The 72,089-nt window shown below is 39.2% G+C and overlaps 1 protein-coding gene across 2 annotated transcripts; it reads left to right on the top strand.

Annotated features, from left to right (window-relative positions):
- The first annotated feature begins 13,915 nt into the window (after positions 1 to 13,915).
- On the top strand, positions 13,916 to 66,252 carry LOC148650241 (polymeric immunoglobulin receptor-like). 2 transcript variants are annotated; one of them, XM_088603840.1, is made up of 9 exons: positions 13,916 to 14,074; positions 21,790 to 22,137; positions 23,750 to 24,097; positions 35,296 to 35,643; positions 37,809 to 37,930; positions 58,762 to 58,913; positions 60,211 to 60,364; positions 60,503 to 60,647; positions 65,907 to 66,252. In XM_088603840.1, exons 1-9 carry the CDS (start codon positions 14,035 to 14,037, stop codon positions 65,948 to 65,950), a joined length of 1,701 nt encoding a protein of 566 aa, XP_088459966.1. In that variant the 5' UTR covers positions 13,916 to 14,034; the 3' UTR covers positions 65,951 to 66,252. The 2 variants fall into 2 exon arrangements, with proteins under 2 accessions (XP_088459966.1, XP_088459965.1); XM_088603839.1 differs by having other exon boundaries at positions 37,809 to 37,939.
- Positions 66,253 to 72,089: the final 5,837 nt, after the last annotated feature.

Below are 72,089 nucleotides of genomic sequence, written 5' to 3'. Positions count from 1 at the left end.
TGTCGGCGTCCTCTGGCTACCGGCCAACCAGTCGAGGTGCAGCTCGGAGTAGGACGGGTGGAGGAATCTGACTGCAGCGCGCAGGGCAGTCGTTGCTCCGAGGGGATCTACCAGCAGTCCGGCTGGCTAGTAGAAAGTCTCTATGCACAGAGTGTGACCGCGAGTCCTCACAAGTCACTTTTTTGCCTGGGAAGAAACTGGTTCGTTCCCGGTCCAGCGCTGCTTCTGAATCAGCTATTCAGGTGTCGACGAGGGTCCAACTGTAGGCTGCCATTGATCAAGCGGAGCATTCACGTTGGTAGAATTCTGACTACGTACGGGATCCTCGGCCTCGCGCTTAGAACAAAGTCCAAGTCCTTTTGCAGACAACAGCAGTTGTCACGTGATTGTCTCTGAGGATGCGCGAAAATGGCCAAGGAGAGCCCAGAACTGAGCTTGCGCTCCCTTTTTGATCAAGACCCAGATGTGTGCTGATTGGTTGAGAGTTTGGCGGGCATTGGAGACCCATGTGGTATTACCACGCCCTGCCAGTCCCTGATTGGTTGGTCAAGGTGAGATATAAGTCACTTACTCTTGACACTTAGGAATGCAGTCCAGATGTCCATTCGGCACTCCCTAGACTGATAGGCGCCAATGGATGACCATTGATCATGATAGCCAGGCTTAGCTAATTGCATCCCCGTCTGGGAGCTTGTTTCTTATCAAAAGAAAACATCTTAAATCAGCCTGCATGAATTCTTTCTCTGTGGCTGCACCACAGAGATGGAGGGTGAGATGGGGCCTCCTTTAGGAGCATACCAACGCTTAATTCTGTCTTATTAACAAGCATTGCCGCTACAACTGTTTGCCTCGGACACCAGTGCACCATGGACAGGCACCCTGTTTTCCTTCCAGCCCCTTCGCATGCTTTTTTCCCCGTGTTTTCCTCACTCCTCCCCGGATTGCATGTATGCATAGGGTCCTGAAAATACTTTGTGACAGTTACATACAGTACTATATATATCTACTCTGGAACCAATTCAGATATATTTCCAGAATCAAGTCCTACACTGAAAAATAATCTTGTCAGATGTTGATAAAAAAGAATACAAGAGCACATGATTTAATATTAATAAACATATAGAAAAAAAGTTGAAACTATAAGAGAGTATATTTCAAAATAACAATTCATACTTTTTTAAGGTTATAGAGGTTTTGGAACAAGTTTTTGTTACAAGTTTTGGTAACAACACAGCAAATAAAGTCTCTGGTGTCACAAATACTGTATGTTCCTGGAGATTTCAGATGTTGTAGGATAGTGGAGGCGCATATTAACAACATCATCCACTGACCTATTGGCTTTTTATGCAAATTATAAGGGGTCAAGATATGAATCTGCCACAGAATGCAAACTGTTGAAGGATGAACAGGCTGCCATTAATGAAGTTATATCATTGGCCAGGGTTGTGTCAAATATGTTTCTCTCAATGTTTTCAAATGCATACAGTGGGGCAGAAAAAGATTTTATCAACAATTTAAGAACACAGTGGTTGTCCAGAAATTAAGCAATTACCACAACTTACTGATGCAAGGAGGTGTGAGGGGTTTCTGGGCCAGTTTAGTCCAGACCTCAGGCAGCAGAGGGGGGAGCAGGAAAGCAAAGAGAAAAGCACTAGGGCCCATGACACCTGCAAGTCTGCATGCTTGCAGTACAGTTCTCAAACAACCCAAGCTTCCTCTTAATAATCTACTGGACACAGTTGCCCCTGACAGAGACAGTGGAAATCCCCTGAGAGGGATTGGCTAGTGGAAGGGTTAGAACGATCCGCTCTTCAACAAAGGGGGATGTTTCTTCCCTTCCCACGAGCCTTCAACAGAACACAGACAGTGCAAGGGAAGCTACAGCCTATGAGACCACAGAAGAGAAGATCTATTGATCCAGGAACTAAAGACCAAAGGAGATACTGTACAGAGACTTTTACTTCCTGGAGGCAAAGAGAAAATTAAAAGGCCTGGTGAGTCAATACTGAAATAAGAACATAGTGTAGCCTGCAGAAGGACTTCCAATCCAACCTAAACAGAGACTGGGGAAATTGAACTGGGTGGCTTCTTTGTGTGGCTGTATCATCAAAGAGTTTTATAGACAAACATGGACTTGTGCTCTTCCTTTGATACCTAAATTGACTGCCAACCCTCTGGGATCTAGCATACTCCTTGGAGTTACCTTTTGTTATGGTGGATGCTGTGTTTTTTTGGGGTACAGTTGATGTCCTTATAAAATAAAAAGGGCACTTTAATAATACTTAAACTAATCTTACTAATACTAATCTTTCGCTGGTCTGTTTGTGCATTGTGATTCTAGGACACAGAATATTGTGGTAAAGCAGAGGGGACCTATAAAAACAAATTTTTAAGTGATATAGTTTAGACTAGAAGCATCCTTATGCTGAACTTTTGTTGCCATTATGTGTTCTTTGTATTCATTGTGTTTTTGCTTGTATTACTATTTCTCAGGAAAATTACAGTGCAGAAAATTAAGTACATAATGTTTACAATGAGGAAGCCATTCGGTCTATCTTGCCCATTTGGTAGTAATATCTTGACAAGCCATCGGGTGTGCCGTAAAGGAATTTTTAAGTTCCCTGATATATACAGTAGGCTAATAGATGAACCAAAAACACATACTGTAGCTGCAAGGTTAAAAAAACACAAAAAAACACCAGTGCACTTTATTTATTATGCAGGGATTTAAAAAAACACAAACTAAACACCAAGACAAAAAAGATCTATGCTCTTCTTTGAAATAATTCTCAAAACTAGTCTCTCAGATTCTTCTAACAAATCGTTCTCTGTCTCTGTATTCTGCCTTCAGTTTTTAGTTTTTGTAATTTTGCTCCCCTGCTGGCTGTTTGTATGTAGTCAGTGCTACACAGAGAAAGCACATCTCTATGGTATTGTTACACGTTGACCCTGGAAATAGGAATGTTATTGCTGAAGTAGTAATCAGCTGCCAGCATACTGTATCAATCTGCTACCATCTACTTAAAGAAAGCACTGGCGAAAGCATTGTCTTTTTATACCTTCCTCAAAGTGACATGCTCAGTGTTTGTGTCAATAAAATACTGAAGCTTAGATTCCTGACACCAATGTTAATTTTGAATAGAGTTTGGTTGGCTGTCAAATTGTGGTAGGAAAGACACAACAGTACACTATGAGACTTTTCACCAAACTTCCAAAATATCACTAAACTTTACTATAGGAAAGGGCTTTCAATTCAGGGCTGCTTTTCCTATTACATAACTATTTCTATATAGTTTACACCCCTCTGTTTTTGCAATGAACTCAAAATACTGCAACTACTAGAATTTTGTATATCACTGCTATCTGAAGGCTGCTTAAGAGTATATATGGTACCATATTCTTGTTGCCAATAATTTGTGATGTCATTTGTTATGTAACAAATGTTGCAATTTCATTCTGTATATAAAATCTTTTTTTTACAATTAGCTTTTTAGGAACATTTGCTGAAGATTGCAATGATGAATGCATAATTCCATAAACTATCATGGTAATTTACTTGAGTACATGGTCTTTGTATAAAGAAAATGAATGCCTGTAGGAGCCATACAGTATTTATTGGAAAAATGTACTTTAAATTAATCAACTGGGCTAAATGTTCCCTCTCATTCTGACAATTGTTGGTTCCTCTATCCTTCAGTTATGCAGACAATACAGTTATACAGAAAAGAATCAGGTGTTTTTTGTATGCTGTTCACTTCAGCTAGAGATTCAGGTAGACTGGATCTGATCTCTGTCATGCCCTCTGCAGCCAGAGGGCGCTCCTACTCTGTCCTATCGTTTCCGGTGCTTTGCTGTCCTTCCAGTGTTTCTCTCTCTCTGGGGCTGTATATTTTGAGTTATTCATTTGCCTTCGCTCAGAATTGATGTTCGGATTTCCTGAGATCCGCCTAGCACCAGGTCGCCACACATACGCTACCTGAGGGCATAGATTTCTTTACGGCATTTCCTGAACAGCTGAGCCCGGGCTAACCCCCGTCTCGCCGCTACACATAGGGTCTTTTCGCTCTCCTGCCATTCTGCGGTTTGTCATTTCTGACATCCTTGACAATCTCAAGCTAATTTGAAATTAAATTGTGATCTTCTAACGTCAGTTTCCTTACGTAGTTGAAGGCTGCACTTGCTCATTTGAGGCAATATTGAATGTTTTTATTAATGACAACCTTTTGTGGTCATTGGGGAGAACTATCTCTTCTGGTTTCTGCTTCAGTCAAGTTCTCAATTTTAGTGGTGGAGTCTCCTGTTCTTTTATTTCAACTGGACTCTTAATTGCCAGTGCTAATTTATATTATTTTTTAGACGGGGTTAAAAACTTTACCATTTATTTCCACTATGTAATGTGGCTCCATTCAGACTAAAAACGGGTTGATGGCCAGATGTATTATCATAGTTAATAATACTAAAAATACTTTTGGGCAAAGATACAGCCTTTATTTAATTAACTTCAAAAGAGATTGTGATAGATATCTCTGAATATCACTGCACATACAGATGCAGCCATTCAGATTGTGTGTCAAAACTCATTGCTGTGGTAAGGTGACTGCACCGCACCACTGTGTGATTTGTAATTTATTATTATAAATATAATATATGTATATAGCTAGTAGTTGTAGCTGAAAATAAGATCCACAACAGTATTCCGATTTCTTCATAAATCATCTGCATCAAAATTCTTTAACTCACCAGTTGTGGTTATTTTAGAAAAGTTTTAATGTGTTTATTTTCATCACAGTTTTCTGTCCCTATTGTTGTATGGAAATCAACACATACTGTAGTTTCACTGAAACTTGTAGAAAATGGAAAAAGGAACCCTTATAGTTTTTAATTTAGCTTGTACAGAGGGATGCTTTGGTTCAGTGGTCTAAGTTCACATCATGTGGTGACCTAAGTACAAGTCAGAATCAAGAAATACATTAACTTTTAAGATAAAATAAAGATGTGTTTTCTAGGATATCCATAAGAACCCACCTGATCAAACACTATATCATCATGAAGTCTGGAACCTGAGTGGTTGCATTTGTATGTTCTAGTGGAGTATGTAAAAAATAGTCACACAATTTGGAGTTCATCCATACTATAGAACTATCCTGTATAGTGTGGAGTATAGAAGGCTTTTATTGCTCTTGATATCTGTGCCATAGCTGGTGAGCAGTGTGAGTTTTGCCTCTTGATCTGTCTGGTCCCAGATCCATAGTTAGGTTGGAATGATTGGAACTCATTAGACATTATTTAAGCACTGGTGGAAAAATTCAAAATTGCTTGGATCTCTGAATCCTTCAGCATTGGTATTCTTCTGCAGTTGTCAATTCAGAGTTAATAGAGATATGGATATGAAGGATAACATATTGAGATGGTGAATAAGTTAGTACAGCAGTTCTTAAACCTTGACTTACTGTAGCAAAAGTTATGCTGAATGAGTTGGTACAGCAGTTCTAAATCCTTGACTTAGCAAAAGTGATGTTTATATCTTTACAGTCCTGGGTATAAATAGTGATATAATCTATTAGATGCCAATGTTTAGATTGTATCTGTTGCCATGATGTTGTGTACTAATTTTTCTGGCAGAACCAGTTGTTGATGAGGGAATGTTCTGCACATTTGTCAGGAGGAGGATACCATTGGGCATGACCTTAACTACTACTTCCTTGCCAATGGTTCTAATTCTGAGCTTTTCCTACTGAAACATCATGATAACAATTATGAATTCCTGGAAAAGGCTTTTTTATGCCAAATGGTTTGGAACGTTGAACAGGATATGTGCAATATCCTGTTATTCTTATATCCTTAATAATTATCTTATTTTTAAAGTAGCACAAGGACCAGAGGCCAAGATACAGGCATCCTTTTTTGGCACACAGCATTGTTTTCATGTAGACTAGGTTGTGTGAAAAATTACTGATGGTACAGGGGGACTTTCAAGCTGGGACTTTCAAAACATTTGTGAGTTAAGTGTGACTGCAAGAGAAAGCAAAACTCCAAGACATCATTTCTGAATCACGTTAATGTTACCATGTATGAGTGTCCTCAGATTACTGCAGTGGACCCTTGTAGCCTCCAAATAGATAGAAGTCTTTCCTAATGGGGGTAATTTAAAAACAAAACTATTACTTGAAATGTTAATGTCTGTTACTTTACTCATTATCAATTGGTAACATAATTATCATGCTGCTTATGTGAAGTTCAGGTTGAAAACACAAAGGCGATATACTGTACAGGCAAATAGTATCCATGTGCAGGACGCAGAGACATGGACGGTATTTGTGTCTGATTGTGCTTCTGCTTGATATAATGGTTGGTTCTGGAAGAGGTGTTAGTGGGGCCAGCAGGGGGGGCGCTCACTCTGTGGCCTATGTGAGTCCTAATGCCTCAGTATGGTGACTGGGACGCTATACTGTAAAAAGGCGCTGTCCTCCGGATGAGACGTAAAACCAAGGTCCTGACTCATTAAAAATCCGATTCCCATTCCCCAAATCCCAAAGCCAAAATTTCCCATTGACCCTTACCAATCATGGCCTCCTAATAATCCCCATTTAAGAATTGGCTTCATTACTCTGTTCTCCTCCCCACTAATAGCTGATGTGTGGTGAGTGTTCTGGTGCACTATGGCTGCCATCGCATCATCCAGGTGGATGCTGCACATTGGTGGTGAAGGAGGGGAGTCCCCATTACCTGTATAGTGCTTTGAGTGTCAAGAAAAGCGCTATATAAGTGTAAGTAATTATTATTATAGTAATTAAGTGCATAATCGTGTACTTAATCAGATAAATCAGCTGAGAATAAATATTGATGATGCTTTACACCAATATAGCACTGTATTAACAATTGCAAGTACTGTATGGTGCAGAAAATATTTAACAATTCAACTGAAAACACTCTCAGATATCAATCTGGATAGTTTCAGTAGATTGTTATAGCCATTGGCAGCTGGAGTTGACTTGTGTTCGAAGTCAATAGATGCTCTTGGGAGGTTGAATATGATGTCAGTTGTACTGTACATATTAAATTATATGACATAGACAACAGCAATAAATTATAATGACACAAAAGTGTTTTCACAATTAAGGATTATATATTTACTAAATTGAGCTATAGTAGCTCAGATGGCAAGGGGGTCTAGCTCCTGACTGGAAAGTCCCTGGTTCAATCCCAGGTAGGGCATCTATTTTATGACAGATTTGTAGAAGACAGGGGAGTCCAGGCCAGCTCCAGATGGAGAGGGCCACAGGATTTACTGGTATATGTAATTTAAAATTTTTACACACCAGAAAATGGCTCCACAACTGAGTTCAGCTGTTTTTAGCATTATTCCTTTGCAGCATATGCATGCTGATGCAGCTACCTACTTGAACTACTAGAAGTACAGTATTATCTTCTTCTAATGTAGTATCTTCTATTCCATACATTTTTTAAATTGTCGCAGTTTATTGTTGCAGGATGTGGGCCGTTTAAGAAGTAACAGGCTGTAATTAATTGGTTCAGGTGGGTAGCTGCATCAGCATGTGTAGTCTGCAAAGGAACAAGTAATAGGTTTATTCCATGCTGAAAAGAGTGAAAAGTTTCGGCTGTGAAGCCTTCTTCAGGTGTCAGGGTTGTTGGGTTGTCTTGATGGCCAGGATTGTGTCAATGTTTGGGTTTTCTAATGAATACAGTAGAGCAGGGAACATTTAGTAACAAAAACATCGGACTAAGTTTGAAAAAACAGAAGCCAACTTGTTGCTTTGGTAGGTAAGCAACTAAGGGAAACGAATTAGTAACAATTGTCACACCCAGGCTATTCAGGAAGCAATTAGGTATTGATGCATGCATATGTGAGGGGTTGCTGAGACTGTTTGAACCAGACCAAGGGAGGAAGAGGGGGAGCAGGAAAGCAAACAAAGAAGTGATAAGGGCCCAAGACACCTAAGGTCTGCACACTCACACCTCTCAAACAACACAAGCTTCTTCCTGGTAATCTACTGGGCACATCTGTCCTGGACAGAGACAGTAGAAAACCCCCGAGGGGGATTGACTAACAAGAGGAATAAAAATATCTGAGTCGGAACAGAGAAGGTCCCCATCCCTACAAGCCCCTCGAGACAACACAGACAGCCCAGGGGAAGCTGCAGAGTGTGAGACCATGGAGGAAAGGAACTATTGGTCCAGAAACTAAAGACCATGGGAGACACTGACAGTGGAACAGAGGTACTGTATAGAGACTTTTAATACCTGGAGGCAAGGAACAAAGAAACCAGCCTGGCGAGTTGATATGAACTGAGGGAAATGTAGTACAGCCCATAAGAGGATTTCTAATATAACACAAACAGACACTGGGGAAATTGGATTGGGTGGTGTCTCTCTTGTCCAAGTGTCTATTCTTCTCCATACCATCAAAGACCTTTACGGACACTAAGATGAGACTTTTTTAGTAGTCTCTCTTCAGTGTACCTTAAAGAAAATACTTACTGATCCTCTGGAATTCATTACGTCCCTTGGAGCTAACTTTTGGTTGCTGTGGATGTTGTTTTTTATTTTTATTTCTTAGATTAATAGTAAATGTTGATGTATGTAGAAAATAAAAAGGGCCCTTAATCGATACTAATGTCTGTCACTGGAACCTGTGGCAAAGAAGGGGGTCTAGCATTCTTTCCGATTTGCTAGGTGGCATAGTCGTACATGAGGCAGGAATATTTCTTGTCCAAGGGATCACCTTAATGTGACATTATGTATAAGCATGTCATTAACTGGGCCTCTGATACATTGTTTCCCATTCGATTGTCTTTTTTGACTCTACTCTCTTCGTATCCTCCTTGCTTGATTTTGGATGCTTTCCCTTCTGTCATTAACTGCAAAATACTAACCTCCATACCAGCAACCTAATGCTAATGCCTAATGCTTGTAAGAGGAAATACTTCCCAATGTCACAATGATTTTAACAGCACAGCAGCTTCAAGAAAAATGCTGATAGCAACATCATTGTGTTTACTGATTTGACTAAAGCTTTTGACTCAGTGAAATGTCTTGCCCCCTGGCAAGTACTGTCAAAAATGATAACATGATGACATGTCAGTAGCTGTAGTTAGCAGCAAGGCTAAGACCATCCCTTTCAAAATAGAAATAGGGGTTAAACAGGGATGTATTGTGGCTCCAACCCTATTTGCTATTTTCATTGCAGCTATCCTCTACCTCACAGGCCCAAATCTACCACAAGGAGTATAAATCCTTTATAGGACTGATGGTGTGACTAAAAGTTTCCACAAACTCCATCATGAAGCTGCAATTTATACACAGAGGCAGACCTACAATGCATCTTGGATGCCTTTACAAAGGTATAGAAGCTCCTTAGTCCTGAGGAGAAAGGAGGAGAAAGACCTACATCCTTTATCAACCTACACCTTGCAACACTCCACAGATACCCAGCATTCACATGGACAAGAGCACTCTTGGAAATGTGGATCACTCCTGCTACCTTGGCTGTGTGCTCTCATCGAAGGCTGACATTGACATGGAGTTACACTGCAGGTTAAGCAGTGTGTTAAGGCTAGCCAAACGGCTGGTTAGCCATTGGTAGTTAACTGACCCTATGCAGTAGCTAGTGGTCTATTAGACTGGAAAAAGAATTAGCTAGGCAAACAATCCGAATTGAGATTCAAGTAATTTAAGTCAGAAAACAAACCGGGGACATCAGAAGCTGATGGACCAAATGAGACGAAGAGAGATAACGAAAAAAGGAGAGAAGTGGTTATGCAGTAGTGCATGGATGGTGTGGTGAGGTGCGGAATGGGGCATGTGGTAGGATAATAAAGCTCTGCGTGGACGCTTGCGGGAATCCATGCCTGTGGGAATATGTTGGCATTTGCACGTAGTCGTGACACAGTGTCTGTGTGGATTTTGCTAAGCTTAGGATAAGAGATTTTGAGGATGGAGATATCAAATAAGAACAAAGCTCTTTGTCTAGCAAGCTGTGTTTCTTCCTACCTTTCTGCATGAGACAGAGACCTGGAAAATAGACAGTAGGCATGTGAAAGCACTAGAAGTGTGCCATTAGAGATGCCTTTGGATGATTATAAGGATCAGTTGAGAAGGCAAGGACTCTAACACCAGCAACCTGGAGTAAGCAAACTTGTAAAGCGTCACCACAATTATCATGAAGGCTCAACTGAACTGGATAGGCCATATTATCTGTTTTCCAAAACAGATCATGTATGGCCAATGAAAGGAGCGTGCTCCTAGAGGACAAAAACATGTGTTTGAAGATCACATCAAAAATATATAATATTTCGGAATTAACATGTTCATGTTGTTTTGCATGGTGCATCCTAGAAAGAACAATGGATTTGTTCCTGCCTATTCAGTTTGTTTAAGGTATATACATTTGTTTTAGAAAGTGTGCTATCTATGCTAATGTCATCTGTCCCCACACAGAAAACAAAAGAAGCCTTTGTTAGAGGTTGTCCATGCCAGCCAAATCAACTTGAGAAAGATAATATACTGTATGTAAGCTCATATTATATACAATTGAACTCATAATATCTATCACTCTTAGTCAGAAAATAACCTTCAGAAAGTCTCTGATGGATCTAAAAATATTTTAATCTTTTATTCCTGAGAAACAACTTTTTCCATTAGAAAGAAACAAAATACTGTGAATTCCTGGAAGAATACTTGGCATGGCCTTTCGTAATCTTGAACAGGATTTGTTTAATCACTGTTACTTCCTGTTTAGCTGAGGTAGACAAAGTCACAGGGTCAAAAATAAGCTCTGTTGTTTTTTTGCCTTGTTTTCACAATGGTTGACTCCCGTTTGTCAATTCAAGAATATGTCAGATGTAACATATGCAATTAATATGAGAACACCTTTTACTGTTAAAAACAAACTATTAGTAATAACTTATAAGTTAATTACTAATGGTAAATTACACCACAGGTATTGTACGCTATAGTAAGTGTCTTTGGAGCCCTCATGCTGTATTATTTAGAAAAAAAACGTTTATCATGGTTTACTGGTTTACTGTAAAGCTCAGCAAACACATACAGATGCAGCCATTCAAAGTGTGCGGTACAGACACGTACCGGAGGTAATTGGCTACGGCGTCGCGCATTGTGACGCACGATAACGCGCGGTACTGCGGTACGTGATTGGTTGACCGACAGGGGCACTCGTGGTCCATTGGTCTGTCGTAGAAAGATTTACAGTAAACATCTTTACTGTGCCTGTTTTAGTATTGAATATTCATATGGAGTTTTACCAATGAAGGGAAATCTTAGTAGCTGAGCATAAAAAGAATAGGAGCATACTGTAACGCGTGTGAAGGCCATAAACGATATTAATTTTGGAACATAAACATACAGTATATGGCTGGTCTTGGTACTTTAAAGAAAAAATACACACCAGTATTCCATTTCTCCCTAAACATTTTAAGCATCGAAGTCTTTAACTAAAGAGATACCGGAGTCAACAAGCATACTTTTAGAATTTGATTAAAAGGGAATATAATATGGAATCACGTATCTAAAGAAATTAATAACGATATAATTATATTCATGTACCGCAACACAAGAATAGTACATGCTGTACATTCTCTGTTGATAATGTTTCTGTAGTGCTTTTTCAGCACTCTGTGTGTGACCTTGCTGGTGGCGCTGTGGGTTAGGTTCCTGCCTCCCATGTCACATGGTCTGTGATCGAATCCCACTGTGGAACCATGACTTTTTTTTAACAAACATTTCTTTGAAAAAATGAAACGTTTCCCTTGGTCAGAGATTAAATAAAACCTCACTCGCACCAAACAAATTTATATTTCTAAATATCACAACATGATCGAATTTAAGTCATTTTAAATTAAAATTTTATTAAAAACGCGTTTGCGTTTGTCTGGGTATTTACTTTGTAATCTGTGGTTTACATCTACTGTATTGTTTTGAGATGCCACTTTTAAAAGTGATATGTAAAATAAAGTTTTTTATTATTGTTATAGAGAAACATGATCTGGTTCAGAAAAAAAGACGATTAAAATCTGTAATCTTTCCACTTGTATGTCATCAGAAAATACAAGAAGTTTCTGCTTTGTGTAAGGATGGTATCAAAAAGTAATCTAAGTGGTGAGAAAGCTGTGCTCCCCAAAACACTTTACACGATAAAAACAATAACAGCAATAGTGGCTGGGCAAACGATTTTTTTAAAGAAATACAAAATGAGATATAATGATGTGTTCCAGCTAAGACATTAACGAGTACAACCCCCCTCTCTGCGGGAGTGCTGGCTGTGACGAATTAAACCAGTTTCACAGGTATTTTCAAAGTAGAAGGGGGCGAGATTTCCAGCTTAATTTTCGTGTTAAATAATTTTTACAAATTAAAATTCATTCTATACAGCAATCGCATATTTGGGTACTGTTTCATAAAACTTTCATGCTTAAAATGTTTAGGGAGAAATTGAAGACTGATAATGGAATGGAATGGAATGAATGATAAGTGTCGCAGTTTAAATAATTTTCGTAGTTAGAAATTATGAAACGCCCTGTTAAAAGCAAGGGAGTTTTATGTCCGTTGCAGTAAAAGAAACTGCCTGACAAAGTAGGGCTTGGACAGATTCCAAGTGCTTGTACAAATGTGCTAAAGAAATTATACTTTGAGTATACAGCTCGTCCAAAGTCATTCATTATTAATACTATTAGTAATATCTTCGGTAAAGGCTTTGATGCATAAATATTTCTGATAAAGGTAGGTTGTGTACTTTTGTCCAACTGAGCAATCTTGCTTTCATAAAATATACCAACATTTTAATGACTGATGATTAACATGCTGTAATACACAGTTCAAATTTAAAAGCTCAAATGCTGTACATGGGAGGTTAAGCTCCCCCTGTCGGTTTTACAAGGTGATGCCAGAAACTTTCCGGCATGACATCAAATGACGCGATTAACCCTGTGATACTGCGTGATACCGCGACACGCCCACCGGGGTATGCCGCGAAATACCCCACCCATTTTGAATGGCTGCATCTGTAGTTAAGTCTTATACAAAAACCATAGTAAAAAATCATGATACAGTCACTGAAGTTTTAACTACACAGTTCTTACTACAAAGTTGGGCTAGAGAAGTGAAGAGTGAGCTTGGGTAACAAAGGAGGAATCGTCCATCAGGCAGTGGAAGAAGAATGGAGAGGACAGGAAGGAGCTAAGAAAATGCAAAATTCTCAAGGGTAGAGGACAAAATGGTAGGTCAGAACAAAGGGTCTTGTATTGACTTTGAAAAAAGACAGAAAACTGGAATGTGAAGGAGGTAACATAGGCTAAGAGGGATTATAAGGTTCAGAGGTAAGGCAGTAGGACCTTCATGGACTGTTCCTTAACATGAGAAAGATAGTTTCATAAAAGTGCATCATAGGAGTTTCATGTGATGAAAACCCTTTATCAGCAGGAGAGCTGTGTAGTAAAACGTATGCAATCTGGAATATTTTGACTGTCATATTGTGATTATGATCCTGGTGTGCTCTTTTTGTGCTGTTTGTTTTGATGCTAGTGTGGGTGTCCTTTCAGTAATGTTGGGAATCTCTAAGCTATAGATTTTAAATGAAAACTGTATTTGTAGCTATATTTTCAAAGATTTTACATTATTGTATATCTTCATATTTCCAATATCAGCAAGCTGTTTTTGAGACAATGTTTTTATTTTCTATCATACATTCTATCTATCAATGTAAGTATTTTCTATCATACATGAGTAGTGTTTTTATTATCATTTATTCACATGCACTGTAAATTGTTAGAATCCAGTTGTGGTAATTTCGTCCATTTATTACATTTAATATAAAAGGGGTTGTAGAGAAACAGTAATGAAACGGAAGCATGAGTGCACTTGTGGGCGTGGAGAAAGTGGATATGAAGTCCAGAAATACAGACTGAGGCAGCTGTAGAGAAGCTGGTGTCATCCCTGCTACCCTGCAGTACAGAAGGACATACAGCTGAACAGAGAAAAGCACTGAAAACACAGTTCATCATGACCCACTCACTTGCTGTTACTCTTTGCCTCCTTTCAGGTAAGTACAGATCATTTTTTACATTTTACTTAATTTTCATGAGCTGTACTTTGACTCGTGCAAGTTTGAAAGCAGTTCACTAAAAACAGGTATAATCACAACCATCACAAACGTAATAAAATGTTATACTGTATCTGGACTTGTTTGTCGTCTAGTAGGAAATTGGTATTTCTTGAGCAATTGTTTTTGTCAATGACACACTTTCAATTAGTGAATTTATGAAGCATCATGCATAACCAGCTGTTAATAAATAACATTGTTTTACACTAATCAGTGTGTGCATTGTGTCCTCTTTTTCTTTTCAAAGTTAACTATTAGTACAGCTCGCTTGAGTTTATGAAACACACTTTAGCACATCTGAAAAGCTAACATTTAAAAAAGGATTAGACTTAAATGCCTGTCTTTTGGCTAATTAATCTTGAGCAGATTAAAATCTTTCTTAAAATGTATTATTTTTTCCAACATTATCAGGTTAAATAAAACTAGGCGTATGCAAACCAAATGATGTTAAAAAAACAATGATCATCTTTTATTCCTGCAGATTTCAAACCCAGGTTTCTTTGATAAGAACTTTGCAGAAAAACGACTCCTGAAAAACAAGTGTTTAATCCTTTAATTTTTAAATGAGAAGCTTAATTAAATAATAGATAATTGTTTACTAAATTATTCATTTTATTTTGAATGCCAGTTTTAAATCTTTATGACCTGCTTCCCAATATCATTGCTAACTCTGAAAAACACAACTAGAAAATCCCATAGCATGTGATTTTTATATTTTCAAGCATTTAAAAAGGTTAACTTTAGAACATCTGTTGTGATTTCTGTCACAAAGAGTTTCTCTCAAAAGAAAAAATACTAAATTTCACACATTTCAATGAATAGATATTTTGACTCCCAATCATTTTTTCAGATCAAGTACAAACAATAGGTTAGTGATTTTTTTAAAAAAGGGGAACTTTAAATTGTAGTCTTTGTTGCATTTTAATGCATCTCAGGAAAAAAATTAATTACAATAATATCTACATAACATAATTTGAATCACATTAAGCAAGTTTAATAAAACTATAGAAAAATAGCATTAGTTCATAGTACAATATTAGATCATTTGTAGGCTAGTCAAGTTCACAAATGATACCAAAACAGAATGATTAGTAAGGTGCTACAGAAACCGCAAAATAAATTCAAAATAAACAGACTAGTTCAGAGATAAACACTTCTGACATTTCAGACAAGTGCAGAATTTTAAATGCAGGTAAAATAACATATAATTAAAAAAATAATATAATATTAAATGGAAAACAATGAAGTTGAACATGTACACATATTGAACAATTTGAACACATCATTTGCATCTTAAAGACAAAACAGAAAGCAATTAAAAAGTCAAACAATTTAAGACTATATAGTTAAAATTAATTTAAATAAAAGCATGTCATGTTAACATTATATAATGTACTTTTAAGGTCCTGTCTCATTTTTAAAATATTATGCACACTTTTGGTCAACATTTTGGTCAACTTTGGTCAACGAGGCTGAAGTTGGCTTCTTATTTGCCAGCTTCTTATTTGCATTTTTCGTTCCCCCTTAAATGCTGCTGCTGTGATGTTATGTCGCCTTTCGCCTGTAGATGGCTCTGTACAGGCATTTTTAAATGTACTAATTCGGATGGATTACTGTACATATAATAATAATTATTAATAATTGCTTACACTTATATAGCGGTTTTCTGGACACTCCACTCAAAGCACTTTACAGGCAATGGGGAATCCCCTCAACCACCACCAATGTGCAGCATCCACCTGGATGATGCGACGGCAGCCATAGTGCGCCTGAACGCTCACCACACATCAGCTATCAGTGGGGAGGAGAACAGAGTAATGTAGTCAATTCATAGAGGGAGATTATTAGGAGGCCATGATTGGTAAAGGCCAATGGGAAATTTGGCCAGGACGTCGGGGTTACACCCCTACTCTTTTCGAGAAAAGACCCTCAGTAAAGGGGAATATGTAAGTAATAGTGACAGTGACTTGTATTTTTGTATGAAACACATTTCATTTTAAAAACTCACAATAACACAAACTAGCATGTTAGACAACAAGTAAATAAGACAAAGACAAAAAGTAAATTCACTGGCACTTTCTGCATGTTTACCACTAACTTGCCTTCTGATCATTAAAAGTCTCAAAATCTTGCATTTTAAAAGACATTTTAATACAGCAGATTTAAATGGGACATTAGGAACATGGCATATGAGAATATATTGTAATGCTCCTGGGGTTTGCAAATGGAAATGGGGTTCTGAATGAAAAAACATATTTTTTCAGTGATTATTACACTTCGGTATGACATATACTTCAATACCAGAATAAATAATCAAAAACTGTCCACAGGGGACATTCATACTTGTGATTATAGGAATGTTATTTATCATGTACCATGTGTCATATTCACTGAAAAAAGAAGCTTTTTCTTTTTTCACAGAATTGTCATTGCAATAAGCCTGTCTTGATCTAGGTTTTCTATATACTTATACAGTATATAGATCTAGATATTCTATATACATTTTGAACATGCCATGTTCAGAATGTCACAACTCTGAAATGCAAAATGCAACAGTGAAGTGTCATAATTAAAAATGTACATGATGAGTGATTTTGTTTCTTTCACAATTCACAACTTCACAATTAAGAGCTCTGTAGGACAAGAAACAAAAGATAGAGAAAACGTGAGCTTTTTAATGCAGAAACTAAAATGCAGTCTAAAAATGAAATGAAAATTTAGGACTTTAAAGTGTTAGAGATGTAAATAAATGTGAAAATACACAAATGCACATGAGCAAAAAGTTTTAGAAATGGAGCAGCTGTTACTTTATACTTTATATATTTTGTTAAAGCAAGTCAGTTTTTTGCAACACATCAAATACATATTTCCAAGAAAGTAACTTAGCCTTTGTCACAAATGGAACCACCAGATAAAAACATAAATATAGAAATCTAAAAATGTTGGTAGCAGGTAGCATGAACTGTCAGGTTGAGCTACATGTATATTTTGTTGCAGAGTTGCTGCAAGATGTTAACAGTGAAAACAGGTATTTAGAAATGACTAATTCCAAGAAGGAGATTTTCAGAATAATTATAAATCTAACAGGATAGAGAAAGAAAATAGGTAGATTGATCAGATTAGTATGCAAAGCCTTTTAGCAAAGAGGGTGTGAGACGAGTGACAAACCAGTATACTTTAGATCTTTTTTTCTGAACCAGAGAAAATCTGATCATGTTTCTCAATAACAAAAAAAACATTATTTTATATAGCACCTCAAAGCAATACAGTAGCTGTAAAAACAGTTATAAGGACCACAGATTACAAAGTTAATACATATAAGAAAGACAAGCAGTCAGAAGTGCTACCAAAATTAGAAAATGAAGCAGACACTAAATATCAGTCTTCTGAAAAGAAAGGTTAGATTTAAATGCACTCGGGGTGAGTGACTCTGAAATCACTGGGGATACAAATCCAGAGCTCTGGGGTGCAGCTAGTGAAGGCCCTGTCACCCACAGAATCTAGATCTTCTTGAGGACAGCTAGAAGACCAGAGTCAGATGAACAAAGATTGCAAGGTGGGGAGTAGACAGATAATAAGACAGATAGGTACTGAATGAGGATGAGGATTTTGAAGTTGACTCGAAACCTGATAGGAAGCCAGTGCAAGGACTCAAAGACAGGTGTAATGTGATTGCTTGCTTGCTACCTGATCAGGATTCTCAGATTGCTCAGTGTGGATTTAATTACCCCAGTGAACAGGATGTGCATTTATTAATTCTAGAAAAAGCCTTTCTTGGTTTCTCTAGTTCCCTTTAAATAAAACTAAACCAGTGTGATGTTTCCACAATGCAGAGTGCTACATGACCTGTATTTATGTATGTTATTTGTGATTTAAACAAATGAATACAAGCAGATTTTGAAGATTTAAGTGTAGGCAGTAGTTATTGCAGGAACATGATGAAGTTAACAGACTGAATGTTTACATAGATACTGAAATGAGGATTGTATTTTAGATTTTGTGCAGTTGCTAGCACTGAACAGTGTGTCGAATGCACGTAAATTGAAGGAATGGGCAAACACACAGTAGCTGATGCTGAGCCAGAGCCAGCATCTTAAGATGTTTATATTTAGAGTCAATTTGTTTAAATAATGAACTAGTTATGGATACTGATGTGCAAAAGAGGTGGAAAGGCTGTTTCCTGAAGCCAGCACTATAAAATAATTTATTCTTTATCCAGATTGAAATAATATCAATCTGTATATGGACTATGTTACTGGCTACATCAGTAAATGCATTAAAGACGTGGTTCCCAGGATTACTGTTCGCACATATCCAAATCAGAAACTGTGGATAAATGACAAGATACGCGCCAAACTTAAAGCTAGGACAGCTGCTTTCAATTCTGGCAATATGGATAGATACAAAAAATCCAGATACGACCTCAGGAAAGCTATCAAAATAGCTAAATACAACTACAGGGTTAAATTAGAGTCATATTATCATGGCTGCAGCACACAGAACATGTGGAGTGGTATACGCACCATTACAGACCACAAAACGCAACCCAGCTATATCGCACAACAGTCTGCCTCTCTTCTTGATGAGCTAAATTCATTCTACTCTATGCTCGGTTTGAGGTCAGTAACACAGATCTAGCCAGGAGGATTCCAGAAATCCAAGACGGAAATCCACTGATCATATCCAGAGCTCATGTGTGTAAAGTTTTTAAAAAGACCAATCCACACAAGGCTCCCGGCCCTGATACTATCCCTGGCCGTGTTCTGAAGGCATGTGCAGATCAGCTGGCAGATGACTTCTCCGACATATTCAATCTTTCTCTAGATCAGTCTATAGTTCCTTCCTGCTTTAAGAAAACCACCATTGTCCCTGTTCCTAAGAAACACAGAGTCAGTTGCCTGAATGACTACCACCCCGTTGCACTCACATCAGTTATCATGAAGTGCTTTGAGTAGTTGGTCAAAGCATACATCACCTCCTCACTGCCTGACACCCTAGGCCCACTGCAATTTGCGTATCACCACAGCAGGTCAACAGCAGGTCAACAGAAGATGCTATTGCCACTGCCCTCCGTACTGCCCTCTCACACCTGGATAAGAAAGGAACATTATGTGAGAATGCTGTTTATTGATTACAGATCAGCATTCAATACCATAGTGCCCTCAAAGCTTGTCATCAAGCTCCAGGACCTGGGACTGAATACCTCCCTTTGTTATTGGATCCTGGACTTCTTGACGGAATGTCAGCAGGTGGTGAGTGTGGGCACCAACATATCCTCTACCCTGACTCTAAACACTGGAGCCCACCAAGGCTGTGTGCTTAGCCCTGTCCTCTACTCCTTATTTACCTATGATTGTGTCGCCAGGCATAACTCAAATTCCATCATTAAGTTTGCGGACGATACAACAGTCATTGGCCTGATCACAGATGGTGAAGAGTCTGCATACAGGGAAGAGGTTGAAACCCTAGCATGCCAGGAGAACAACATCTCTCTGAACATCAGTAAGACTAAAGAGATGATTGTGGTATATACAGTACAGTAGGAAACATCAGGGAGGAGATCACATACCTATCTATCTCAATGGGACTGCAGCGGAGAGGATCAGCAGTTTTAAGTTCCTGGGAGTTAACATCACAGAGGATTTAACCTGGACCCACCACCAACATCGTGGTCAAAACAGTATGGCAGCGCCTATTCTTTCTCTGTAGGCATGCCAGAACATATCCAGGCCAGCTTCTACAGGTACACTATTGAGAGTATCCTGACTGGATGCATCACTCCCTGGTATGGGAACTGCTCCGCCCGGGATTGCAAAGTACTTTACTCATTACTGCCTGTGAGCCACCAAACATCCAGGATATCTACTTAGCTAAAAGTCTTAGGAAGTGCAGGTCCATTCTTAAGGACCCCAGTCATCCCAGTCACAAACTGTTTTCTCTCCTACCATCCAGTTAATGGTCAAAGTCAAACAGATTACGGAACAGCTTCAACCTCCAGACAATAAGACTGCTAAATAGCCAACCTGCAGCTCCTTTAGCAAATCACCCATAATGGCCACATGGAAATACAGTTTTCACTGTATTCTGCATACTGCACTACTTGGACATAATATTTCACATACACCCTGGACACATAGCAGCTCTATTTATATTGAGTTTTGTCTGAGTTTATTTTATTCAATTTCTATTACATTATTAGCTATTATTATGTAACCTTATTTTGTAACCTTAATTTTGTGATTTTTACACCCCGGTGAGCTCGTAGAAAAGAGATTTAATTGCCAGCAACTACTGCTGCATGCTCTATTGTTGTGCATTTGATAAATAAACTTTGATATATTATTTGATTGATTGAAGTGGAGCCTCAACATTTGCAGAGTCCTTGCACCTCCAGGGTACCCAGCACTAGGTGCTTTTTAGACCACTGTCAATACTTTATGCTAAAGTGTCCTTGAAACTACAAGTAGGCATTGTACATCTCCAGTATCAGGCACTCCCAAGATGCAGTACAGCTCTTGGCAGTCTCATGGGGAGTCTCACAGGGCCACCAGTCCCTTTACTGCCCTAACGCAAGTATCCAACTCAATCTTCTCTCAGACATGCCCCTATTCCCATCAACTCAGCACCAGGGGCAATTCTGGGTTTTGTTTGCAATGATCCAGACTAACACTATGTACAGAACAGAACATTTGCCTTTTACTATCAACAGAAGACCTAGGCCCAAATAAACAAGAAAACACTAAAGGCAGTTCTGATCTTCTAAGCATCCTTTGGGGCTCTTGTTTGAAGGCTCCTACACTGCAGTTCTATTAGGAGGTAGAGTCTTGGAAGACATACGGTTCTGTCACTGGTTTGATTCTATCTCTTTTTCATCTGTTCTTCTTGGATCACAGACATCAGTATAGATATTGGACCACAAGGTGTCCTTGTGCCAAATATCATACTGGGGAGAGGTGAAAACTACAGTACAGTATGTATCACAGATGTCAGAGCATTGATTACTCTTGGAGAGGTTTTAATTGGGTTAATCATAACATTCTATTGACAAGCGTAATTTATGTTATTTTAAATATGTTAAAAGAGTTAACTTTCTGACATTATGGGTTTCCTTAAGAATGGCACATCCTTGTTAAACAGACTTACACTGTATATAATAATCTACACACCAAGTATAGTAAAGCTCTAACTGTAATGTACAGTATATATAATTAAAATCAAACAAAAACAATTACAATTAAATATGGTAATATAGTATATATGGTATTTATGGTATATAATATGGAAAAAATACTGCCACATATCATTGGGAACTGCTAAGGGTGTGAAAAAAGTCAGTGATTTTTTTGCTTTATAAAAAAAATCAGAATCGGCCTTTGTAGTTAGCATAAACTTAATAGGTTCTCCCACTTCATGTAAGACAAAAAAAGCCAATAGCAATATGGTGATATCTGGAAGAGAGTCATTAAAGTTTCAGCATATTCAGCAGAAGCCCACAGGTAAATATATAACTGATTTTTGTGTATAATTATATCCGCGGTGGCTATTGTACACTTGAAAAGAACAATAACAATGTATTCGTTGTTTTTCAGATGAATGTGAATGTTCTTGAAAATAGCAGTTACAGTAATAAATGTAACATTTTATTTAACTGACAGCTCTGTGTGTTGTGAAGTCAGAAAAGAAGCTCACGGTAACTGGAGATGAGGATGGATCTGTCAGCATCAGCTGCACATATTCAGAGGGATATGAGAAAAATGCAAAGTACTTCTGTAAGGAGGAAAAAAAACTGCTGGGTACCAAGTGTGTTGATCTCATTAAAACAGAAGAGCACAACACACGGGTTACTAATGAGAGAGTCTCTCTGTATGATGACACTTCAGCAAGAATCTTCACTGTGACCATCAAAAGACTCTCACTGGATGATGCTGGGAAATACTTCTGTGGAGTGAAAAGAAGTATTGTCCGTGATATATACACTGAGGTGGACCTTCAGGTTAAAGAAGGTATGTGACCCAATAGACCAAGTCCGGACATGCTGGATGTTAGAACGTAGACATGTACAAGTAATTTACAAATAAGGCATTTATAAATAAATTAAATACAAGTTTAAATTTAGATTGATTTAAACTGTGCTGTTAAATATTATTTTACTTTCCAATAACATCTGATTGGAAAGTGTTACATTAATTAAACTAACTAAATTTAAAATAATTGAATTACAGTTTAATTGGAAATCTATTAAATTCTTTGCTGAAGATGGCAGTTCATGTAGAGGTGTTTGCACCAAAATAGGGTCAATGGATGGTACTAACATCAGCAAGAATATTGTATTGTCCCATATGAGAAATTTGCTTTGCAGAGAGGTAGATGACAAAACACAATACACAGTACATTTAACACATTAAGACACATTAAAAAATAAGAGACATACAGGTATGATGAAAAATACTTTTTCTTGGATTCAACAGCATACTAGTGCCTAAAAACAAATTAACTCTGTCTGCCACAAAATATCAAAGAAATATATTTTGTTGTTTTCAGAACAAAGTTATCAATATCATAAATCAGTTTCTCTCACTGGAAAAAGATGTCCAGTTTTTCTCATCTTTACCCCTTTGTCAAGTGTAATGAGTGTTTTGTTGTCTTTGGGTATTATGCAATTTTCACTCAAACTCGTTTTAACTTTGCCGTAGCTTCATCTTTGCCGGATCTTTGTGCTTCATTTGACACCGTTATTCATACAATCCTCCTCTAAACACTATATGCCTGCAGCTCTTAATAATTGGTGTGACTCCTGCCTTTCTGTTTAGATAAAGATCATAGTGATCATAGCAGTCTAAATGTTCAGCCTCCTGGTTATTTTGAAAAAATAATCACTAAAATAATCCTTATCACTATGATACATTGGTTTGGAAATTCTGGTTCAGAGGGAAGAATGCTTCCTACTGGTCCACTGACACATTTTCCATCCCAGTACTGAGCAGGGCCATCTTTCCTTAGATTCTGAGATCTGAGACCAGACTATTAAGATGGTGATTGCTATCACATAGAATTTAATTTTTATGGTGCATTAAATTGTATCAATGGGCAGGAAATGTATTTTTAAATCTATTTTATCACTGAACCAGGTACTGTGCACATGATTTCCCTATTTATATATTCTTAAAACAACTCTAATACATTTAGATAACATTGTCAGCATTTTCAATAAACATACAGCTTTTAACTGAAATAATGTCAGTAAGAAACATGCTTACTATGACATTACCCATCAAAACACAGCACATCCGAAGGGAATGAGCTGCATTATAAAAGCTGTGTAGTAATTGCAGTATTATACACTGGGATAAAAAAGTAAATGTGACAAATGTATTAATTTTTGTTACAAATTTTACCATGGGTAGTTGGTTAGTGTATGTAAATTAGTTCTACAGTTAGATCTCTGGGAGTTTTCTGACAGAAAATTATGTTGTTTTTCAGCATTACAAATTATAGTAAGTAAAAAATCATTAAAAGTCATAATTGTGATTAGGATTGTTTGCATGTTCTGAAGTAGTATTTTTGCTGTAAAAAGTAGTTAATATGTCTATGCTCTAAATTTTCTTTAATTGACAGTTCTGGGTTCTGTGAAGTCAGCAGAAAAGCTCAGCGTGATTGCGGATGAAGGTGGACCTGTCAGCATCAGCTGCATATATTCTCAGGGATATGAGACAAATGCTAAGTATTTCTGCAAAGAGGAAAAAAAAGTGCTGAGTACCAAGTGTGTTGATCTAATTAAAACTGATCAGCACAACACCCGGTATACTGATGGAAGATTCTCTCTGTTTGACAACACTTCGGCAAGAGTCTTCACTGTTACTATCATGGGAGTGACACTGGAGGATGCTGGGAAATACTTCTGTGGAGTGAAAAGAATTATTATCAGTGATAAATACACTGAGGTGGAGCTACGTGTCAAACAAGGTATGTACTGTAACTAGAAATGATAAAGTCTTGAAATAGGTTAGTAAAGAGACAGGATAAGACAGGATATTTTGAAGACTGCAACTGAAGTTGATTAATACCTGTGGGTGTTCAAGATTTAGGTACAAGTAGCTAATGACACCATTTCCGTAATTTGGGACATTTTGTACACTGTTTTGAGGGCACTAACAATATGCTTGTAAGGTGTCAGTACTGAGAAGTAATTTGAGCTTTTGACCAGTAAGTAGAATATTGTGGACTTAAATCATGGGTAGGCCACAGCTTTTGCATTTTGGAGCAATGTAATTCCATTATTTCCCTAAAATTAAATAGCTTTATGTATAAATGGATACAAACAGTAGTTGTCTTGATATGTATAAGTGTCAGACAAATTAATTTAGAAAACATTAGTAGAATAATGATGACTGAATTGGTTTGTAACAGTATTACTATATTCTGTAAAAAATAAAAAAACAATATTATTGTCATATATATGGCTAGATGCCCCAAGAACAGGGACCATTGCAGTTTTATTAATTTTTATCCTCATAAGAAACATACAGATCCCAGATGCAACCACTCAGAATGCACAGTAATACTTGAGGTTCTGCAGCACAGTGCATTGTACTTCGTGTGTGGTTTACCAGCCAAAGAAAATTGGTAGCGGGCACTTCGTTAGATATTTTTGAAGCGATTGTTTCATTTAATTTTTTCCCCTACTGTACTGCTTTAAATCCACTTAATATGGAATATGGAAATGTTGCTAGCTGAAAATAAAAATAACAGGTGTATAACATCTCTGAATGTCATAAAATGAATTAATAATATTGTAGGGGTTTCTACAATTACAATTTATAAATTGTAGCAGTAAACCACGAGTTGGTTCTTTTATGGCAATTAGAAAATCAATCATCAGGAACAATCAGCAACACACACACACAGATTCAATACACGAGATACATTTATTAATACATAAATTGTGAATATAAAAGATATAACAGTCTGCCTGGATACAGATAGCAGATTTTATCGTGTGGGTTACCAAAATACAAGGGATATATGATGACAAAGAGATACAAAACAAGGAATGTGCATTCAGCTATACTGTTTCGTTAATCAGTCTCATGAATATGAATTCTACATTAGATACTCATAAGTAAATGCGTTACTCATATGAATTAAATTGATATAATCCCATGCTGAGAAACAATTGAATTCTCAATCGGCAATATAGATTATTGGGTTTGCTTATCCAAACATGGTGTCACGCCTGACATCCCTCCCTAGAAGGCGCTCCACTACTCCTGTTATTGTTCTTGTGATTAAGCTCCCCAGGTTTACCTTCTTAGGTATATTATTTAAAGAATAGCTCCTCCAGTCCTCTGGGCTCATCATTAGGGTAAGGATGTCACGAGGCCTGCCTGGCACCAGGAAACCCTACGTCCGTCTCCTGAGGGGATAGGCCTCATCCCTGACACCTCCCGCTTCCTGAGCCCGGGGTCTGGAGGATCTCGCCCAGTCACCCTTGGACCTCCATGTTTTATCTGTCCGTGTATTCCACCCACCCGGGGATTTTAACCTTGTCGTGTCCCAGGATGGATTACTTGCTGATGGACTCTTGGACTGTGCCCTGACCTGCCTTTGGACCCGTTTGGATTTGGATGCCACTCTTTGTCTTCCCTGTTCACTGTCTCACGGACCGTCACTATTATTTTGTGCACTATTAAACCCCTGTGTGTTTCCTTTTACCACGCCTCCTGTTTTCTCCAGCTCTTACCATATCGCATGGTGTCTACTACAATAATAATTATAAAAATAATTGCATACACTTATATAGCGCTTTTCTGGACACTCCACTCAAAGCGCATTACAGGTAATGGGGACTCCCCTCAACCACCACCAATGTGCAGCATCCACCTGGATGATGTGACGGCAGCCATAGTGCTCCAGAACGCTCACCACACATCAGATATCAGTTGGGAGGAGAGCAGAGTAATGTAGCCAATTCATAGAGGGAGATTATTAGGAGGCCATGATTGGTAAAGGCCAATGGGAAATTTGGCCAGGACATCGGGGTTACACCCCTACTCTTTTGGAGAAACGCCCTGGGATTTTTAATGACCACAGAGAGTCAGGGCCTCGGTTTTACGTCTCATCCGAAGGACGGCACCTGTTTATAGTGTCCCCGTCGCTATACTGGGGCATTAGGACCCACACAGAGCGCAGGGTGAGTGGCCCCTGCTGGCCCCACTAACACCTCTTCCAGCAGCAACCTTAGTTTTTCCCAGGAGGTCTCCCATCCAGGTACTGACCAGGCTCACACCTGCTTAGCTTCAATGGGTTGCCAGCTGTGAGTTGCAGGGTGATATGGCTGCTGGCTACTACAAGACCTGACACGGACTCAGTCTGTGTCCGTGACACATGGATTTGTATTTACCGGGCACAGACACTAAAGACCAGCTGGCAGGCTCTGTCGCAGCGACATGGCATCAGCACGATGCTGGCTCAGTGCCCAACCCAGTCCTGGTGTTGTAGAAAGAAGGAAAGAGAGAAAGAGTCTGTCTGCGATGTGCGAGGCAGTCGTTACTCTCCCAGGGACCAACTAGTAGTTCAATTTCAATTCAATTCATTTTTATAAAGCACCTTTCACAACAAGGTTGCCCCAAGGTGCTTAACAAACCAAGTGACCATACAGAATTCAGAACAGAAAAGACCAGAAGACAACAGAGGAGAGGAACCAAAAACTCCTTAGTTAGGACAAAAAAAAACCTCTAGGGGCCCAAGGTCAACTGGCTGCCCAACCCCTTTGGGCATGCTAACATTATACAATTAAAAAAAAAGGAAAAAATTTATAAAGGTATTAGTCCATCCATCAAGTCTTCTGTATATCAGTACTCCATCCAGATCTCTGTAGACAAGCAAAATCCTCCTAAATTATAGATATATCCATGATATTCCTCTTGGATCCATGGCAGTGATGCTGAATCCAACTCAGGGGGAGAAGAATAGGATAGTTTGGTCAGAACAGATGTATCTCCATGGTGGGCCAACACAGGGACACACAATGGAATGTGTGTACAGCAGCACCAGTAGCCATGGTTGCAGCAGGTTATGATGTAAGGTGTGAGTAGGCTAGGCTGAAGTAATAGGTTTTCAGTCTGGATTTGAATACCGAGATTGACTCGGCATCCCAAACATGGGGTGGGAGACTGTTCCATAAGCTAGAGGCCCTGTAGCTCAAGGCTTTTTTTTTATTAATGCGTGAAATATGAAAAAGACCTCCATTTTTTTATCTAAGCGGGCGACTTGATTGTCTACATTAATAAGTTCAATTGGATAGACAGGAGCCTGACCTCTGAGAGCCTTGTAAGGAAGCAGAAGGATTTTGAAGTCCGCCCTGTACCTGACAGGAAGCCAATGAACAGAGCTAAGTACAGGTGTTATATGGTTGTACTTTCTGCTCCTAGTAACAATTCTAGCTGCTGCATTCGGAATTTGCTGTAAGGTGTTGAAAGAGTGAAGGGGTGCTGCCTGATAGAAGGGATTGCAGTAGTCTAACCTGCTGTATACAAGAGCATTTATTGGTTTCTCTGTGTCTTGAGTGGAGAGAAACTGCCTTAGTTTTGCATATTTCTTAACTGTAGGAAGCATGTTTTTGATATTTTTTTAACATGAAAGTTAAACGAGAGCCTTGTGTCTAATATGACTTCTAGGTTATGTGTTGAGTATTTGAGGCAAATTTTTAAATCGGAGTTAAGTGCTGAAGTTATAGTAGTCCTATCAGTATTGTTGCCTCCAAACAGGACCTCAGTTTTATCAGAGTTGAGTAACAAAAAGTTTTAACACAACCAAGTCTTTGCTTCATTAATGCAAGTAACTAAAGTAATCATAGATGAGTTGTTGTTAGGTGTAAACGAAATGTCTATTTGAGTGTCATCAGCATATGAATGAAAGTTAATATTATGTTTTTGTATTATCCTACCTAGCAGCAGCATGTAGAGAGAGAACAATATTGGTCCCAGCACTGACCCTTGTGGTACTCCAAATTGAACTGGTTACATTGAAGAAGCACTACAATTATTAGATATATGAACATAATGAAAACGATTAGTTAAATATGAAGTAAAGTATTAGTACTTAAGGACGGTTCCACATAAGCCAACCTCAAATTCAAGCCTGTGTAACAAAACAGAGTGGTCAGCCGTGTCAAAAGCAGCACTAAGATCTTGAAGCACAAGCACTGTTGCATTCCCTGCTTTCAGGGAACCAATCGGTGGAATAGGAGGATCCTTTTGCGTAATTGTGAATTCAGCAGAATGCGGAGTAGCACAGGGACAATCCAAAAGATGTAATCCAGGGGCTTGGTCAATTAGGGAGGCAATGAGTCCGGTAACCAGGGAAATCTAAAAGACAATTCAAAAATGAAATCCAAAAGGCGTGGTCAAAAGGCAGGAGCACATTTTGGTACCAGGAGATCAGTCAGAAGGCTTAGAAACACGCACAAGAGAATTCGACAGAAGACTTATCAATAGTGAGCATGGGATTGGTGTGTGAGGGAACTTTAAATACTGAAGGAAAAGGGACGTGGTTGGATAATTGGTCTGGGAGTGAGAATTTGTGGAATCTGGTCCATGTGGGAATGTAATGGGTTCAATTAGGAATGGGATTGTGAACCAGTGGGTTTGGGAATGTAACGGCATTTGTGAGGGACAGTGTGGGGCGTGACACCTGCGTCATTGGCTAACAGAATATAATTTACGACTCTTGTTAATGCAGTTTCAGTGCTGTGGCCGGGGCGGAAACCAGACTGGATTTTCTCAAGTATATTATTTGAGTCCAGATACGATTGAACTATTCTCTCAAGAATTTAAGATAGAAATTGGATATTTGAGACAGGCCTGTAGTTGTTAAATACTTGTGGATTTTAAAATTTTAATAAAGGAAATAAATGAATGAGGGTATTAATCCATCCATCCATGACAACACTGGCAGTCATGTGATTGTCTCTAAGGGTGCACGAGAATGGCTGGAGAAGCACAGTTCTGAGCGCTGCAGTGTCTTTTAACTAGTACAAAGATGGGCGATGATTGGTTGAGAGTTTGGCAGGCATTTGAGACCCACATGCCCCGCAGGTTCCTGATTGGTTTGCCAAGGTGAGGGATGAGTATCAATGACCTATAACCCTAAGAACATAAACCAGTTGAGCTTAAAGTTTACTAGACAATGAGGCATCAAAATGGCTGCATTTATCATGAGTAATGGACACATCCCCATCCTAGGATGGTTCCATATCAGTAAGAAAACACTTTAAATCAGAAATCACATGAATAGCTCCTCTGTGGCTGCACCACAGAGATGAGGAAGAGAGATGGGAGCCTCATTTAGGTATGCACAGCAACACTTAATATTATTCCACCTTCTTCATAAACAGTTTTTGTATCAAATTATTTAACTCAGCACACCTACCATGGTTAATTTAGAAGTTTTGATGTGCTTTCTCTAACAAGATAAAGTTTATATACTTTACAAAATTCTATTATTTTTTAACCCTTTCTATGAATAATTCTGTCATTACTGCTGTAAACAATATGGAATTAAGTAAATACAGAAAAATTTTGGTAGCTTAAAATAAAAATAAAAAGTATAATAATGTATCTGAATGTCATTAATGCTATTAATTTATGAATAAAAAAATAATATACATTAGTAGAAGGTAGCAGTAGCTTAAAAAAATAAGGTACACAATAATATTCCTCCTACTTCATAAACATTTTCTTCATCAACGTCTTTTAATCGTTCATTTCCTGTGGTTATTTTGAGAGTATTGATGTGCTCATATAATAACATATGTTGGAATGGAAAATGAAACACAAATCAGAATGACGCATTGGCATCTCAGTGGTAGAATTCTGCACTATCACGCGATAGGGTTTGATACCGGTCAAAATCCAAGTAATCATTTTAATAATAATAGCTTTTCTAGTAATAAAATAATATATAAACTACATTTACTGTTAATTTTATGCACAAAAAATGTTTCAAATATTAAAATAATATTATTAATAAAGTAATAACATGAATGAACCTCCAGAACAACAGTCTCCTGGATGCTCGGAAAAATCAAGGGAATTTAAAGACAGCCCTAAACAGAAATCACAATTTCTGTTTTTTTATGTGTATATATAGTATTTTATTTTTAATAAAAAATTAAAGCCACTATGTATATTTTCAAATTCTTTAATGATAAAATTTTAAATCTAAATTTTAGTTTTTTTATACATATGTTTTTTGCTGCCCGTTTTTTCTTCTTCATAGTTGATATAATTATGGTTTTCATATTCATTTGGCTGCATCAAAGCTGTTAGAAATTGATGTTAGAAATATGTAGAAACAACAAGGTGGCACGTGTGGTGCGTAGCACCTATTTCAGCTGAACATTTCTGAAGTAGCCCTGACTTTTCATTTCAGGGGGTGAAAAGAAAAGGCTTTTCTTTTCACCCCCTTTCTTCATTACACATTCCCTATAGACACCTATGCTGCCTTAGTTTAGTAATTACAATTCCCATAAAACCCTAAGGGTGTCTTCCTGTCAGCATCTAAGTCTCCTGGTAATTAATGCACCTTAGTGTAAGGCAAATTACAGAATGTAACACAAAACAATCTAATAATATATTGACGTTTTTATTCATTTTATATATCACAGTACGTAAAATATTCACTTTACATTCATAACCTATTAAACCTATGGTGGATATTGAGTTCTGGGGACATGGGCTTCAGCCTCATCCCCCACCCCTCAGACAGAATGAGAAAGCAATTTGGAGGCATTAACTATCCAGTCATTTCAAAAGGTGCATTTGAAAGATAATGCATGGGTTTTTAGGGTTTTAGGCTGCACAAATCCCGGTGCCACAAGATAAATAAAAAAAAGACTCCTAATTAGGACATAGGAGTAACTATTTTGATTAAAAATTGTAACAGATTTTGTCAAGAATCATTCTTAACTTTTGAAGTATTTTCTGTCACATTAAAATATTTTTCTTGAAAATTACTTTAGTTTAAAAAAAAATCACATGGCTATAAATATATTCAGTTTAACATAAAATAGTGGTTGCATAATTATAGCATTCATAATATAATAATATATTAATACAGCAATGGAACAAGTAATAGGTTTATTCCATGCTGAAAAAAAGGAAGAAAGAAAACACAACTTTTCAGCCGTGGAGCCTCTTCAGGTGTGAATGTCAAGGAGTGATGCCACAACACGAAAAATAAGACATAATGCAGAATTCTTAACAATATGTAACAAATTAGGAGAGACCAAATGAGAGATAGCTTCTGTAAAGCATCAACTTCTGCTACAGGGTGTTATGGAAAATTCACAAACCAGATTAGAGTCTTCAAATGATTCAGAGCTGCCATGATCCAATTAAGGTAACCCTACAATGGTAAGGTCATTATGTCACACTAGTGCTTGACTGCACTTTGCCAGCAGCCATATCACCCTGCAACTCACAAATGGCAACCCACTGAAGCTAAGCAGGTGTGAGCCTGGTCAGTACCTGGATGGGAGACCTCCTGGGAAAAACTAAGGTTGCTGCTGGAAGAGGTGTTAGTGAGGCCAGCAGTGGGTGCTCACCCTGTGGTCCAGGTGGGTCCTAATGCCCCAGTATAGCGACGGGGACACCATACTTTTATACTATTATTTACACTATACTGTAAATAAGCGCCGTCCTTCGGATGAGACGTAAAACCGAGGTCCTGACTCTCTGTGGTCATTAAAGATCCCAGGGTGTTTCTCGAAAAGAGTAGGAGTGTAACCCCGGTGTCCTGCCTCCTAATAATCCCCCTCTATGAATTGGCTACATTACTTTGTTTTTCTCCCCCCCCCCCCTCACTCCAAAGGCAGGCGGAGCGACGCGCCGGTTGAAGTAATTCTCAGTCGCAGTTAATGGCAACGTCAACTCAAAGATTTGGTTCAAACCACCAAATGGAGACTGGTGTGCCGACAAGCGGACCATGCTGATGCGGGATTAATGCTAGGAAAGAGAGAGTGCTTGACTGGAACTGTTACAAATTACATTTCTATCAACATGTCAGTAATTTGCTGCCAGACATTCCTTTTACTTGAATGCAGAAATAAGTAATAGAGTGATTAAAATACACAAAGGTTAATAAATATATTAAGGCAGATAATAATCAAACATGAATAAAAATAAAACATTTAAATGTGAAATCATAATGTACTTTATAATTAGGTATTTCTGATGTAAGATCAGTAAAATGGTGTATGTTTAATGTGTACTGTTGATTATAGTAAATATTGTGGATAGCTCTAACTGCTCAATCGGGCAAAATAAATCATTTATGAAAGAAAACACTTTTAATGTGGTAATAAAATGCACGTTAAAATAATATGTTCACTTGTTGCCTCTTGTGTACACTCATATTAGATGTTGCTATTCAATTGCCATTAACAATATAGATTCATAAGGGTCAGGGACAAGCAATGCTGTCAAAGTTAATATGAGGTTTATTTTTATTGTAATAAAAACAAAACTGTAATTCTCATAAATTATAAGTAAAATTATATTTCTTAGTCTGAATTATAATTCTTATAAGAAACATACAAGTGTACAAAGATTACATTTCTTGTCTTCTCACACACTTAAACAACAAAGTCAAGACAGACTTCACTCATTAGAGGGGAAGGGGGTGGGGCACGCAGTTTGTATGTTGTATGTGTAGACAGCAGACTGGAGGAAGTAGGAAATTCTTCTCTTCCTAATCTTCTAATCCAGAAGTATTGTAGTATATTGCAGTATATCTAATTGTTGAAGACCTGATTTTTGCATTTAGCGCTTAAAAGAGTTCATGAGGAACTAATCTTGCATATATCCGCTTGCCTACCTATATAAATCTCACATCCAGGTCTTCCTTCTCGCAATCCTTGGCTTACCTGCAAAGGAACAAGTAATAGATGAGAGAAGAAAGAAAACATAACACTTCTTCAGGTGTGAGCAGGCTCCACGGCCGAAACATTGTGTTTTCTTTCTTCTCTTTTCAGCATGGAATAAACCTATTACACAATCATTTACAGTCAAATTAAATTGTGTATTTTAGATTTAGAATCTGTTATTGACATAATACCAAAACATGTATAACGAACAACAAACTTAAAAGAATATATTTATTAGTGAAATAATCTGCTGTGATAAAACAAGAAGTTCACTTAGGGCTTAAAAGTAGAAGAGTTGATAACTTCAGTGTTAACAAATATAGATTTAACGTGTAGGTTTTATCAGTCTCATATAATTTCATCGCATTAATATTATCAGATACAAGTAAATATACATGTACTGTTGTGAACTATCAAACCCATGTTAAGAATAACAGTTTAGTTCTTGAGAATCAGAATGTGGAAAAAAACATTTATACTCAAAGATCTGTTGGCCAAATGTCATTGAAGAGTTTAAACTTCCCAGAGCTGGCTGTGTTGGTCTATGGTCCAATTTGGTAGCTACTTTTCTGTGCAGGGAGTGTCCCATAGAGAAGAGAGTAGAGAAAAAGAGCATTGCCTAGCTCTGCAGAGGACAGCTTTGCCTAACGTAAGCGCCTTGATGAACTTTGGTCTTTAAAAACCTGTATGTAGTTTTATTCTTGGGTCCAGCTGCAAGGTAGATGGGTTGAAGAAATCAGTTTGTCCCAGCTATAGCTTGATACTGAATATGCTTGAATATTCAGGATGTCAGCACAAAGAAAGAGCCCAACTGTCTTATTTCGTTGATTGGGTGAAAATAACAATGGGTTCATGAACACAAGATTTCTTAATTTTTAGAAAAAATAGCATGGGGAGAATTCTGTACTTTTCTGACTCATTCTCTTGGCCTAGTGACTTGGAGAAAAGTTTAAGTCCAAGACTACCAAGTGATGGTGAAGTGATCACCAAATGATAGATTTAAGGTGCAAAATCAAAGATGTGGACTAGTCCACCTGTATATACCCTACAAGTTCCTTATTGTTGGATTGTGCTTGGATTTGGGGAAAAACAGACTAAAGAATCACTGAAGCCCATCGGCACATCTGTATATGTCCTTAGATTGTTTAGAAGACAATGTCCTGGCCTGTGGACATCTTGGGAAAACTGTTCTTTGCTGCATTCCTCTGCTTTTATACATGAGTCCCATGTTGCTTGGTCAAGGCACAGAAAGATTATTAGGAATCTTTAGTAATGCTTAATTCTAAGTGAAAATATATGCCTAAATAAATAAAACACCATTGCAGCAACTCCCTAGCTCACTCCCTGCAATAGTGGGGTGGAGAGGGGGGATTTGGCAGCATTCTCCTCATGGCTGGGCTGCCATTTCCTCATTAAGGTTAGTCTCGCCGAAAACACATTACATATTTTGTCCCATTATTACATTTATTTACATTATTAATAATAACTTCACTTTTCCACTCAAAGCACTTTACAGGTAATGGAGACTCCCCTCCACCACCACTACCAATGTGCAGCATCCACCTGGATGATGCGACGGCAGCCATAGTGTGCCAGTACGCTCACCACACATTAGCTAACAGTGGGGAGGAGAGTGATGAAACCAATTCATAGATGGAGATTATGAGGAGGCCATGATTGATAAAGGCCCATGGGAAATTTGGCCAGGATTCCAGGTTGACGCCCCACTCTTTTCAAGAAACACCCTGGGATTTTTAATGACCACAGAGTCAGGACATTGGTTTAACGTTTCATCTGAAGGACGGCACCTTTTTAGTGTCCCGTCATTATAATGGGGCATTGGGACCCACACAGACCAAAGGGTTAGCCTCCACTACTGTCTCCACTAACATCACTTTCAGCAGCCGCCTTAACTTTCCCAGGAGGTCTCCCATCCAGGTACTGGCCAGGCTCACACATCCTTAGCTTCAGTGGGTTGCCAATTGTGAGCTCCAGGGTGATATGGCTGCTGGCTACATTTTACCCTTTTCATATTAGATTTCTTTGAATATTCATATCTTTGAATCGAATAGAAGCATTGCATCCTTTGCCTCACATAATAAACTATCATTGGTACTTTTTAGAAGCAGAGCTAAGTGATTGTATTGGAAAGTTGGTTTATATCACTTTTATACTTTTTGCTTGTGGGCAGTCGTGTTGCCATTTTTTCATAACCTGGCATGTGTTTGTTTAACAGCTCTGGGTTCTGTGAAGTCGGCAGAGAAGCTCACAGTGACAGGAAAACAAGGTGGAACTGTTAGCATCAGCTGCATATACTCTAAGGGATATGAAACAAACAAGAAGTATTTCTGCAAAGAGGAAAATAAACTTTTTACTACCAAGTGTGTTGATCTCATCAAAACTGAAGAGCACAAGGCTCGTGTTACAGAGGGGAGATTCTCTCTGTATGATGACACTTCAGCAAGAGTCTTCACTGTGACTATCACAGGACTCACTCTGGAGGACGCTGGGAAATACTACTGTGGAGTGAAAAGAATTCTTGTACGTGATGAATACAGTGAGGTGGACCTTCAGGTTAAAGAAGGTATGTGATTAAATTGCTAAAGTCTTGAATTAAGTTAATTAAGAAACATTTCCAGAAACACTGTTCTGAATCAAAATCAATATTATGTGTAAAATAGTTTAAACTATGCTGTCAACTTATTATTTGCTTTCTAATACCATTTTATTATATTTAATTTTAGTTTATAATATTAATTTAAATGATCAGTTGATGACTGTAACTTCATGTTAAAGAAGTTATGTAAGCATGATTGATGAGATATTGATAGAAGTTAGCAAAGAGACAAGTTCTTAACAGACAATTAATTCGTGGCAAATACATGCAAGTAAAATTCAAAAAATCGAAATATTTTTTACATATTATCTTATTTTCCAACATTTAAATTGACTTAGTTTTCTAGCTTTATTGGATTTCACATAATCACTTAGCAAGAGAGATTTTTGTGCATCTTACAAGGCACACAATCCAGAAAGGTTCAATTTCAATTAATTGTACTTAGAAATAATGAGATGCCCCAGAGTGAGTAACAAAATCATATTAAAAAGATATTGTAGGTACATGGACAGACACACAGATGTATGGTAAGTAAGGCTGTAAGCTCTTCCCTGAGCTGCTAAGTAACTTATTCACTGCATAAGTATCCCACTATGCAGCTGTGGTTTACCAACTTCAAAACATTAGCCTCTCCCAGGGACTCTTTATGAACAAAAATCAATCTTTAAGACTTTTTAAGCCAACTTAAGTCTCTCCCTGGGGTTTCATAACCCTAACCCTAAACCACTCCAAAGCTCTTCTTTTGACTTATCACAAACCTATGACAATTCAAATGCTCATTGTTTCTTTGTCAACAGATTGAGATTTCCAGTGTTCCTGGTCAGTCCTTCTCCTCTCTCTAGTAGTTTTGCATGAATTCAGCTGTGCCCTCTATGACAGATGACAGATATCTCTCACTTACTGACTGACTCAAGAAGCATCTACTTCCTGACTCTTAAATACTCACCTGGCTAATTGTCTTCCCCCAAATGGTCAGGCGACTGAGGGCAGCAGCAGCTCATTCAAGAACCGGAAGATCTTATGTGGTGCATACAGTAGGCTTTAATGATTAAACATTATTTCAGGACATTTCAGACTTCTTCAGTATTTAAAAAAAATAGCCATAATAATATCCTTTTTATATTTAAGCCTTGCAAACAACATAAATGCATACATACTTTGTCAGTACTTTACTTGAACAACCTAATTTAAAATCAGTTCAACCTAGTCTAAATCTATATTTCTGCCATAGAAAATCCTTGAGTGTGGCTTGGGAACATCATACATTAATTACTCCAGGTACAAACTTTCAAGGTCACCAGGGAAATGTCTGGTCAGAGTCCTTACTAAATTCTCAACCAAACTAAGACTGGGATAAATTAAAGGGTAAAAAGTTTCACAATAATTGATGACTATTACAAAGATCACCACTATTGACAGACATAGTCACATGAAAAAAAATGATAATGACATTCCATGTACACGTAGATTTACCTTTCTTATGCACACACTAGAACTCTTGTCTTTCGGGTGGAGATATAAAGTGAACTTGCACAGTGAGCCCTGAATTTTCTTTTCAAGGCTTCCTGCTTTTCTCTAAAGGCCTTCATTACTACATCAGTTTAGCTCTTAGCTCTCATATAAACATGAAGGTCCTTAATGAGCCAGGTTAAAGAGTTGACTAGCCTCACCACCTGTTCAGCTGGACAGCCTGCAAATTGGGATACTTACTACATTAGTAGCATACCTGGTGCATTCACAAGTTATGAATGCTACTACCTTTCTTTGGTCTATTGCAGCTTTTAACATCTGAATCACTTGTGTGTGTGACCCACTTTTTTTCTGAAACTCCTCAAAACTGGTGCACCCCTATCTAAAATGTTATATTTAATATTTAATTTTTCAAAACAATTGTTTCATAGTGCTTTGTACAAATGTCTCTTGAATTGTATATAAAGAAAAGTGATCTGTTAAGCTTATTAAAGCATTTCATTGCCGACAGCCACCGCTGTATGCTGTATTGTCGTGCATTGAAAAATAAACCTTGATTGATTGATTGGTTTGCTGTGCTACTGTATATATGACCTTGGCACATACAGAAATTCTGAGTGAAAGTAATTGGAACTTGAGTGACAAGAGAATTTTTCTTACAGCTGGAGGGACGGAATTTGTCTTTCTTCTGGATGGTTCTGGAAGCATTTCCCACGAAGACTTTGTAAAAGCAAAAACTTTCATTAGCAATGTGATGCAAAAGACTTGGAGAAACTGCTCAGATGTAAGTATTGTAAGTAGTTAAAAATATCAATATTTCAATATCTACAGTATAAAGATTGTTCTTGGGGTGCAAAAGTGAAGATTTTCTTCATTAGTCATTTTAGGAATGGAATGTAAAGAGTTACAGTATATTTAATATTTTTGTTGTCACTATGCCCTTGGAAGTACAATCACTTCATGTGAGAGGTATTTACCCGTGAAGTCCAGATTTATCTTGCTATTTAATTTGATAATATTGCAAAACAACAACAAAAATTCCAAACTAAAATTTCACATCTAAATATGTTTAAGTAGTTCAAGTAGGTAGCTGCGTCAGCATGCATAGGCTGTGTAGAGGTTTGATGGGTTTACTGAGACAATTATTAATTGTTCGTTTTGGCTTTTAGAAAATCAATTGTCAGAACAACTAACAACGCACACACACGGGTTCAATACACGAGATACATTTATTAATATAAATTGTGCACCAAACATATACTAGTCTGCCTGGATACGAGCGGCAGACCTTACTGTGAGGGTTATCAATATACAAGGTATATAATCTCAAAGAGATGCAAACACAAAGAGATACACAACAGAGAATATATGTCAATATATATCGTTCGGTTACCAAATCGCTAATCAGTGTTATTACCCACTGTTACTCTAAACTCGGAAGTAAATACATTACTCATGAATTAAATTGATAACAACTTGTGTTGAGGTACAATTGAATTCTCGAGACGCAATGTAGAACATGGGGTTTACTTATCCACTGTGTATGGATTTGGAATTTCCCGGCACGAACACCAAACCAGGTGACAGGCTCTGTTGCAGCCTCTGTTCCAGCGGTTGTCCAATGGGCGTTGTCCCGGCGTCCTCTGGCTACCGGCCAACCAGTCGAGGTGCAGCTCGGTGTAGGATGGGCGGAGGAATCTGACTGCGGCACGCAGGGCAGTCGTTGCTCCGAGGGGATCTACAAGCAGTCCGGCTGGCTAGTAGAAAGTCTCTATGCACAGAGTGTGACCGCAAGTCCTTACAAGTCACTCTTTTGCCTGGGAAGAAGCTGGATCGTTCCCGGTCCAGCGCTGCTTCTGAATAAGCTATTCAGGTTGTCGACGAGGGTCCAACTGTAGGCTGCCGTTGATCAAGCGGAGCATTCACGTTGGTAGAAATCTGAGTACGTACGGGATCCTCGGCCTCGCGCTTAGAACAAAGTCCAAGTCCCTTTGCAGACAACAGCAGTTGTCACGTGATTGTCTCTGAGGATGCGCGAAAATGGCCAAGGAGGCCCCGATCTGAGCTTGCGCTCCCTTTTTGACCAAGACACAGATGTGGGCTGATTGGTTGAGAGTTTGGCGGGCATTGGAGACCCACGTGGTATTACCACGCCCTGCCAGTCCCTGATTGGTTGATCAAGGTGAGATATAAGTCACTTACTCTTGACACTTAAGAATGCAGTCCAGATGTCCATTCGGCACTCCCTAGACAAATAGGCGCCAATGGATGACCATTGATCATGATAGCCAGGCTTAGCTAAGTGCATCCCCGTCTGGGAGCTGTTCCTTATCAAAAGAAAACATCTTAAATCAGCCTGCATGAATACTTTCTCTGTGGCTGCACCACAGAGATGGAGGGTGAGATGGGGCCTCATTTAGGAAAGCATACCAACGCTTAATTCTGTCTTATTAACAAGCATTGCCGCTACATATCCCCCCTTTTTGAAGGTCTCGAGGTCCTGAGGCGTTGTTGCCTTCAAAACAAAAACAGAGTTAAGTGATGTTTGTTGTACCACGGTGGATTCTACCACCCAATATTCACATTACCTCTCGAGAATTTGTACAGGAAATAGTGTTGGAAAGAACATTGCGTATACCTGCTCTCAGTTATAAGGTACAAAGAAATGAGGCATCGGGCATCATCATTAGCCCTAGACCTTAAACTTCCGGCAGTTCACTATCAGTATCGGATAGCTCTGCAGCAGGCAGACGTTTGGGAGTGGTTACCTGATTTCGGTGATACACCATTGCTCCTTTTGTCTCATTCAAACTACCCAGCAAGGCTTTGATACAAGAGAACAGCATCCAACACATTACCCCAGCCATGATCCAGCTACCCAGCAGCAGTGTCAAGATGACCACGTTTACTGTTCCCAGCACCCCAGAGGATCCACAACGACTGTGCTTGGGACCTACCAGCGTAGTTTTTAAGTTTGTGTCGTTGAGAACAAATTCGACTAACTGTACGCCCTCAAGACTTACTGTCTCTTGGATTCTCTCATCCAAGTCAATGCTGTGTCCTCTGAAAGCGTCCACAATCTCGAGTTCTGTTTCATACAGTTCTGACTCCAGGTGATATAGTGCTAAATTGTTGAGATGCACTATAGCTCCTTCAGGAACTTGTAGAAAAACTGTTTGGTTGGGTAGCTGCACTTCGGTAGCTGTATCATGTCTGTCATAGGTTATTGTAACAGTTAACTGTGGTGTGCTGACCAGCCATTCCTTTCCCACCTGCTCAACCTGGGGTTCATTAACCTCACTTTTGCTCATCACTGTGGCTTTACACTTTTCAGTGGCAGCCCCCTTTCTGATACCACACAACCTCTGAGTTGTGTTCCTAAGGAATGGCTTACTTGGGCATACCCAGTGGATATCCTTGGTTGATATACACAGTTCCAGGTTTGGAACAAGGTACAAATTCGGATCATCCTCCTGGTAAGCTACGAGCGGTGGGGTGGTCAACTTCACATGCATGTCCCCCCTCCAGAAGCCAACGTTCAATATAGACTTGAGTCTATAGATATCCTTGCTACTCACGATGGGAAGGTAAACAGGAAACCTATTTCCTTGGCTTCGGGGTTGACATGTATGGGAATGGCACTGCCTAGACTGTATGCAAGATGTACTTGCAATGGCTGCACCATCTCGGAAGTGGTTGTCCTCAGTACTTCTTCTACTAAGGACAGTGGAACCAAGTAGGTTGGAATCTGTCCCATGGCTAGGCTAGTTACCGTGGCACTAAGCTCCCTAAGCAGATCTTGCATCAGCATTCTGACCTGTTGCACATAAGCATAGTCCCACTGTAACACGTCAACAATCCTGCCCACGGTGTGGAGGGTGTTATTTAACACTGCTGCATGAAGGTTTACTGCTACAATTGTGCCCTGTAAGGTTTTCCCTAGGCTTTCCAGCCGCTGCTGCTGTTGATACAGCCTGTCATAAATTTCTGGCATTTCCTTACGTAACCCAGACACCTGCCTTCTCAGGGTGGTCAGGGTGACAGTGTTAGCAGCAAACAGACCAGCTGAAAATAGCGAACCCACGGCGGAGGCCGCAGCAATCAGACCCCCCAAGAACCTTTTGGGGTGGCTGAGGCCTGTCATCTCCTCCTGGGTGACTGTTGCCACAGTGCCTGTCTGCCATAAGCGTTACAATATACATACCCAACACTGCTTGTACCCATCTGTCATGCAAATAAAACATTTGCATGACAGAATTGAACTGAATTGAGGGGAGAGGGGGGGGATACTAAAGCCAATACTGGCTCAATACCCTCAATGGGCTTTGACGTGCTAATGCGTTGGTTTAACAGTCCGGGTGTGGCAAGCTTCCAATGTCAACTCGACTCGATTGGAAGACAATGAACGTATTTTAGCCCTAAATGAATTAATAGCAAACATGGTTTACATAAAATAAATTTTTCCAAGAAAGTTTATAATAATACGATCTATAGTTGAAATCTGAGCCTACTGTAAATATATAAGGAAAAGCATTTTCAGAGAGCAATCCCACTGTGTTTATGTAGAAAAAGTGATTAGGTTTATGAGCAATCTAATTACCTATTCCCTTAAAACGCTATATAAAATAAAGTTAATTTAGAGATGAATGATCAGTGTCGCAGTTTAAATAATTTTTGTAGGAGGGCTTGGACAGATTCCAAGTGCATTTTTGCAATTTACGTTGCATTGTCCAATGTTCTGTTGTAATACAGGCTAGAATACAGTTACAGTAGTCTAAGCTTTATCAGCCTATTTAAAATAATTTTTTTGAATCCCCGGCGGAACACACTCCATAGGAATCAGCGCTTTTATACAGTATATCGCCTTTAAACACATATATTTAAACAAGCGTTTACGATTTAAATCAAAACGCGATTCAAATCAATATAAATGTATATTTTGTAACGCATAGGTGACTATTCATTGTTATTAAAAAGACTTAAATTCGATCATGTCGTGATATTTAGAAATATAAATTTGTTTGGTGCGAGTGAGGTTTTATTTAATCTCTGACCAAGGGAAACTTTTAATTTTTCAAAGAAATGTTTGTTAAAAAATAAAGTCATAGTTCCATGGGATTCAATCACAGACCATGTGACATGGGAGTCAGGAAACTAACACACAGCGCGTATAATAACGCAATAAAAACGCTATAAAACAATGTGACTAGGCACAGAAAAAGTTTACAGCACAGTACAATAATAAATGCTGACCATGACTTTAGAAGCATAAATTACCTTACACTCAATTTAAACACAAGCTGTCTTTCTGTATGAACCTCTAAGCTGGTTCATACAGAAAATGTATAAATGCATTAGCCTGATTATGATTAAAAAACACATAATTAAACACGCGTTTGCGATTTAAATCAGAACACGATTTAAATCAATATAAATGTTTATATTGTAACGCATACTGTCCAGCCTCCATTTCTCTATAAAAATTTACTCTGTTGCACACACACACAATAGAAGCAGGAACCGCTGTCAGAAGGGAAGATATGTTCAAAATATCGCAAATATCGATCATGTTGCAATATTTTGAAATATAAAAGTCAATTGATTGTCCATAATATCGCTATTCTATTTTTTGGAAGAAATGTTTGTTAAAAGAAAAGTCCAGCACCAGCTGGATTCGAACACACAACCTGTGCGTTGTTAGTCACGCACCTAGACCAGTAAGCTACAAGACAACTCGCATGAACAGGGAGGCGAAACAGCCTTACACAGCCCTGTCGCAGTACACGAATATAATCATACCATTATTAAATTCTTTAGATACGCGATTCCATATTATATTCCCTTTTAATCAAATTCTAAAAGTATGCTTGTTGACTCCGGTATCACGTTAGTTAAAGACTTCGAAGCTTAAAATGTTTAGGGAGAAATGGAATACTGGTGTGTATTTTTTTCTTTAAAGTACCAAGACCAGCTATATACTGTATGTTTATGTTCCAAAATTAATATCGTTTATGGCCTTCACACGTGTTACAGTATGCTCCTATTCTTTTTATGCTCAGCTACTAAGATTTCCCTTCAGTGGTAAAATTAGATATGAATATTCAATACTTAAACGGGCACAGTTAAGACATTAAATATACATATACATACTGTATACAGTACAGTTTGCATACAGTAATATGTTTATGTTCCTAAATCAATCTCTTTTATGAGCATGTGAAAGGCATGGTGAATCACTGTACTTTGCATGATTGGAAACAAATGCGTGATTGCGAAATGCTGTGGTGTTACTTTTACAAAGACGGTCAATGAAAAAAAGAATGTTGACCAGGGCAATACTTTGAGTTTACACTTACAGCTTGTCCAAGGTCATTCATTATTAATACTATTAGTAATATCTTCGTTAAAGACTGATGGCCACAGCTCAAACATGAGAGGTTGAGCTTTATTAGCTCCACCTTGCGGAAATTCCCGATACTATTATTTTGCTTGTCGTATTATAGGAGAATATACGGTAACTAGCGGTATTTACCGGTAACTCGCGGTATTTACTGGTAGCTTGCGGTAGACTACTTACAGTGTACCGTAAAATAATGCGGTATCGCCCGCGCATTTTGAATGGCTGCATCTGTATGTTCTGCAATTTGTTAACAACAATCCGGGAGCGTCCTGCAGGACCATGCCGGTAGGAGGACCGGGTTCCACAACTTCAAGGGGCTGTGTCGAGGCGATCCACAGTACTGTCAGGACCAGCCGTGGCAGTTTTAGGATTCCCATTCTGGATCACAGATGAGGCACATGGTACCTGCAGCTACAAAGGGGCACCCCCTCTTTGATCGGGTTTGGACTTTTAACCCTATTCTGTGTCCTCCGGCGCCATTTGAGGTGGGCGATACAACCGGAGGTGGTTGCGATGCACCCACTTGTAGACCAGAGATTGCCTTCCCTTTTCAATCCGAATTCGATAAGCTACCGGTGATACTGTCCAACTGGGTAAGAACTTCCGGTCCACCCCTGTGGGTTTGGCAAATTGGAAGTACAGGACCTTGTCTCCTACTTGGAGTTCCTGGTTAACTGCCTTTCGGTCATAGTATGCTTTCCTACCCTCTGCACTCCTTCCCAGATTGTTCTGGGCAAAAGCAAAGGTTGCCTGCAGATGTGCTCGCAGGTCTGACACATACTGATGGGCCGTAGCAGCCCCCGTCATGCTCGGGTCCTCCACCCCATAAAGACAGTGTAGGGGAAGAGTCATCTTCCGACCTGTCATCATCTCAAAAGGTGGGAACCCCGTAGAGCAATGGGGCGTAGCTCGGATGGCCATCAGAACCAGGGGCAGCTAAATGTCCCAGTCCCTACTGCTGGTGGAGACAAACTTTTTGAGCATACTAACCACCGTTCGGTTTGCCTGGCTCGAGGATTGAGGGTGGTAGGAGATATGCAACTGGGCCTTGACCCCAAGCATATTCCACAGGGTTGCCATTACTGTATCTGTGAAATGGGTTCCCCGATCCGAGTCCACGGTCAGGGGGAGTCCCCATCGACTGAACACATGGTTTACCAACAGCACTGCAGTTGTCTCTGCCGTGTCGTTGGGTGCTGGGAGGCACTCAATCCATTTTGTGAATGCACACGTAACAGTGAGGAAATATTTGTTCCCTCTGGATGACCTCACCAGCGGCCCCACCCAATCCATTTGTAGATTGGACCAGGGGAAGGAATGTCATGTCCTTTTTCTGGAGTGGTGCACGGTGCAAGGGCCGTGATGGTTGGAACTGGCTACACGTCAGACACCCCTTTACATACGCGGCGATGTCTCGGCCCATGTGAGGCCAGAATGCCACCTGCTGGATAGTGTCGTATGTGGCCTTGATTCCCCAGTGACCCCCACAGGGTTCGTCATGATTGTGTTGGATCATGACCCCCCGATGACAGCGGGGAACTACTCACTTTGGGACACCTTGTGCAACTGGTACACAAACCAACAACCCCTTTATAATTTTTAGGTTGTCTTTCACCTCTGCCAGCTCCTTCAGCTCCGGAGACTGGCTCAGCACCTGCTCCGAAAGAGGTTGACGCACTGGGTCAGCGATATGCTGATACATTTGCCCAATTGCTGGGTCCTGTTTCTGCATTTCCGCAAGATCGCTGTTAAAACCCTGTGACCCAAGCACTACAGATTGAGGGTCAGCTCCGACATCCTGTCTAGCCCTGCTTCGGGTGACCGCCTTGACCTCAGCCACGGTTTCTGGGGGTAGCCATTCCTGCTGGAACTGCCAGGGTTCACCCTCTAAGGCGCCAGATTTGGCCAGCCGGTCGGCCTCATCATTCCCGTCTTTGTCGGGTCCCTTCACCTGGGAGTGTCCCTTCACCTTCCTCCAGTAAACCATCATTCCAGCCTCGGTCGTAAGCTTGTCACTGGCCAGGAACAACTCTTTGTTCTTTACTTCCTTGCCCCGGGCATTTTTCATGCCGTTACCCTTCCAATACGGAAGATGGGACACGAAGCTCTGTCGGGCGTAGTTCGAGTCACTACAGATGACAAACTGTTTAAGGCCATGTGTCAGGGCCTGCTGGAGGGTGATCACTACCCCAGCTACTTCCGCATACTGACTAGTCTTTGGTCCTAGCTTATAGCGGGTCGGCCCACAGGGAGTATTGTCTTGCCAGACTACTCCTACCCCTGCTAGCACCTGCTGTTTGTGGCGAAAAGAGCAACCGTCAACATAGGCCATGGGTAAGCCCTGGCCCACGTTCTCATCGTAGTACCGATGATTGTTCGGTAGCTCAGCAGCGGGAATAGTTTCTGGAGCTTCCATGTCAGTGTCACAGCTGTGACACACTTGGCCCAAAGCCAGGCCCTGTCCCAGGTACATTTTCTTGCTCTGTGCATAACGTACCTCTATCTCATAGCCTTGTAGGGCCATCATCCATGCCACAATCCTGCTATTTGACACCCTGCCCGCTTTCAGTCTCTGGCTATGCAGGAATGTCACAGGTTGGTGGCAGGTTTCGATGATGATCTTTTGCTCCACTGGGCTCAGGGCTCGACTGGCATACGCCACCACCCTTCGCTCTTGGTCATATTCCTGACTCAGAGCAGCCCCAAGGCAGTGCTCTGAGAACCCTGCTTCAAGGTAGAAGACTTCATATTCTGGATAGCTTGGACTCTGCTGGACTGTGGCTGTATGCCTTGGGGTCCAACCAATAGTCCCACGTACTCCACTTGGGTCCTACACCACTGTCCCTTAGCCAGGGACAGTTTGGCCCCTGCACGGGAGAGCTGGGTCAACACATGCCTGATCTCGGCCAAGTGTTCTTCCCAGGTCTGACTCCGCATCAGAATATCGTCCACATAGACCAGGTTGCCCCTGGTGGCTGCATCACTCATGGCTTTGTGCAGAAATATGTTGAACTCCGCTGGGGAGTTGGAATACCCAAAGGGGCATCGATTCCAGGTGAACTGCCTGTTTCCAAAGGAAAAGGCCAGTTTGTACTGGTCTGTCGGTTCTACCTTAAGGGTCCAGAACCCATTGGCCACATCCACTGTGGTGAAATATTTCGCTGTTGTCACCTTGGCTAACTCCTGATCTAGGTAGATCATTGGCCATCGTGACAAAGGAACCTGTTTATTCAGCTGCCGGTAGTCAATGGTCAGACGCCACTTACCATTGGGTTTCAGCACCGGCCACAGTGGGGAGTTATAAGTGGAGTTACATTCCCTTATGATCTGACGCTCTAGTAGAGCATCCAACGTCTGCTTTATGGACTCGTATGCCGTGAGGGGAATGCTGACATAGGTTGGGCGGGCGCCAGGGGCTGTGGGAATGCGCACTGTGTGCAAATCCGTCACCCCGCAGTCATAGGTGTCCCGTGCAAACACTTCCTGGAAATCCTGGAAGATCTGACGCAGCTGCTGACGCTGGCTTTCCGTTTCCAGGGCATCTGCCTTACCAACCTGTTCCTGTACCTGCTCTAGGAACCCCGCTTTTGACGGCATGGCGGTATCCCAGGTCGCACTCTTGGCTGAGTGGTCCGTCGGAACACCTGCGTGTACTGTGTACACAACCATCTCATCCTTATCGCTAAGGTCCACACTGCACACCTCCTGGTTGCAGAATCCCTCTATTGGCATAATTGCAATCATCCGCAGGGGGTAGGTGTAGTACACCTGCTCGGTTCCCCCCTCCCTGGCCAAGGGACCAGGGAGCTGCCCCAGTACTGGGATGGCCAGTTCGAAATCATAGAAACCATTGTCAATTACCAGTCCCATGTCAGTGCGAGCAGGGATTTTGACATCTTGTTTTGCTATGTTCTGCACCAACAGACAGGTGGCTCGGCCATTCCGTTCCAGTCTGGGGGTACCACAGACTGCTAGGTTCAGTCTGATAAACTGAGCTGATGGTTGGAAGAAAACCATCTCAGTGTCCATTCTCTGTCCCCTGATTAGGACAAGGCGTACTGGAAACCCTGCTGTTGACGCAGGAACGATCAGGTCCGATTCGTTTACTACCTGGCAGCCCTGAGGAATCGTCTGACCTGACCGAATGTTCTCGGGGTCGCCGCTTAGAGAGTGGGCATCTGGGTTCACCCGTGTCCACAGCACACTGTTTACTGTGTCCAGCTGGGCGCCCAATCGAACCAACAGGTCTGCACCAATACAGACCGAATGGGTCAGCTGAGGTGCTACCTGGAAGTAGTGAGCAAACTTCCTTTTTCCGATGGAGATGGAAACTACACAGCTTCCTTTGCTCCAAATGGACCTATGAGGTGGGGGTGCCCACCACAGAACCTGTGACTGCGTCACCAGGGTCACCTGACGGCTTCGCGACAGGTCCTCGAACAGACCTTCACTGATTATGGACTTCTCAGAGCTGAGGCTAAGAATTACATCATCAACCTGCACTTCTGCCACCTGGACCCCTCCCACCACCATGGGGTGGTAGTCCTGGTCCCCCTGAGGTGCCAGGATGCACAGAAAGGACTCCCATTCATTACCGGACAGGGAGATCCACTCTTCTTCAGGGATGAAAAAGGGGTGTGCATTACCTGGCGGGTCAAGCAGCTGCTCAGAGCACTGCTCCTGTAGTTGGGAGACCGTGGGAGTGTTGGCCTGGGCAGGACTTCCCTGTAGTTTTGGAAAGCAAGAAAAGACATTTATTTCTCGTCCAGAGGAACCAGGAGGAACCTGCAACTCAGCTATAGTGTTCAGTGGGCACTGTGTGAGCACAGCATAACCACTGAACCCCCCTTTTTGCTGTGCGACAGGCTTAGGGTTTTTGACCTGAGCCCACAATTTTCCATGCTGGCAGTCCACCAGAGGCTCCAGCCTGTCAAGCAGGTCTTGGCCAATGAGTAGTGGCTCTGTTTTAAACCTAGAGATGTAAACAGGATGAACCACGTTCATTGGCCCGAACCTAAGTGCCACCCACACTCGGTGTGTGATCCTGGCATGATCCTGGGTATAGATGGAAATATCTATCTTACACGGTTCTACTTTAAGTCTGATGCCCTTTCCTTTCGCTACTCGTTTGAGCTCGCTGAGTAGATCGGCTGACATCATACTAATTTCAGCCCCAGTGTCAATCAGTGCTTCTCTATCTAAGACGTTTTCAAGAGAAACCTTGATATAAATACGCCTTGCTTTGCCTTTCTGGCTGAGATTCCCTAAGAATTGTTGGAAGCCTGCCTTTTCTTTGACTTCAGGGGCGGGGTCAGCGCCCAACTCAGAGTCACAGCCTTCTTCCAGGCAGGAACCCTCCCACCCAATCAGATAGACTGAAGGAGGGGCTTGGGACGGATCCCCGCCTCCTCCAGTGAGAAGGGGTGTGGTCCCCCTAAACTCATTCACGCTTCCGGCATTCGGTGCGGAAGGTTTACCCTGTCCTGATCTCTCAAGCAGGGCTTGTTCAAGCCTGGCCAGGCGGGCTGCAGTCGACTCCCTTCGTCCAGCCTTATGATAGGCTCTGCCTGAGCCCTTGCCTTCCCCGTAGCGCTCATGGCGGCTCTGACGCTTAGTGCGGTCCTGCCTGCCTATTTTGCGCCGGGGCTTAGCGGGCTCAGGAACCTCAGCTCCCTCGAGCTGAGGCGAGTCGTCAACCCTGCTGGCTTTAGTGGTGAACAAGGCCGTTTTAGCAGGTTTTCGCTCTGAGGAAGCAGAGACTTCAGCTCCCCAGGCTTTTTGAGCCAACCTTCTAATATCAGCCATTTTCATCGCTTTTGCATCAGTGTGCATCACAATCATTTTCCTGACTGAGGGATGCAGATTAGCAATGAATAAACCTTTGAAATTCACGTTCTCTTCGCAACCCTCTTCATTCCGCCCTGCAAAATAAGTGCACCTAAGCCTCTCATAATAGTCGCGAGGGGCTTCAGCTTTTTCATGCTTAATATGGTGCGCAGCGGCCACGGCAGATATGGGATCGATAAAAGCCGAAAATTCTCCGATCATTGCCTGACACAGCTCCTCAAAGCTATTACAGACCTCCTCCTGTTCGGACGCTTCAGGCATAAACTGCAAAGTATATCTCAGCTCATCGATGTAGGTCTCCACATTATTCCCTGACACTGACGGGTCAAACCTTTCTACATCTTTGGCTAACTGCCTCAGGGAGTGGAGGTTAATTTTTACGGCTTCTCCGCGGGCGGGGAGACGCCCGTGATCAGGAGCAGGGGGTCTATGCCTGAATTGAATCACCCTTGCGTCTCGCGCAGGACTTGGCGATCTCCCCCATGCCGATCCGACCACAGACCCTGGCCGGGTGAAACCTCCTCCCGGCGCGCTGGGTGAGCGCTCCGGGCTGCTAGGTGGGCTGGCATGCAAGTGGGATCTAGCCTGTTTTGCTTCCAATATGGCAGCATCTAACTCCTTTTTCCTTTCCTGGCTAAGCTCATTTAAACTCTCAATTTCTTTTTCTTTTTCTTTCAAGCTCGCTTCCAGGTCTCTCCTAGCTACCTCAGCCGCAGTTTCTCTAGCAGACAGGTCATCTAATTTACCTAAAACGTCCCTGAGTCTGTCTTCACTTTCCTCATTTTTCACTCTCTTTTCTTTAAATATATCCAAAAACTCAACTCGCTCTGCCTTATATCTTTCTAGCTTTCCCTGAAGCTTTTGAAACTTTGTCAGCTCGGACAAAGACAGTTCCAGCTGTTTAGCTAGATTTAAGGCGAAACTAGATAGGACCTGAACTGCATTCACAGACCCTCCTGTGTTAAGCTGGTTCGCTACCTTAGCTACTAAATCTACTTGCAGCTTCTCAATATCATCAAAGTTCAACTTTTCGATACCGCTCCAGTAACCAGGATTGTCGTCGCTAGAAAAAGTACTTATAAGCGACTCCACTTCAGACATTTTAGCAGCCATTGTCATTACGTCAGAAAAGAGTATTACTTTTTTTTTTCCTTTTACCAAACTACAGTATGGAATCTAAACACCCGAGCAGATGGATTTCCAATCAGCACACGTTACACTAAACGCTAGAAAACAGGGGGATTTCTTTATGCAGTTATCAGCAGACCTCTATATTCTATATTCTATATTCTATATTCTATATTCACGTATAGAAGCCGCGGTGCTGTGCTGAACTTGAACTCACAGCTACATCAGTTATTCTGTGCGATTGATTCTCATTTCATTCTAAACTCGCCCACCCAGGGACGCCATTAAATGTTGAGGCTTGATGGGTTTACTGAGACAATTATTAATTGTAGCAGTAATCACGAGGTTGTTCGTTGTGGCTTTTAGAAAATCAATCGTCAGAACAACTAACAACGCACACACACAGGTTCAATACACGAGATACATTTATTAATATAAATTGTGCACCAAACATATACTAGTCTGCCTGGATTCGAGCGGCAGACCTTACTGTGAGGGTTATCAATATACAAGGTATATAATCTCGAAGAGATGCAAACACAAAGAGATACACAACAGAGAATATATGTCAATATATATCGTTCGGTTACCAAATCGCTAATCAGTGTTATTACCCACTGTTACTCTAAACTCGGAAGTAAATACATTACTCATGAATTAAATTGATAACAACTTGTGTTGAGGTACAATTGAATTCTCGAGACGCAATGTAGAACATGGGGTTTACTTATCCACTGTGTATGGATTTGGAATTTCCCGGCACGAACACCAAACCAGCTGACAGGCTCTGTTGCAGCCTCTGTTCCAGCGGTTGTCCAATGGGCGTTGTCCCGGCGTCCTCTGGCTACCGGCCAACGACTCGAGGTGCAGCTCGGAGTAGGACGGGCGGAGGAATCTAACTGCGGCGCGCAGGGCAGTCGTTGCTCCGAGGGGATCTACCAGCAGTCCGGCTGGCTAGTAGAATGTCTCTATGCACAGAGTGTGACCGCGAGTCCTCACAAGTCACTCGAGGTTGTTCGTTGTGGCTTTTAGAAAATCAATCGTCAGAACAACTAACAACGAGATAAGATACAAAGCATTTAGGTATAGAGCTTTTCTTTATCTGTTAAAGAGCAGACAGTGTGTGTTGTTTGTTGATGATGTTTTCAGAGGCCTTATTTTTATTTGTAAAGTGTCTACTTTTTTTTAGATTTTAAACAAATTACTCTCTGAACTATACTGTAGAATACCATATCACAATAGATTTGATCAGTACAATAAAATCATTACAAATACCTTTTTATGGGCGACATGGTAGTGTAACAGCACTACTGCCTTAAAGCTCTTGGGTGCTGGATTTTGTTCTACACTGGGGCAGTGTCTAGAAAGACATGGTGTGTAGGCCTTTCTGTGCATGTGTGTGCTATTTAAAGTACAGCCTTTCCATCTATGGATCTATTTTCTATTTTAATAAAACGAGTTTATGTGTCAAATACGTAACCTACATACTACGATACAGCTAGCGCTAATGCTTGAGTGGACACAAGAGCTACAGTACTATGTAATTCTATACCATTGTATAGGAATGCATGCTACAAACATAGTGTAAGTGGCCAATTGTATTTAAAAAAGTTATCTCCGGCAAAGAGGGAGGTAGGAGAATATGTGTGATTTTTGAACAGTGCCAATCTTGGAAAATTGGACACAGGAAAGCGTGATAGAAATAGAAAAATATTTAAGGATTGTTCTATGTTAATTTGAGAAAAATGCACATGAAATAAAACCTTCTTTTAACTTCTGAGATGGATTCCTGAAACGGAAACGGGGAAAACTGCAAGCTTGGGTATTGCTAAAGAACTGACATGTACTGTATTATATGTGGAGAAAAAGTTGCTAAACAGCTGGACCTGCTGCCCCTTTCGAATGACACAGTCACTCATATAATTATTGATATATAATCTGAATTATGGCAGATAGAACATGTTAAGATGAGCAGATGCTTTTCACTGCAATTTTAAGGATGATTCTGTAGATGCCGTTTATTTGGCCAATTTGCTCATTTCCGTTATACATGAGTTTGAAGGCGTGTCCCATGAGGACTTTCTGTCCCTTAAGTCACTACCAACAAGAACTACATGAGAGCACATACTGCTTCTGAATGAATTTATCGAAGATAATGGCATCGACTGGAAAAAATTCTTCGGAGTTTGTACAGACGGTGCTAGAGCGATAACAGGCAGACACATTGGTATAGTTGCACAAATTAGAAAGGTTGCTCCAGAAATGAATTGGATGCACTGCAGCATCCAAGAACTACATGAGAGCACACTTTATGAATTAATTTACTTGCATATTCACTTTAAGAATTAATTTACTTGCATATTAAAAACTAATATGTGGATAATGCCATTAAGTAATGGAAGCACCTAAGGGCATACTATATAAGTACATTATAATGGTTTATGTTTATATTATAAGCTTTGATGCATGTAGAAATCTAAATATAAGACAAAGGAAAGGAGGAACAAAATGTTTCATGAAAACCTTAGTTACCTTTACAGGATTAACAGTATGTGTAAATTTGTTGAGAAGGAAGGTTTTATAGGACATTATTCTGGGCTATAAAGAAAAGGGGATGCAGCAGATGATTTATGGGACTATCAGTTCTGAATAAGGAGAAGTAGCGGCTAGGCTATGACTTTCATACAATTTGAATTAAGTGTTCAGAAAGGTTTTAATAATCATCTTTATGTTGCCTTGAACTGAAAATAAGCCTCACACAGCATAGTGCCTGTAAATCATTTTCTTAGGACTGTTAGTCACACAGGCCTCTGCTAAATAGGATGTGATGGGATTCTGACACATACCAGGACATCATAAATTAGGTTGAATTTACCATTCCAAGAGAGAGACAGATATGGAATTTTGAATAAAGATCACTGTCAATAACTCACTGAAAGGACTAGGACTATCCACAATGAGGAACCTATCTGGTGGGAAAAATTACTACACCTCATGACTCATGACTCCCTAAGACTTTCTATGCAGGAAGAGAAGCTTTATGAAGAGTTCTTCCAAATGTAATTTTACTTGATCAATTGAATAATACAGGTAGACTTTTGTTGACACCAGTGCCTATCAATGAGATGTTCAATGTTGCAGCTACAACCAAGGGCAAGCAGACTTTCTGAGTTTCTACCTAGTCTAAGTTTTGACTTGAGGCCAGACCTGAGTCTTTTTAAAACACTTTGTCAGAAAGCCGAGCTCAGCATTATATCAACAAGATATCCTAACCTTTCCCTTGCAAAGGTAAAGCATAAAAAAGAAGCATGCTTCAGACAAGGTATTTGAAACTGTATGACTGCATCGACAGCTTTAAGTTAAACTGTAGTCATCTGTAATACTTAGAGTAACAGAGTTATGAGGCCTCAGATGTCAATAATAATTTGATTTTGCCAGAAAACATTTGTGTGGCAACATTTAATGGACTGCATATGGTGAAGGAATGGAGGAAAAACAGGAAAGATGTTATTAAACATTAGTTTTAATGCAAAATATTATTGTCTCTATTTACAGGTTATTCTCAATGTATGTGGTAGATCTGTTTCAGAAAATAACAATATGTGTAATCATTTATTTAATTAAAACTACAGATGCAGCCATTCAAAGTGCGCGGTACAGACACGTACCGCAGGTAATTGGCTGCGGTATCGCTTATCATGACGCAAGATGACGCGGTTCATGATTGGTTGACCGACAGGGGCACTCGTGGTCCGTTGGTCTGTCGTAGAAAGACTTACTGTAAACGTCTTTACTGTGACCGTTGTAGATATTGAATTTTACCACTGAAGGGAAATCTTAGTAGCTGAGCATAAAAAGAATAGGAGCATACTGCAACGCGTATGAAGGATATTAATTTTGGAACATAAACATACAGTATATAGCTGGTCTTGGTACTTTAAAGAAAAAAATACACACCAGTATTCCATTTCTCCCTAAACATTTTAAGCTTCGAAGTCTTTAACTAACGTGATACCGGAGTCAACAAGCATACTTTTAGAATTTCATTAAAAGGGAATATAATATGGAATCGCGTATCTAAAGAATTTAATAACGGTATGATTATATCCGTGTACTGCGACAGGGCTGTGTAGGTCTGTTTCGCCTGCCTGTTCATGCGAGCTGTCTTGTAGCCTACTGGTCTAGGTGTGTGACTACCAACTGGTAGGTTGTGTGTTTGAATCCAGCTGGTGCTGGACTTTTCTTTTAACAAACATTTCTTCCAAAAAATAGAATAGCGATATTATGGACAATCAATTGACTTTTATATTTCAAAATATCGCAACATGATCGATATTTGCGATATTTTGAACATATCTTCCCTTCTGACAGCGGTTCCTGCTTCTATTGTGTGTGTGTGTGCAACAGAGTAAATTTTTATAGAGAAATGGAGGCTGGACAGTATGCGTTACAATATAAACATTTATATTGATTTAAATCGTGTTCTGATTTAAATAGCAAACGCGTGTTTAATTATGTGTTTTTTAATCATAATCAGGCTAATGCATTTATACATTTTCTGTATGAACCAGCTTAGAGGTTCATACAGAAAGACAGCTTGTGTTTAAATTGAGTGTAAGGTAATTTATGCTTCTAAAGTCATGGTCAGCATTTATTATTGTACTGTGCTGTAAACTTTTCTGTGCCTAGTCACATTATTTTATAGCGTTTTTATTGCGTTATTAAATCCGGTGGCTGTGTGTTAGTTTCCTGACTCCCATGTCACATGGTCTGTGATTAAATCCCATGGAACTATGACTTTATTTTTTAACAAACATTTCTTTGAAAAAATGAAACGTTTCCCTTGGTCAGAAATTAAATAAAACCTCACTCACACCAAACAAATTTATATTTCTAAATATCACGACATGATCGAATTTAAGTCTTTTTAATAACAATGAATAGTCACCTATGCGTTACAAAATATACATTTATATTGATTTGAATCGCGTTTTGATTTAAATCGTAAACACGTGTTTAAATATATGTGTTTAAAGGCGATATACTGTATAAAAGCGCTGATTCCTATGGAGTGTGTTCCGCCGGGGATTCAAAAAAATTATTTTAAATAGGCTGATAAAGCTTAGACTACTGTAACTGTATTCTAGCCTGTATTACAACAGAACATTGGACAATGCAACGTAAATTGCAAAAATGCACTTGGAATCTGTCCAAGCCCTCCTACAAAAATTATTTAAACTGCGACACTGATCATTCATCTCTAAATAAACTTTATTTTATATAGCGTTTTAAGTGAATAGGTAATTAGATTGCTCATAAACCTAATCGCTTTTTCTACATAAACACAGCGTGATTGCTCTCTGAAAATGCTTTTCCTTTATATTTACAGTAGGCTCAGATTTCAACTATAGATCGTATTATTATAAACTTTCTTGGAAAAATGTATTTTATGTAAACCATGTTTGCTATTAATTCATTTAGGGCTAAAATACGTTCATTGTCTTCCAATCGAGTCGAGTTGACATTGGAAGCTTGCCACACCCGGACTGTTAAACCAACGCATTAGCACGTCAAAGCCCATTGAGGGTATTGAGCCAGTATTGGCTTTAGTATTCCCCCCCTCTCCCCTCAATTCAATTCAATTCAAGGTGTTTTATTTGCATGACAGATGGGTACAAGCAGTGTTGGGTATGTATATTGTAACGCTTATGGCAGACAGGTACTGTGTAAGAGCCGGCGCACCAGAGCAGCGCACCGAGGGAGTGTCTGCATTTATAACTTAGTTTTTAAAATTAGTCAAGCAATATGAACCATCTCATTTTACTTTTAAGTCCCTTAAATACATTGAGCACAGCTTTCTCACCACTTAAGATTGCTTTTGAAACCATCCTTACATAAAGCAGAAGGGAGATCTTAGTGCCTGAGCATAAAAAGAATAGGAGCATACTGCAACGCATGTGAAGTCCATAAACGATATTAATTTTGGAACTTAAACATACAGTATATGGCTGGTCTCGGTACTTTAAAGAAAACATACACACCAGTATTCCATTTCTCCCTAAACATTTTAAGCCTCGAAGTCTTTAACTAACGCGATACCGGAGTCAACAAGCATACTTTTAGAATTTGATTAAAAGGGAATATAATATGGAATCGCGTATCTCAAGAAATTAATAACGATATAATTATATTCATGTTGCAAAAGAACTGCAACGGACATAAAAACTCCCTTGCTTTTAACAGAGCGTTCCATAATTTCTAACTATGAAAATGCCAGGTGAAAGGATTTATAAACATATTTTGTTAAAGCAAGTCAGTTTTTTTCCGCAACACATAAAAGACATTTTTCCAAGAAAATTTAGCCTTTGTCACTAATGAAACCACTAAATAAAGACATAAATATAGAAATCTTAAGATTTGTTTTATTTAATGTTGGTAGCAGGATGAACTGTCAGGTTGAGCTGAGTGTATATTTTGTTGCAGAGTTGCTGCAAGATGTTAACAGTGAAAAAGGTATTTAGAAATGAATTATTTCAAGATGAAAATTTTCAGAATAATTGCAAATCTAGCAGGATAGAGAAAGCACAGAAAACTGGCAGTTAGATTGATCAGATTAGTATGAAAAGTCATTTAGCAAAGGGAATGAGAAGAGTGACAAACTAGTATACTTTAGATCTTTTTTTCTGAACCAGGGAAAATATGATCATGTTTCCCTATAACAATAATAAAAAACTTTATTTGATATATCACCATTAAAGGTGGCATCTCAAAGCAATACAGTAGATGTAAAAACAGATAAAAGGACCACAGATTACAAAGTAAATGCATTTAAGAAAGACAAGCAGTTAGAGGTGCTACCAAAATTAGAAAATGAAGCAGATACAGACACTAAGTCTTCTGAAAAGAAAGGTTCTGAGGTTACATTTAAACTGGCCCTGGTGTGTGTGTGTTTGTGTCTGTCTGTCCTGTGATGGACTGGCGCTATGTCCAGGGTGTATTCTGCCTTGTGTCCGTCGCTTACTGGGATAGGCTCCAAATCCTCTGTACTGGATACAGAGATTAGAAATGGATGGAAGTAAAGGCACTGTGTGGTTGGAACTATACACAGTGTTAGAAACCCACTATGAAATGGCAGCATCTCACTGAGAATAAAATATTTTATAGTGCTGGCTTAAGGAAACAGCCTTTCCACCTCTCTTGCACATCAGTATCCATACTTAGTTATTTAAACAAATTGCCTCTAATTATAAACATCTTAATATGCTGGCTCTGTGGATCCGCATCAGCTATGTTTCCCCATTCCTTCAATTCATGTGCATCCAACACACAGTTCAACGCTAGCAACTACACAAAATCTAAAATACAATCCTCACACGAGTTGCAGTATGGTCCTATTCTTTTTATGCTCAGGCACTAAGATCTCCCTTCTGCTTTGTGTAAGGATGGTATCAAAAGCAATCTAGCGGTATTGAATATTCATATCTGTGTGGTAAAATTAGATATGAATATTCAATACTTAAACGGGCACAGTTAAGACATTAAATATACATATACATACTGTATACAGTACAGTTTGCATACGGTAATATGTTTATGTTCCTAAATCAATCTCTTTTATGAGCATGTGAAAGGCATGGTGAATCACTGTACTTTGCATGATTGGAAACAAATGCGTGATTGCGAAATGCTGTGGTGTTACTTTTACAAAGACGGTCAATGAAAAAAAGAATGTTGACCAGGGCAATACTTTGAGTTTACACTTACAGCTTGTCCAAGGTCATTCATTATTAATACTATTAGTAATATCTTCGTTAAAGACTGATGGCCACAGCTCAAACATGAGAGGTTGAGCTTTATTAGCTCCACCTTGCGGAAATTCCCGATACTATTATTTTGCTTGTCGTATTATAGGAGAATATACGGTAACTAGCGATATTTACCGGTAACTCGCGGTATTTACCGGTAGCTTGCGGTAGACTGCGTACAGCGTACCGTCAAATAATGCGGTATCGCCCGCGCATTTTGAATGGCTGCATCTGTATTACACACATTTATTCATGTAAGAAGTTTATATAGTTTCATTAAATTGAGAACTAGTAGCATTCTAAATTAGGCACTGGTTTAGATTCTCGATGCACATTAAACCACATACACACAAATTAAAAGCACATGAACAAACTATTGTATTCTAAAACATTTTTGTGATGAAGATATCTTCCTTTTGTTCATTTATTTAATAGTGCAGATTTGCAGTTGTACAGTATGGAAGTGATATAAGGACAGAACTTTCCCTCAATGAAAATGACCCTCCTGCAACTGCTGTAAATAAAGTTAAGAACATAACTCAGATATACAAGTCTACAAGAACCGCTTCTGCCATTCATTATGTTCTGTAAGTACAGTATATCAATATACAACATTTCATTGCATTATTTTTTTAGACTAAAAGTTAGCAACAATTTTGAAATACATGTTATGAGTATAATGGTAGGTTAGAGGGATTTTTCTCCAAAATGTATCCATTGTAAGGAAAGTGCTTATTCCAGCAGCCATGTCACCCTGCAACTTAAAATTGGCAGCCCACTGAAGCTAAGCAGGTGTAAGCCTGGTCAGTACCTGGATGGGAGACTTCCTGAGAAAAACTAAGGTTGCTGCTGGAAGAGTTGTTAGTGAGGCCAGCAGGGGGCACTAAACCTGTGGTCCATGTGGGTCCTAATGCCCCAGTATAGTGATGGGGACACTATACTGTAAACAAGCGGCGTCTTTCGGATGAGATGTAAAACCGAGGTCCTGTGGTCACTAAAAATCCCAGGGTGTTTCTCGAAAAGAGTAGGGGTGTAACCCTGGTGTCCTGACCAAATTTCCTATGCCTCCTAATAATCCCCCTAATAATATGAATTGGCTACATTACTTTGTTTCCCCCCCCCCACACACTCCAACGGCAGGCGGAGCGATGCACCGGTTGGAGTATTCTTGGTCGCATTTAATGGCAATGTCAGCTCAAAGATTTGGTTCAAACCACCAAATGGAGACGGGCGTGCTGACAAGCGGACCCTGCTGATGTGGGATTAACGCTAGGATGAGAGAGAGTATAGGCTGCAAAATTATTTTATGAACAGGACGTCCATCACTACAGGATACTCACATGCATACACAGAATCGAAAGGCACTAACTAATACAGCAACTTGAATTTGGGACCCCAACCCCTAAATTAACATTTAGTAGGAACCCCCACTAAAAAATATAAAAGTCTATAAAAAAGGGAGAATGAGCAAATTCCACACAGAAAGCATGTGGAATGCTATCCCAGGAGCTGTTGGGAAGAATTGCTTACTGCCACATACAATCCCCATTAAGATTATCAGTACTGTTATCAATTTTTTAGACACTTCCATATCCAGGTGAATTTGCATGAAAACAATACATATGAAAACAATAAAAACATAATAAAGCAGGTAAGAACAATAAATTACAAACAGAATATATCAGCAACAGTATAATACCTTACAAAAACAAAGGTGTACCAATGCTAGGTGACCAAAAGTGGGTTAATCAGAGTGCAGGTTATAAGTCAGTAATAATTCACCATTGGAAAGTGTTATATGAATAAACACATATAATCTTAAATGACACTGTGTATTGAAAAATATATAATAGGAACTTACATTTGAAGCTTTTTATTTGACAGGGAACATGTTTTTGTTGCTGAAAATGGATCAAAAAAGGATGCCAACAAGATTATGACTGTGTTGACGGATGGACGGATATTACTGGACCCCATGAATCTCAAAGATGTTTTGAGCTCACCGAAAATAAGAAATATTACCCGCTTTGCTATAGGGGTAGGTTCTTATGGTAATAAATATGTATGGACAACTAGAATTTTATCACTACTATGTTTTTTTTCCTTTATTAACACTTTGGAATGTAATCTTCTAGCAAGTAACATTTCTATTTTTGCAATCATATTTGATATTCAGGTGGGAAGTGAGTTCAATAACCCTAAAACTGCAGCAGAGCTGAATGATATTGCTTCAGATGCCAAGCACGTTTTTAAGGCTGGGCACTATGGGGCTTTGGACTGTTTTGTGCCAGTGCTTGTACAAAGGATCACAGGCATTAAAGGTAAGTCATAAACACTCCCTAGATTGTCATCCTGTATACAATGTTCATCCTGGTCATACAATTAATACAGCTTTCATGAACATCTAATTTAGTATCATATTTAACATTTTCTACCTTAATATTGGGAGTTGCTATACATATCACATCAAAAGAAAATAGTTCACCATATATAGTTAATTTTAAAAAAATCTATCTCAACCGGCTCAAGGCTCCAGGTCTTCAACTACATCTATGTTCTCTCTGTCTACTCAGACATTTAAAATCTTGAGCTCTTTGTCCATCTTTCCTTCCTTGTCTATTTGGAGTTCTTTGTGGTCCTTCCTCAGGAGCAAGAGCACTCTGGCCCCCAGGTCCTTTCGGTTTCTGTTTATTTCCATTTTCCTCAATGTTTAACAAAGCAAGTTTGAAATCCAAATAACTTTCAGATGGTTTGTTACATACTGAGGTTGTTTACATACAACATGGTTCATTAACTCTAGACTTCCAGCCTTATCTATTTACGAGCAATTTACATCTCATTTCTCAGGCTTTTGAACAAAGCATTGTAGGAGTTTAAACACAGTGTTCAGTGTACAGTGACAGTCTCACAGTACTTTCCCCTCTGAAGCTCTTCTCTAGCAGTTCAACAATCAGTCTATATTGCCTGGAACAGTGTCATATCACTGTTTTCCATTTTCCACTTTCCTTCAGTGACCATCTTTGGTACAGTCAAAAACCCTTAAGAAAAGTAGTGCCTCTCCATAATTACACCTGTGGTATCACAACTGCAATCATTTTACATAACACTTTAAGTACATTTAGTATTCATTTTCATGTGAAATAGCATCTTAAAAAGAAAACTAGAGGAACATACAATGTGTATTCTTTATAAAGCAATATTTATACTTGCAAAAAATTCTGCAATTTCTAAAATCATTAAGCATTTTGTTCACTACTCTATTTTGAAAACAGAATGAAGAGTTCACAAAATTCTATTTTCACAGGTGACGTTCAGCTTGTGGTGCAAAAGATGTTTTTTCATTAACCAAGTACTCATGTTATACAGATGCAGCCATTCAAAATGCGCAGGCGATACCGCATTATTTTCCGGTGCGCTGTACGCAGTCTACCGTGAGTTACCGGTAAATACCGCTAGTTACCGTAAATTCTCCTATAATACCGCAAGCAAAATAATAGTATCCGGAATTTCCGCAAGGTGGAGCTAATTAAGCTCAACCTCTCATGTTTTGGCTGTCGCCATCAAAGTCTTTAACGAAGATATTACTAATAGTATTAATAATGAATGACCTTGGACAAGCTGTAAGTGTAAACTCAAAGTATTGCCCTGGTCCACATTCTTTTTTTCATTGACCGTCTTTGTAAAAGTAACACCACAGCATTTCGCAATCACGCATTTGTTTCCAATCATGCAAAGTACAGTAATTTTTGAGAATCGATTCACCATGCCTTTCACATGCTCATAAAAGAGATTGATTTAGGAACATAAACATATTACCGTATGCAAACTGTACTGTATACAGTATGTATATGTATATTTAATGTCTTAACTGTGCCCGTTTAAGTATTGAATATTTATATGGAATTTTACCACTGAAGGGAAATCTTAGTACCTGAGCATAAAAAGAATAAGAGCATACTGCAACGCGTGTGAAGGCCATAAACTATATTAATTTTGGAACTTAAACATACAGTATATGGCTGGTCTCGGTACTTTAAAGAAAACATACACACCAGTATTCCATTTCTCCCTAAACATTTTAAGCATCGAAGTCTTTAACTAACGTGATACCGGAGTCATAAAAACTCCCGGACATAAAAACTCCCTTTTAACAGAGCGTTTCATAATTGCCAACTACGAAATTTATTTAAACTGCGACACTTATCATTCAACTTTAAATAGACTTTATTTTATATAACGTTTTAAACGAATAAGTAATTAGATTGCTCATAAACCTAATCGCTTTTTCTACATAAACACAGCGTGATTACTCTCTGAAAATGCTTTTTCTTTATATTTAGGCTCAGATTTCAACTATAGATCGTATTATTATAAACTTTCTTGAAAAAATGTATTTTATGTAAACCATGTTTGCTATTAATTCATTTAGGGCTAGAATATGTTCATTGTCTTCCAATCAAGTCGAGTTGACATTAGAAGCTTGCCACGCCCGGACTGTTACACCAACGCATTAGCATGTTAAAGCGATTTCATTGAGGAGCCTAGCTTTCTTAACTAGTAAGTACTGTACTTCCTACTTTGAAAATACCTGTGAAACCGGTTTAATTCGTCACAGCCAGCACACCCGCAGAGAGGGGGGTTGTACTCGTGAATGTCTTAGCACAAAGCAGAAACTTCTTGTATTTTCCGATGACATACAAGTGGAAAGATTACAGATTTTAATCATCTTTTTTCTGAACCAGGGAAAATCTGATCATGGTTCTCTATAACAATAATAAAAAACTTTATTTTACATATCACCTTTAAAAGTGGCATCTCAAAACAATACAGTAGATGTAAACCACAGATTACAAAGTAAATACCCAGACAAACGCAAACGCGTTTTTAATAAGATGCTTTTATTCATTCATAATCTGACGATCTCAGGAAGACAAATGGGGGTCTGGCTTTTTTTCTGGAAAACCATAACTCTGGTCTTGTCCAGATTGACTGTCAGCGCTCAGGTCTGACAGTGCTGCTCCAGCAGCGCCAGGTTCTGTGGCAGCCTCTGTTCTGTGGGCGACAGCAGGACCAGGTCGTCTGCAAAGAGCAGGAACTGTAATTAATTTCTGTAATTAATGCAGATCAGTAAATCAAGGGACAAAACAGTTATTGCGCCCGGCTCCTCAATGGGCTTTGACGTGCTAATGCGTTGGTTTAACGCTCCGGGTGTGGCAATGTTTTTTTATTATTGTTATATAGAAACATGATCACATTTTCCCCAGTTCAGAAAAAAAGATCTAAAGTACTGTACTGTATACTAGTTTGTCACTCTTCTCATCCCCTCTTTGCTAAATGGCTTTTGAATAGAGTCACATGAAGACAGAGGTGAAACAGCCCTACACAGCCCTGTCGCAGTACACGAATATAATTATATCTTATTAATTTCTTGAGATATGCGATTCTTTTAATACAGTCTTTGCTGTGCCCTAGAGGATCCTTGTGATATTTCGAGCTCTGGTTGAATGATAAGTGTCGCAGTTTAAATAATTTTCGTAGTTAGAAATTATGGAACGCTCTGTTAAAAGCAAGGGAGTTTTTATGTCCGTTGCAGTTTTTTTGCAACATGAATATAATTATATCGTTATTAATTTCTTTAGATACGCGAGTCCATATTATATTCCCTTTTAATCAAATTCTAAAAGTATGCTTGTTGACTCCGGTATCACATTAGTTAAAGACTTCGATGCTTAAAATGTTTAGGGAGAAATGGAATACTGGTGTGTATGTTTTCTTTAAAGTACCGAGACCAGCCATATACTGTATGTTAAAGTTCCAAAATTAATATCGTTTATGGCCTTCACACGCGTTGCAGTATGCTCCTATTCTTTTTATGCTCCGGTACTAAGATTTCCCTTCAGTGGTAAAATTCCATATAAATATTCAATACTACAACAGGCACAGTAAAGACGTTTACTGTAAATCTTTCTACATCAGACCAACGGACCACGAGTGCCCCTGTCGGTCAACCAATCACGTACCGCGCGTCATCTTGCGTCACAATGCGCGACGCCGTAGCCAATTACCTCCGGTACGTGTGTGTACCGCGCACTTTGAATGGCTGCATCTGTAGCATAATTATATAGTTATAAGGTAACAACTAATTGATTCAAGAATCTAATCCAAATGTTTCTTGAAAGAAACTAGAGTATTGGTTTCAGCAACAGGGTGAGGTAGGTTTTGTACTCCCTCCATATATTCCTGAAATATATATGAACTATTTAGCTTATAACACATCACGGACTTGCAGGTGTAGTATAATACAGTAGCATCATACTGAAGGTTCAGATCTGATTGGAGGAGAGAGACATTTTCATAAATAGCAACACATGCCTGCAAACACATTAGAGGCCACAGGGGTCATTTTGTAATTAAGAAAAGAATCGTGATTAACTCTGTACCAGCTCTCAGTCAATTGTGTACCAATGCTTGGGTAACCCTGGCTTACAGTTGGATAGTGTCATGACCCAGGACTGAATCTGTGATCAAGTCAGAGATCCACCTGTTCTCAAGCAACATTAAAGTACTGAAACAAAGTACTAATCAAAGTCTGGTCATTGTAAATGTTTTGATAAAATGACACATGGCATACTTATTAACAGTGCTATAAGTTATTAACAGTGCTACGTTATGAACTGTATAATTAGAAAAAGTTAACATGACACCTCTGGTTAGATGTATATGTGTGGTGATTATTTCCCAAAAAATACAACTTCTTACTATATCATCAAGTTCATGTTTTTTTAAAACAGCTCTCCTCTGTAATTGCCTTCATATGGCAGCTGCATAATGAAGACCACCTGAAAATTGTCTTCTTTGTGTCTATGCATTGCATTCACCAGTGTTCACTATGTTAACAACATAAACAGGTATTAATGTTTTGTGTTTTGTACATCTTATGCCTTAGTAATATACTTTGTTGCAAATTCATGCATCTTTTTCAGGGTAGAGAATAGTCATAGTAAATACAGTAATGGTTAACAGCTAGAAATCACCGACTCATATTCTTTCTGGATAGCATCTTTGTTACATCATGGCTAGATGGAATAAGGCTGGTGGGATTCGAAGGACCTGGGGGATTCATATGCATGGTTTTGCCTAGTTTATTGTATAGTGGAACACAAAGTACAAAGAGGTTGATGCAGTACAGAAATAGGGACTGATGGAAGGTTCCAAAATTGCAGGAAAGAACAGGCATAGACAGCTGGAGCCGTTCTGGTAGATAAAGGGAAATTGAAGTGGACTTGAAAAGGACTGCCAGCAGCAAAGATGGGAAGCAAGAGGGGGACTATACAAGACCAGTAAGCAGGATGGGAGTAGAAAACAAGAACTCTCAGATCAGGATATAGTGTGGCTGAAAACAACTCAATAACTGAGCATTGGTGCTGTAGGGCATTAATACAATGCTAATCAAGGTTAATGAATGGCAGGTGGTTGAGACAGCCTGAATTTGGTCCATATAGTGGTATACATATACCATGTAGCATTCACTATATTATGATGATTATAAGAATGTTTCAAAGTATTTTTTTTTCTTATAGGAGCTTCTGAGTTACCCTCTCAAGAAAATATCAAATTGTGCTGATGCAATAAAGAAGAACCACTGGACCTTGGAACTTAAGTCACCAAACTACCATATACATGCATTTATAGTGTATAAGTTGTAGTGAAAAACATGGAAATCTGTCTGGATGACTGAGGTGAAAAAGTGCACTTTTGCTGCACTTTGAGTAAAAAAGCAAAGTTAACCATTGAAAGCTTTTTTTTAATAATCTGTGTAACAATATAAATATATATGCTTCTTTTAGAAATCAAAGCAATACATTCTGTATTTCAAAAATGTTATAAAAACTATAACAATAAAAATGGCTTTTCAAAACATAATAATGGCTTGTTAGCGTTTTATTCAGTTATTGATGAGAAACCTTATTACACTATAAACTTATCTTGAAAATAAGAAAATATAGTGTCTTGCAAACGTATTCAGACCTTTGCAATTTAGCATATGGTAAACTTAGATTTTTAGATGGCTTTTTGATAAAACTAATAAAATGATTAATTCTTAAATTTAGCAGTAAGCTTTTAAAGCAATGCATGACTTTGGATTTAGAATGGTAATTAATGTTTGTACATTATATATATGGTGTATTACAAATACACAAGTGACCAAGATTAGTTTTTTATGTTTGGTTAATTGGCTGTTCAGAAAATAAAGTGAATTAAATTATTTTACTGATTTACTGATAATCAACCACTGCCACAAAATTGCAGAATTGTTACTCTCGCACCAGTAACAGAGCACTTGAACTCGGAAGACGGGGTCACTGGAGGTCAAAGTCACCTTGCATGATCACCCGAAAAAACAAGGCGCTACAGCATATCTTGGGAACGAAAGCGGCACATACACTATTTCAACAGCACAAACCGGCAAAAACGCAGCACTAAGGGTTGAGATCAGTCTGGTTCCCCTACGAAATTGTAGGGGAGCTGGGCAAGGTCACACCCTGAAAAAGAAGATGTTATATCTTAGGAACAAAAGCAGCTGGGAAGTTACTTTCAACGGCACAAATTGGCACAAACGCAGTACTAACGAATTAGACCAGTCCAGTTCCCCTAAGACAGTGGTTCTCAAACTTTTTGGACGAAGTACCACCCCTAATCCAACCAAAGCATCCAAGTACCACCTACAAGTCATCATCTCATAGGAACCCCAGAAATTCTCAATGACCAACATGAGCGCGCGTGCACACACACTCACACATACAGATGCAGCCATTCAAAGTGCGTGGTACAGACACGTACCGCAGGTAATTGGCTGCGGTATCGCGTATCATGATGCAATATGACGCGGTGCGTGATTGGTTGACCGACAGGGGCACTCGTGGTCCGTTGGTCTGTCGTAGAAAGACTTACTGTAAACGTCTTTACTGTGCCCGTTGTAGATATTGAATTTTACCACTGAAGGGAAATCTTAGTAGCTGAGCATAAAAAGAATAAGAGCATACTGTAACGCGTGTGAAGGCCATAAACGATATTAATTTTGGAACATAAACATACAGTATATAGCTGGTCTTGGTACTTTAAAGAAAAAAATACACACCAGTATTCCATTTCTCCCTAAACATTTTAAGCATCGAAGTCTTTAACTAACGCGATACCGGAGTCAACAAGCATACTTTTAGAATTTGATTAAAAGGGAATATAATATGGAATCGCGTATCTAAAGAATTTAATAACGGTATGATTATATTCGTGTACTGCGACAGGGCTGTGTAAGGCTGTTTCGCCTCCCTGTTCATGCGAGTTGTCTTGTAGCCTACTGGTCTAGGTGCGTGACTAACAATGCACAGGTTGTGTGTTTGAATCCAGCTGGTGCTGGACTTTTCTTTTAACAAACATTTCTTCGAAAAAATAGAATAGCGATATTATGGACAATCAATTGACTTTTATATTTCAAAATATCGCAACATGATCGATATTTGCGATATTTTGAACATATCTTCCCTTCTGACAGCGGTTCCTGCTTCTATTGTGTGTGTGTGTGTGCAACAGAGTAAATTTTTATAGAGAAATGGAGGCTGGACAGTATGCGTTACAATATAAACATTTATATTGATTTAAATCGTGTTCTGATTTAAATCGGAAACGCGTGTTTAATTATGTGTTTTTTAATCATAATCAGGCTAATGCATTTATACATTTTCTGTATGAACCAGCTTACAGGTTCATACAGAAAGACAGCTTGTGTTTAAATTGAGTGTAAGGTAATTTATGCTTCTAAAGTCATGGTCAGCATTTATTATTGTACTGTGCTGTAAACTTTTTCTGTGCCTAGTCACATTATTTTATAGCGTTTTTATTGCGTTATTAAATCCGGTGGCGCTGTGTGTTAGTTTCCTGACTCCCATGTCACATGGTCTGTGATTAAATCCCATGGAACTATGACTTTATTTTTTAACAAACATTTCTTTGAAAAAATGAAACGTTTCCCTTGGTCAGAAATTAAATAAAACCTCACTCACACCAAACAAATTTATATTTCTAAATATCACGACATGATCGAATTTAAGTCTTTTTAATAACAATGAATAGTCACCTATGCGTTACAAAATATACATTTATATTGATTTGAATCGCGTTTTGATTTAAATCGTAAACACGTGTTTAAATATATGTGTTTAAAGGCGATATACTGTATAAAAGCGCTGATTCCTATGGAGTGTGTTCCGCCGGGGATTCAAAAAAATTATTTTAAACAGGCTGATAAAGCTTAGACTACTGTAACTGTATTCTAGCCTGTATTACAACAGAACATTGGACAATGCAACGTAAATTGCAAAAATGCACTTGGAATCTGTCCAAGCCCTCCTACAAAAATTATTTAAACTGCGACACTGATCATTCATCTCTAAATAAACTTTATTTTATATAGCGTTTTAAGCGAATAGGTAATTAGATTGCTCATAAACCTAATCGCTTTTTCTACATAAACACAGCGTGATTGCTCTCTGAAAATGCTTTTCCTTTATTTTTACAGTAGGCTCAGATTTCAACTATAGATCGTATTATTATAAACTTTCTTGGAAAAATGTATTTTATGTAAACCATGTTTGCTATTAATTCATTTAGGGCTAAAATACGTTCATTGTCTTCCAATCGAGTCGAGTTGACATTGGAAGCTTGCCACACCCGGACTGTTAAACCAACGCATTAGCACGTCAAAGCCCATTGAGGGTATTGAGCCAGTATTGGCTTAGTATTCCCCCCCTCTCCCCTCAATTCAATTAAATTCAAGGTGTTTTATTTGTAACTTGTTTTATGACAGATGGGTACAAGCAGTGTTGGGTATGTATATTGTAACGCTTACGGCAGATAGGCACTGTGTAAGAGCCGGCGGACCAGAGCAGCGCACCGAGGGAGCGTCTGCATTTATAACTTAGTTTTTAAAATTAGTCAAGCAATATGAAGCATTTCCTTTTACTTTTAAGTCCCTTAAATACATTGAGCACAGCTTTCTCACCACTTAAGATTGCTTTTGATACCATCCTTACACAAAGCAGAAGGGAAATCTTAGTGCCATAAAAAGAATAGGAGCATACTGCAACGCATGTGAAGTCCATAAACGATATTAATTTTGGAACTTAAACATACAGTATATGGCTGGTCTCGGTACTTTAAAGAAAACATACACACCAGTATTCCATTTCTCCCTAAACATTTTAAGCATCGAAGTCTTTAACTAACGCGATACCGGAGTCAACAAGCATACTTTTAGAATTTGATTAAAAGGGAATATAATATGGAATCGCGTATCTCAAGAAATTAATAACGATATAATTATATTCATGTTGCAAAAGAACTGCAACGGACATAAAAACTCCCTTGCTTTTAACAGAGTGTTCCATAATTTCTAACTACAAAAATGCCAGGTGAAAGGATTTGTAAACATATTTTGTTAAAGCAAGTCAGTTTTTTCCGCAACACATAAAAGACATTTTTCCAAGAAAGTCTAGCCTTTGTCACTAATGAAACCACTAAATAAAGACATAAATATAGAAATCTTAAGATTTGTTTTATTTAATGTTGGTAGCAGGATGAACTGTCAGGCTGAGCTGAGTGTATATTTTGTTGCAGAGTTGCTGCAAGATGTTAACAGTGAAAAAGGTATTTAGAAATGAGTTATTTCAAGATGAAAATTTTCAGAATAATTGCAAATCTAGCAGGATAGAGAAAGCACAGAAAACTGGCAGTTAGATTGATCAGATTAGTATGAAAAGTCATTTAGCAAAGGGAATGAGAAGAGTGACAAACTAGTATACTTTAGATCTTTTTTTCTGAACCAGGGAAAATCTGATCATGTTTCCCTATAACAATAATAAAAAACTTTATTTGATATATCACCATTAAAGGTGGCATCTCAAAGCAATACAGTAGATGTAAAAACAGATAAAAGGACCACAGATTACAAAGTAAATGCATATAAGAAAGACAAGCAGTTAGAGGTGCTACCAAAATTAGAAAATGAAGCAGATACAGACACTAAGTCTTCTGAAAAGAAAGGTTCTGAGGTTAGATTTAAACTGGCCCTGGTGCGTGTGTGTTTGTGTCTGTCTGTCCTGTGATGGACTGGCGCTATGTCCAGGGTGTATTCTGCCTTGTGTCCGTCGCTTACTGGGATAGGCTCCAAATCCTCTGTACTGGATAAAGAGATTAGAAATGGATGGAAGTAAAGGCACTTTGTGGATGGAACTATACACAGTGTTAGAAACCCACTATGAAATTGCAGCATCTCACTGAGAATAAAATATTTTATAGTGCTGGCTTAAGGAAACAGCCTTTCCACCTCTCTTGCACATCAGTATCCATACCTAGTTATTTAAACAAATTGCCTCTAATTATAAACATCTTAATATGCTGGCTCTGTGGATCCGCATCAGCTATGTTTGCCCATTCCTTCAATTCATGTGCATCCAACACACAGTTCAACGCTAGCAACTACACAAAATCTAAAATATGAGCTCTACTTGCCACTTACAATACCAACAGTACCAGCTAACTTTAGTAGTGACATTTTCATGGATCTTTTTAACAATAAAATTTACAACATCAGACTTCAGACACAATTAAACAGGCCTCAAAAAAGTCTGGTACAAACATTTTCAGCATGGAATAAACCTTTACTTTAATGGTATAAACCTTAAATGGATTCATATTCTCAATAAGATTTGGTGCTCAGTAACATGACTTAGAAAATGACAGAAGACATACGTATCATGCTTATCCTTATATTTTTCATAATCGTAAACTCCTTAAGGCAGTTACATTTTCTCTGTTCTGACCTGGAGTTACAGAGAAATTTAAATTCTAATAAGAGATTTGTAATGAGGAAAGTCATACCAATCACTCATACCAGGATTTGCAATTACAATACAAATACTTTCTTTCTGTTTGTGTTTATTTTGCAGTTTGAGTCTATGGCATTCCTTTGGGGGTCTATACTCCAAGGCATGACTTTTTTATGGGAACATGACATTTTTTTAAAGTCTTTTAATGCAAGCTTCATATAAACCCTTAGCAGTGGTTACTGTCTGGAGTAGGTACTTGAATGGCACAGATTCATTGAAATGATTCAATTTCTTTTGAAAATATTTGGGATAATACATATTCCAGAAATCACAGCCGTTGAATTATCCAGAAATTAATTTCTCTCAGGGTGTATTTAACCCCTCATGGATGGCATTGTATGAAATGAGTTTGTAGTTCCCCATTTGCCTCTATTATGAGATGCTGTGGACACTATTTTATACATTTTAGGAGTGTCCATAGGAAGGTATGTTCTAGAAAGAGTGAACTTCTGTTTTGCCATTATTTTTAATAGGGACGTAACATGTTTACACTTGGTGCTCCTACTAGAGGAGAGGATATGATTAATCTAGGCTTATCGCAGAAACTGAAACACATCTGGTTGGTGAGTCTACTGTGGGTAAAATGTTACTGGTACCGCATGTTGTAAAGCTCAGTATTTTCTCTCTTGGCCTGACTTTTTTAATGTCTGAGTGTTAGAATCCATGTTGTTGCTGGTAAGGGAACGGTAGGTGCTGTGATTGACACAGTCAAAGCCTTGTACAGAGATACCATTGTAGCTGTTTGACAGTATTTTAGATGTCCTTAGTTAAAAGCATGGGAGGAAGTACTGCCAAGGGGAGGGGGGGGGGGAGCAAGGA

Source organism: Lepisosteus platostomus, chromosome 13 (genome assembly GCF_059453375.1).
Source record: "Lepisosteus platostomus isolate fLepPlt1 chromosome 13, fLepPlt1.hap1, whole genome shotgun sequence".
Lineage (NCBI taxonomy): Eukaryota > Metazoa > Chordata > Actinopteri > Semionotiformes > Lepisosteidae > Lepisosteus > Lepisosteus platostomus.
The sequence above is the reverse complement of the archived record's forward strand: the minus strand, read 5'-3'. Positions and strand labels throughout refer to the sequence as shown.

Excerpts from the sequence above, each read along its gene's own strand:
- LOC148650241 (XM_088603839.1), top strand. The coding sequence starts at position 14,035 with ATGACCCACTCACTTGCTGTTACTCTTTGCCTCCTTTCAG. Across the intron at positions 24,098-35,295 it reads GGAGCTACGTGTCAAACAAG|CTCTGGGTTCTGTGAAGTCG; the intron begins GTATGTACTGTA and ends TTTGTTTAACAG. Across the intron at positions 35,644-37,808 it reads GGACCTTCAGGTTAAAGAAG|CTGGAGGGACGGAATTTGTC; the intron begins GTATGTGATTAA and ends TTTTTCTTACAG.